The sequence below is a fragment of the Aulonocara sp. 'chitande type north' Nkhata Bay genome, linkage group LG9, assembly GCF_057382095.1.
Source record: "Aulonocara sp. 'chitande type north' Nkhata Bay isolate Kocher_YH1m ecotype deep benthic linkage group LG9, A_spYH_male_GT1.1, whole genome shotgun sequence".
Classification (NCBI taxonomy): Eukaryota; Metazoa; Chordata; class Actinopteri; order Cichliformes; family Cichlidae; genus Aulonocara; species Aulonocara sp. 'chitande type north' Nkhata Bay.
The window spans coordinates 2,628,835-2,700,923 of NC_141352.1; the positions used below are offsets into that span (position 1 = coordinate 2,628,835).

At 42.3% G+C, this 72,089-nt stretch overlaps 2 protein-coding genes across 2 annotated transcripts; both read left to right on the plus strand.

Annotated features, from left to right (window-relative positions):
• The first annotated feature begins 7,859 nt into the window (after positions 1-7,859).
• On the plus strand, positions 7,860-33,647 carry LOC147321414 (phospholipid phosphatase-related protein type 4-like). Its single transcript, XM_086305316.1, has 8 exons — positions 7,860-7,901; positions 7,985-8,170; positions 15,444-15,573; positions 17,218-17,413; positions 23,245-23,302; positions 24,482-24,655; positions 25,236-26,196; positions 32,899-33,647. Exons 1-8 carry the CDS (start codon positions 7,860-7,862, stop codon positions 33,633-33,635), a joined length of 2,484 nt encoding a protein of 827 aa, XP_086161442.1. The 3' UTR covers positions 33,636-33,647.
• Positions 33,648-66,177: 32,530 nt separating this feature from the next.
• On the plus strand, positions 66,178-71,374 carry LOC147321415 (uncharacterized). Its single transcript, XM_086305341.1, has 3 exons — positions 66,178-66,473; positions 67,133-67,238; positions 69,420-71,374. The coding sequence occupies exons 2-3, from the start codon at positions 67,221-67,223 to the stop codon at positions 70,431-70,433; spliced, it is 1,032 nt and encodes a 343-aa protein (XP_086161467.1). The 5' UTR covers positions 66,178-66,473; positions 67,133-67,220; the 3' UTR covers positions 70,434-71,374.
• The last annotated feature ends 715 nt before the right edge of the window (positions 71,375-72,089 follow it).

A 72,089-nucleotide genomic window follows, 5' to 3' on the forward strand; every position in this document is an offset into this window, starting at 1 on the left:
CTATCGAGCCGACAGGTCTGCGGACTCGGGTAAGAAGACTGGCAGGGGGGTGGGCATCTATATTAACAACTTTTGAATCAGAATCAGAATCAGAATCAGAATACTTTATTGATCCCTGGGGGAAATTATTTTTTGTTACAGTGCTCCATTTTAAACCAACATTAAGACAAGACAGACAATACGCTAACTAAGAATAGTACACTATATACATATATATACATACATACATACATAAGTCACTTATAAATAAATATTTGGAAAAGAAACATGTGTAGTTGTAGCAGCAAACAGTGTGTTAAGTGGATGCGTTGTACAGGGAGATGGCCACAGGCAGGAATGATTTCCTGTGTCGTTCAGTGGTGCTTTTCGGTAATCTCAGTCTCTCACTGAACGAGCTCCTGTGACTGACCAACATGTCATGGAGTGGGTGGGAGGTGTTATCCAACATTGTCTTTATCTTGGACAGCATCCGCCTCTCCGACACCACCTTGAGGGAGTCCAGCTCCATCCCCACAACATTGCTGGCCTTACGGATCAGTTTATTAAGTCTGTTGGCATCTGCGACCCTCAGCCTGCTCCCCCAGCATGCAACAGCATAGAGGATCGCACTGGCCACCACAGACTCATAGAAAATCCTCAGCATTTTCTGGCAGATGTTGAAGGACCTCAGTCGCCTCAAAAAATAGAGACGACTCTGGCCCTTCCTGTAAAGTGCTGTGGTGTTTTTAGCCCAGTCCAGTTTATTGTCAATGTGTACTCCAAGGTATTTATAGTCCTCCACAATGTCAACACTGACCCCCTGGATTGAAACAGGGGTCAAGTGTTTCCTGGTCTTCCTGAAGTCCACGATCAGTTCCTTGGTCTTTGCCACGTTGAGCTGCAGATGATTCTGCTCACACCACGTGACAAAGGAGTCGACCACAGCCCGGTACTCTGTCTCATCATCCCTGCTGATGCATCCAACCACCGCAGAGTCATCAGAAAACTTCTGAAGATGGCAGGTCTCTGTGCAGTGGCTGAAGTCTGTGGTGTAGAGGGTGAAGAGGAAGGGGGAGAGGACAGTCCCCTGTGGTGCCCCTGTGTTGCTGATCACCTTGTCAGACACACAATGTGGAAGACGTACATATTGTGGTCTTCCTGTCAGGTAATCAACAATCCAGGACACCAGAGAAGCATCCACCTGCATCGCTGCTAACTTATCACCCAGGAGGGTCGGCCTGATGGTGTTGAAAGCACTGGAAAAGTCAAAAAACATGACCCTCACAGTGCTCGCCGGCTGGTCCAGATGGGTGTAGACACGATTGAGCAGGTAGATGATGGCGTCCTCTGTTCCGAGACGAGGCTGATAAGCGAACTGAAGGGGATCCAGATGTGGTCTTACTATGGGTCGCAGCTGGTCCAGGATGAGCCTTTCCAAGGTCTTCATGATGTGGGAGGTCAGTGCCACGGGCCTGTAATCCTGGGGGCCACTGGGACGAGGCGTCTTTGGTACAGGGACGAGGCATGATGTCTTCCACATCACCGGGACCCTCTGCAGACTCAGACTCAGCATAAACAGTTTATGAAAGACTCCACACAGCTGGGGGGCACAGGCCTTGAGGACAAGGGGACTCACTCCGTCTGGTCCAGCAGACTTGCCTGAGTGAAGTCTCCTCATTTGCATCTCAACCTGGTATTGAGTGAAGGTGATGGGTGGGGGAGGGGTGTCAGGAATCTCACAGGAGGCAACATGTGAAGAGAGAGGCTGGCACAGTGGTGTGGCTCTGGATTCCAGGCTGACTGCAGGTGAGGTTGTGGGGGTCGGAGCAGACACTGTGGTGTCGAATCTATTGAAAAACAGATTCAACTCGTCGGCTCTATTCTCACCTCCCTCAGCTCCCCTGCTGTTGGTTGGCCTGAATCCAGTGATGGTCTTCATGCCCCTCCACACCTCTCTCATGCTGTTCTGCTGGAGTTTCCACTCCAGCTTCCTCCTGTAATTGTCCTTAGCCTCTCTGATCTTGTCCTTTAGTAACACCTGGACCTTCCTCACCTCCTCTTTGTTGCCCCCTCTGAAAGCCCTCTTCTTGTTGTTGAGGAGGGCTTTGATGTCCTTAGTCACCCACGGCTTGTTATTTGGGTAACAATGAACAGTCTGAGCTGGAACAATGGAGTCGGTGCAGAAAGTTATGTAGTCTGTGATACACTCAGTAAGCCCATTGATGTCCTCGGCGTGAGGCTCACAGAGTGTTTCCCAGTCGGTCACCTCGAAACAGCCCTGTAGTTCCGCTATTGCCTCCTCTGACCACCTCCTAACAGTCCTGGTGGTCACAGGTTCCCTCCTCACAATTGGCACATAGCGGGGGGTGAGGTGAATCAGGTTATGATCTGACCTACCAAGTGGGGGGAGGGAGGAGGAGCTGTATGCATCCTTGACGTTAGCATACAGTAAGTCTAAAGTTTTCTCTCCCCTGGTGGGACAGTCCACATATTGTTTGAATGTTGGTAGTGTATTGTCCAGTGATACATGGTTGAAGTCACCCGAGATCACAATAAAGGCACTCGGGTGCTGAGTCTGTAGCCGAGCTATGGCAGAGTGGATAGTGTCACATGCAGCTGTGGGGTTAGCAGAGGGGGGAACATAAACAGCCACCAAGATGACGTGAGAGAATTCCCTGGGTAAATAATACGGCCTGAGTCCAACAGCACACAGTTCAGTGTCCGGGCAACAAATCCTTTCTTTGATTGTTATGTTGGCAGGGTTACACCACCGGTTGTTAACTAAAACAGCAAGCCCACCTCCTTTACGCTTACCGCTAGCGATGCTGTCCCTGTCCGCCCGAACAGTGTGGAAGCCTTCCACGGAAGCATTCTCATCGGGAATGACCTGGTGCAGCCATGATTCGGTGAAACACATCAGGCTACACTCTCGGTATTCCCTCTGACTCCGTACCAGTGCTGAGAGCTCGTCGATTTTACTTGCCAACGATCGCACATTTCCCATCACGATAGACGGCAGACACGGTTTAAACCTCCTCCTCGCTTCGAGCCTCCGCTGTCTCACCGTCACCTTTTTTCTTCTCTTCTGTCCTTGACCTCTGCATCCCCGATGTGTTTTCCTCCAAATTTCAGCTGGTACTTCTGCGGGCACTTCTGCGGGCCTGGCCAGCGAGCCGGCCGGCCGGCATCAGGGCGATCAGCTGATCTCTGGAGTAAACAGTCCGTGCGTGTAGGAGATGTGCCGCGGTCCCGTTCCATGATAAAAGTAACAGTTCCACGGCCACCAGAAGAACAAAAACTCTCTCAATCCACATGATTGAGTAAGAGATAGAAAACGGAGGAAAATACAAGTCAGAAAAAAAAAAAGAATACGTAAGAAAAAAGAGCTAAACTAAGAGAAAAGCAGGAGCGACTGTAACAGGCTGCACGCTGGTTGGCGCATGCGCACAAGTTTGGTGCACGAACGTCACGGTAACGGAAAGACTGTGCAGTACAGAGGTAGAACTGTTGGTGTTAAAGTGCCGTCCATTCTATCTCCCTCGGGAATTTTCTGCCGTTTACATCTGCGCTGTTTACATTCCACCAGATGCTAATGCTAAGCTAGCGTTAGCACAATTGAGCAGCAGCATCAATAACAGCCTGGTAGCACACCCGGACAGTGTCTTTATTGCGGCTGGGGATTTTAACCACGCGGACCTGAAATCTGTACTTCACAATTTCCACCGTAATGTGAAGTGTGCTACCAGAGGAGATAGAACGTTGGACCAGGTGTACACCAACATGGCGAATGCATACAGAGCCCAGGCTTATCCCCACCTGGGTCTGTCAGACCATCTCTCCCTTCTGCTACACCCAATATACACACAAAAGATCAAGAGCACTGGGATTACAACCAAAACCGTGAGAACATGGCCGCAGGATGCTATTCCGATGCTTCAGGACTGTTTCCACTGCACAGACTGGGATGTATTCAAGGTGCAGGACACTGACAATCGTGTCGCATTGGACAGTTACACCTCCACTGTCTTGGACTACATCTGTTTCTGTGTGGACAATGTAACAACTTGGAAACGATTCCGTGTGTTCCCTAATAATCCACCCTGGATGACACACGGAGTTCAACAACTTATTCGAACGAGGAACAACGCTTTCAAATCCGGGGACCAGGAGGCATACAGTGCTGCCAGGGCCAACCTGAAAAGAGGCATCAAGACTGCCAAGCAGCAGCACAGGGGGCGTATCGAGGCCAGGTTTGAGAACAACACAAACCCAAGGCAGGTCTGGGAGGGCATCAGGGCTATCATGGACTACAAAAGGAGAACACCATCACCCTCAGCCGACAGTTCTACTCTGGTTGAGGATCTAAATCTCTTTTATGCCCGTTTTGATAGGGAGAACACCGACCCTGTCCTGTCCCCTCTCCCCTCAACCGATCCTGCTCCAGTCCTGAGCACTCATGAGCTGAGGCGTGTGTTCCGGAGCATTAACACCAGGAAGGCGGCCGGGCCAGATGGAGTGCTGGGCCGGGTGCTAAAAGACTGTGCTGCGGACCTGGCGGACGTCTTCACCTCTATATATAACACCTCGTTGTCCTGTTCACTGTTACCATCCTGTTTCAAAGCAGCAACCATCGTTCCCATCCCAAAACAGTCAAATGTCACATGTCTGAACGATTTCAGACCTGTGGCACTCACCCCCATTCCCGCCAAATGCCTGGAGAGACTGGTCATTAAACACATCAGAGCTGCTTTTCCACCATCCCTGGACTCGCACCAGTTTGCATACAGGGAGAACCGGTCAACCGAGGATGCGATCGCCACAGTGCTGCACACATTACTGAAGCACTTGGAACACAGGAACACCTATGCACGGCTCCTCTTTGTAGACTACAGCTCGGCTTTTAATACCATCCGGCCATACAAACTCCGTCCCAAACTCCACCAACTGGGACTTAACTCCTCTCTGTGCAACTGGATTGTGGACTTCCTCACTAACCGTAGACAGAGTGTCAGAGTGGGTAAGAACACCTCTTCCACCCTTGTGGTCAACACCGGTGCCCCTCAGGGGTGTGTTCTGAGCCCTCTGCTATACACTCTCTTCACCCATGACTGTATTTCCTCCTGCGCATCCAATCTCATTGTTAAGTTTGCAGATGACACTACAGTGCTCGGACTTATATCCAACAATGATGAGGCAAACTATAGGACAGAGGTGCAACAACTAGAGTCATGGTGCCACGACAATAACTTGGTCTTAAACACCAAAAAGACCAAGAAGATCATTCTAGATTTCCGGAAGAGGGGCCATAACAACCATCTGCCTCTCTTCATTGGCAGTGAGGCGGTGGAGAGGGTGAGCAGTTTTAAATTCTTGGGGGTAACTGTGACCGAGGACCTGTCCTGGGGCAACCATATCACCTCAGTTGTACGGAAGGCCCAACAGCGCCTCTACTACCTGAGGAGACTGCGGAGCGCACACATTCCCAGATCTCTGATGTTGAACTTCTACAACTGTGCCATCAGCAGCGTTCTGACGTATGGCTTTCTAGTGTGGTTCCCCAGCTGCACCAAGGCCGATCAGCAAGCACTCCAGCGGGTGGTGAAAGAAGCTGGCAGAATTATTGGAACAAGTCTGCCAGAGATCAGTAATATCTTCCCCACTCGCTGTCTGAGGAGGGTGCACAGTATCCTGCGGGACCAACATCACCCTGCGCGCCACCTTTTCCATCTGCTGCCCTCAGGGAGAAGGTACAGGTCTATACAGGCCAGAACATCCAGACTGGCCAACAGCCTGTATCCACAGGCTGTGAGGCTCCTGAACTCTCTGCCCCCCTCTCACAGACAATAACCATATCCAACTTCTTAATAGCAATGAACTGGTCTGCATTGGTGCATCATATCTTTATTCTCTTCCCCCTCCTGCCACCCCCCCCCCTCTTTCTTAAATAGATAACTATCATATCTGATATCATATCTCACAGTACAATAATATTGAATGGGTTGCATTGTTGTATTTTGTCATGTTTCTCAGGTCTTTGTCTGAATTTCTACGAACATTATTGCTAAGGATTGTCTTATTGCATTGGAGTCACACTGGGTTAAATATGTACACTTGGGTTTTAAGGGGTATTTATTATTTTCTTCTTTTTTTTGGGTTGTATGGAAGCCCCAAACGCAATTTCATTGTTCTTGACAATGACAATAAATAAATAAATACTAAATACTAAATAAATACTAATCGCCTGAGCCAAGGTGTGAAACTGGGTGTGGGTCCCGTGGATGAGAGGTGAAACGTCTTCAAGTAACTTAAAGAAGTCCAGACGCTTTTCTTTGCAAGCTCCTTTGATGAAGAATAGAGTCCTGGCCCCTAGCCCTGCCAGTGTAGCAGAAATGATGAGGATGATGATGCAGCAGCAGCCGTTCTTCTCTGCGTGAGTAGCTTAATGTTGTTCGTGTGTAATTCACGTTGAGTAGGCTAACCACGTGATTACATTAATGCATGTAAGGTGAACTAGCAAACATCATCATAGCTACATGCAGCTGTCTTCTTGTTTGATGGCAGATACTCCCTTCACCCTGGCCAAAAAGGCTAAAATGACCAAAGAAAAAGTGGAAAACAGTTAAACATGAGAGGTTTTTGGACAAAGTTTGTGTTTTTTCCATTGTTTAAGCACTGCTTCCAGCCAAGAGTGATACCATATATGCCCTATAGCTGCAGAGAAGACTAACATTGTTGACTTGTTACGAAAAAACAGCTGAACATGAGAGGTTTTTGGACAAAGTTTGTGTTCTCCATTCTTTAAGCACCGGCACCGTTTCAAAAGTACCGGTTTGGCACCGGTATCGGATAAAACCTAAACGATACCCATCCCTACTCCCGAGGGAATAATAAAGTTAAATTTAATTTAATCTAATCTAATAACTTTAATCTCAGCCAAACCGATTTGCTCACGAACAAATAAAACACTGAAAAAGTCAAACAATAACATTTTTAAGTTATCAAAGTGACTTATATATCATGCTTAACCCGAGTAGCGAAAGACCGCGGGGGTTTGAAGACAATGTGTCAGTCGGCTCAGATATTTGAAGTTTACACAGCTACATTCTCACCTGAAAATATGTTAAAAGTTTTTTTGCGACCCAGAAAGAGAAATAAGAGTAATATTAAAACTAAGTTGCTGCTGCCATTGTTAGAGACTGGAATTGGCTGGGCCGCGCTATGAATTCTGCGATATGGTTTTTTGAATTTTGTTGTCTGGGTGGAAATTTGGGAGAAATTCGGGAGAATGGTGGCTCCGGGAGATTTTCGGGAGGGGCACTAAAAGACCACGCAGACCACGCCCCACCACAGATTGATTCACACTATTTGCTCAAATCCAGCTAAATGCACTCAGACTGACTCGGTGGCGTTTCATAAAACAGATGGACTGAAAGAAAACAAAAAACACTAAAGCAATATCTGGTGAAGAATGTCAAAAGGAAAACCGAGTATGCTCCCGTTTGCACACATAAACCTCCTCTCAGCTTCACAGTTCTGCTAAAAACAATGTCCCTAGCTCACTGTATAAAGCAGATATTTATGTAACTAGTTGAGTATTTTGCTTACACATCAGTACAGCGAGTACTTCCATTTGCTGAATTGAAAAAGTAAATACCACATTTATAACTCTGACCTTATTTTATAGTTGGGATTGAACTGAACATGTTATAATTAATGTTGTCTTAAGACCTGGTTGTCATTTTGTTTGTTGGGATGTAATTAATAAGAGGAATTAAGTCCACGTGCCATCTTGCATAACCGTCCATCCATCCTGACCTTTCTATGTTGTTGTTCTTATTATGAAATGAAATGTTAATGTGCTCATTGACCCACGGGTTCATATGGGCATTTGCAGCTTTGACTGGCTGTTTAGCTATTCAGTGGCAATCTGCTGAAGCTCTTGCTGTTTATGACTTTGAACTAACGCCTCATTTTCTCTGTCTGCTGATGTTGTGTCTGTGTGTAGCTGCCCATCCTGGTCTCATCTGTGGTGAGTCTGTACTTCCTGGAGTGGACGGATGTGTTCAAGCCAGTGAAGTCTGGCTTCAACTGTCATGACCGCAGCCTAAGCCTGCCCTACATTGACCCTAACCACGAGGTCATCCCCTTCCTGATGTTGCTCAGCCTGGCCTTTGCTGGACCTGCCATCACAGTAAGGCTTCACACTTGACAACAGCCTTATTTTAAGTCTTGAAACAGTGCAAAATAGCCTTTAGCAGTCATTATGGAGGTGCTCTAGTCTTAGATTTTATAGTATAAACACACAACCATTGTAAAATGTAAATTAGAAAGAAGGGGAAGAGATCTGCATTTTTTCCTCTGGGTGTCCGTCATCTTTATCACAAATCAAATTACCAGAAAAGCTCTGAGAAAACTGTCAAAGCTAACAGGCAGTGAGACTCCAGACCTGGACAACTCAAGTGCAGGTCTCGGGAGATTACAGCTCAGTGCATTTATTTACAGTGAAGTTATTTACAGTTACCTTTGCAGTTATTTATTTGTAAAACATGCTTGGAATCGTATGATTTTCGTTCCACTTCTCACGTGTGCACCACTTTGTGTTGGTCTTTCACGTGGAATTCCAATAAAATTGATTCATGTTTGTGGCTGTAATGTGACAAAATGTGGGAAAGTTCAAGGGGGCGAAATACTTTTGCAAGCCACTGTATGTACGACAGTTACAATACAATACAACTTTATTTATGTAGCACAAAGACCAGAGGTACATCAAAGTGCTTCTCAATAATACAATAGTAGGAAACTAAATTAAAATTACATAAAATTGAAATCACTTAAGGAAGTGCAAAATACACTACCAGATGAAACAGAGTGCTAATTACTCGGCAGTGCTAAGTTAAATAAATAAGTTATTGATCGTAATTTAAAAGATTGAATGAATTCAGACACGGGAATATCAACTGGAAGATTATTCCAGTAATGCAATAATATAAGTTAAGATTGCATACAGGTGCGATTGGAAAATGCAATGAATACTACCTGATAAAAACACCAACTAGTGTCAGAGTTCATGTGCAAGTGGGGGTGGGGCAGTCAGTGAAAGGGCGGTGTTGGATTCGGAGGGAGGAGCTGGATACAGGTCTGGAGTTCATGTGTGTGAGAGTCGAGAGGGACGGAGCAGGGCGAGACTTCAGCTTCCTGACAGCCTGATGGACGAAGCTGTCTCTCAGTCTGCTGGTTCTAGCCCGGAGGCTCTGGAGTAGCAGGAGCACGGTTTTAACTAACCGATTAGCTCGATGATCCAGTGAATACAAAGTCTCAGCAGCTACTTTAAGTAGTGGCTTCTTAATTAGATCATTAGGTGGGTGATTGGAGCAGGTGTGTTCGGCCACAGACGGGAACCTGTGATGAGTCCCGCCCACAAACACATACAAACAAGAACAAGGACACAAGGAAAAAGAGAATGTCATGAGGGACCATGACCAAAAACAGGGTGAGGACATCTAACAAAGCTGAAGTCACAGAAAACTAAGAACTAAAGTCACAAATAACAATACAATAAAAAATCATCTTAAGACAACAAGAAGTTCAGGGAAATGCAGAATAAAATTATTAACAGAAAAAAAAATAATACAGAACTCGAACACATAATATATCAATAAAGAGCTGTAAAAGCTGCTAATAATAAAATGCTCAAACAGATTTAAGGAAGGATCATGTCAGTTAAACCTCAGTTAAGTAGCAGAAGTGTTGATGAAATTAACAGGCATGAATTAACATGTGTGCTAGAGTGGCAACAATGAGACAACCCCCAGGACAATGTTAAATTGTCTCTGATCAAGGAATCAGAAACTGACTTCATGAGGGGGGCCTGAGGGCCCAGCGTACTCTAGTGGGTGCCTGTGAACAGCTGAAATTACATTATTTGGAAATGGTCCAGGAAACCTTACCAACTTTGATTCTACAAGTTTTCTTCTTAGATCTTCACTGAGTTCATTGGAGTTCAAGGTTCAAGGCTCAAGGTTCTTTATTTGTCACATGCATAGTTAAACAAGTATAACACACAGTGAAATGTAGCCTGACACGCTCCTCGGCATTTGCAAAAAGGGGGGGGGGGGGGGGGTAGAGGAAGAACATTATATATATAGTATATACATTAGGTGAATGTACAGTAGTAGCAGCAAGCAGGTGAATTCTGTGCATTAAGTGAATTAAATAAGAATAGACAATCTGACTATTTTACAGGATAGACAATATAAACATATTTAAAATTAAAGGAATTGAAATGTACATTGTTCCTTGGTTTAGTGTCTGGGAGAGTCCTGTCTCAGTCAATTATAGATGATGTGAGAGGGCGGGTGTGTGTGTTTAGGGCACGGATGGCTTGGGGATAGAAGCTCCTCTTGAGTCTCTCTGTCCTTACCCGGATGATGCTGAACCTTCTACCAGATTGCAGAAGTTGGAACAGTTTGTTGCCAGGATGGGACGGGTCCTTCAGTATCTGCGCTGCTCTAGTCCGGCATCTCCTGGTGTAGGTGTCCTGAAGCGGGGGGAGAGCAATCCTGCAGCAGCGTTCTGCTGTACGGATCACTCTCTGGAGAGCTTTTTGGTCCTTCACACAGCTGTTCCCAAACCACGATGTCATGTTCTGTGTGAGGATGCTCTCCACAGCGCCTGTATAGAAAATCCTGAGGATCTTTGGAGAGACCCTGAACTTCCTCAGTTGTCGTAGGTGATACAGGCGCTGCCTAGCCTTTTTGGTCTGGACCTGAATGTGGGCAGCCCATGTCAGGTCTGAGGAGATGTGGACACCAAGATACTTGAAGGACTGCACCCTCTCCACTGGAGTTCCATTGATGATAATGGGCTTGTAGTCTCTGTGCTGACCCCTTCTGAAGTCCACCACCAGCTCCTTGGTCTTGCCGACGTTCAGCTGGAGGTGGTTGTCCTGGCACCATGATGCCAGATTCTTCACTTCATCCATGTAGGCCGCCTCATCGTTGTTGGAGATGGCACCCAACACCACTGTGTCGTCAGCAAACTTCACAAGGGTGTTGGAGCCATGGGTGGCCACACAGTCTGAAGTGTAGAGGGAGTAGAGCAGTGGCAAGAGGACACATCCCTGAGGTGCTCCTGTGTTGATGGTGATGCTGTTAGAGACGCATCTACCCACCCTCACCACCTGAGTTCTGCCAGTGAGGAAGTCCAACACCCATGCACACAGACTGCTGTTAAGTCCCAGATCCCTCAGCTTTGTGAACAGTCTGCAGAGCACTATTGTGTTAAATGCTGAACTGTAATCAACAAATAGCATTCTCACATAGTTACCCTGTTTCTTGTCCACGTGGCTGAGAGTGGTGTGTAGGACGTGGGCGATGGCATCCTCTGTGGATCTGTTGGATCTGTAGGCGAACTGCAGCGGATTTGTGGTGTCTGGGATGGAGGAGGAGATGATGTTCTTCAGCAGCCTCTCAAACACCTTCATTACTACCGAGGTCAGTGCAACTGGCCGGTAATCGTTCAGGGATGAGGGTTTGCTGTTCTTGGGCACAGGGATGATGGTGGATCTTTTGAAGCATGTGGGGACCACAGACTTCGCCAGGGACTCGTTGAAGATGTAAGTGAACACACCTGCTAGCTGGTCAGCACAGCAGCGCAGCAGACGGCCGGTGATGCCGTCTGGCCCCGCCGCTTTCCTTGTGTTCACTCTCCTCAATGCCGCTCGGACGTCATGCTCCGCAATGCTGGTCACCGGTCTCTCGCTGATGACGTCACTGTCCTCGGTAGTCAGGCGGTAGATAGCATTAGTGAATGCAGAGTCAGCATTGTTCTGAATTCTGTCCACTACCAGAAAATCCTTGGCTTCAAAGTGGCTTCAGAGTTTCTCCATCCATCCATCCATCCATCTATCCATCCATCTTCTTCCGCTTTATCCGGGGCCGGGTCACGGGGGCAGCAGCCTAGCAGGGAAGCCCAGACTTCCCTCTTCCCAGCCACCTCCTCCAGCTTATCCGGGGGAACACCAAGGCGTTCCCAGGCCAGCCAAGAGATATAAGCTTTCCAGCGTGTCCTGGGTCTGCCCTGGGGCCTCCTCCCAGTGGGACATGCCCGGAACACCTCACCCAGGAGGCGCCCAGGAGGCATCCTTGTCAGATGCCTGAACCACCTCAGCTGGCTCCTTTCGATGTAGAGGAGCAGCGGCTCTACTCTGAGCCTCTCCCGGATGGCTGAACTTCTCACCCTATCTCTAAGGGAGAGGCCAGCCACCCTTCGAAGAAAGCTCATTTACACCGCTTGTTTCCGCGATCTCGTTCTCGTCATTACCCACAGCTCGTGGCCATGTAGCGACGTAGATCGACCGGTAAATTGAGAGCTTCGCTTTTACACTCAGCTCTTTCTTCACCATGACAGACCGGTGCAGCGTCCACATCACTGCGGCCGCAGCACCAGTTCGTCTGTCGATCTCCAGCTCACTTCTCCTATCACTCGCGAACAAGACCCCAAGATACTTGAACTCCTCCACTTGGGGCAGGAACTCATCCCCAACCCGGAGTGGGCACTCCACCTTTTTCCGGCTGAGAACCATGGCCTCAGATTTGGAGGTGCTGATCCTCATTCCCGCTGCTTCACACTCGACACTAATAACTGCTGTCATATCGAGTGAAAAAAATACAACATGCTTTTTTTACATAAATATTGGTACAATAAGTGGTGTAAAGTGTGTAATATAAAGTATTGAATGAATGTGTTTGAATGGGTGAGTGCAGCTTATAGTGTAAAATGACTGAATTGCCAGTAAGTGTAGAAAAGTTCCGTATATAAATATCAGTGCCATAATATTTAGACACAGTCGTGTAAATCTGATGTAGAAACCTGGTTTGGATATAGGGCTGGGACAACGCGTCGACGTAATCGATTACGTCGACGCAAAAAATACGTCGACGTAAAAAAATCTGCGTCGATGCGTCGTCACTTTCAAAAAAAGACATGGCGGCAGCGAGTAGCGGAATCATGAGTGAGGCAGTTGCAGTCAACTTAAATCACTCCACCCGAACACGCAGTTCTACAGTATGGGGATATTTTAACAGAAAAGGAAGTGATTCAGTCGTTTGCCGACTTTGTAAGGTGGAAATAGCCTATCATAAAAGCACGACGGCTATGCACCAGCACCTCAAACGACTGCATCCAGGAGCAGCTTCTGCAAAGGACAAACCACCGTAAGTTTTCAACTTTTTTACTAACGCTAGTTTTTACCCGTTAATTCATCCAGACCCCCCCACGTAGACGTACACTCACTCATAGACACAGAGATAAACACCCAACCTCCGTAAATGCAAAACTCATTTAAGCTGCTGAGCAGTAACATATAGCAGCTGCTGTTGTTATTGTTTTTTTGGTTTGTGGCCCATGCTGGCGAAATGAGTCTGAATGCACGCAGGCTGATTATCAGAATCGGCGAAAGACAAAAATGTGAGACAGCGAATTGGCCGCAGGAGAAATGTTAACAAGGATAATGCACCACCTGCTAAACGTAGCCGTCGTGGACACTATTACAACATTGTTAAAGTGCTTGCAAAAGCAAAATGACAATGAACTCTTGATTTGTCAAATTTAATGTGTTTCATCCTATTTGAACGCTGTTTTTATACATAATGCTTCTCCAGCTTGATCTTATAGGTCAAAGTTATGCCATCTAATAACTAGAAAGCAGTGCACCAGTAAAGGTGCCATCAGCCCTGGGTGTTTAAACGTTATCTTTTCCAGCCATCATGATTACTGCATATCATATGTTCAACATTGGGGATTATCATTAACCTCTTACTGTTATGCTATGAAAGCACATGGCATAACAGTATGTGTGTATATATCTATCTCAACCAGATCCTTATCAAATTATTTTGATATTATGCTTTCCATATGATTATTTTGTAATTATTCGAATTCATCTGTTTGCTGTGTGTGATTTATGATTTCAGGAATAAACAGAAAAGTCTGGAGGACTACTGTCAGAGAAGAAGTATACCATGCACCCCCCAGGGGGTGGCTGTACTTACTGAGAGCGTCTTAGCTATGATTTTAAAAGACAAGAGACCACTTGCTGTGGGTGAGGGATTGAAAGAAATGCTGACCACTTTCCAGCCAGGTTACACTCTGCCGTCTAAGCGTCATTTTACAAGCATGATGGAGAGAAAGTATGAAACTTCAGTGGAGAAACTAAGGAATGAACTAAAAAAAAAAGCCTCCAAAACATCCAAAATCTCCCTTACCACTGATGCTTGGACAAGTCTGGTCACAGAGTCCTACTTAGGGGTAATTTCATTATTTGTTCAAAGACGCCATTTCTGCTGTTTGTATATTATTAATTTTTTGCTATGATTTCCTTTGTTATATTTGTTTTGCAAAACATTTAATTTTTTGTTTAAAACAGAAGATTGTAGTACAATGTTATTGTGGATTTTGTTTTGTGAATGAAGAGCACTTTTTGGCAGAAAGCAAAGTGAATGTTACATTTTGTTTGTTTAAAGACACCATTGTTGCTATTTATTTGAAATGTTTTGTTAACTTTTCCTTAATTTTATATATGTTTGCACATTTCATTTCTTGTTAAATGCTATCTCTATTGTATTGATTGTACGACCTCTACAACTTTATTTTGAATTTTTTTTTATTAAAAGGTCTTCAAATGAATAAATTTGTGTTTTTCATTTATATACATAAATTAGTAAATGTGAAATTGCTATACAAGTCAAATAATGGGGGAAAAAATCGTTAATCGAATCGAAATCGAATCGGATTGAAAAATGAATCGTTAGATTAATCGATGCATCGAAAAATTAATCGCTAGATTCATCGATTAGGAAAATAATCATTTTGCCCAGCCCTATTTGGATAATTTACTTCTATGCATCTCTGAGTCTTTGGACGTGTTGGTTACTTTCACAGTAAGTTTTATAGACTTTTAGATATCATCACTGTAAAAAGCATAAAACTTAAAACACCTTGGAAAGTAATTAAACTTTGCAAACATAAATTCCCGTATGAAAAATTTGCAAGAGAAAAATGTGGTGTACATTTCTCTCTGGTTTAGGGTGGGTCATGTGTCCAGGGTCAGTTTTGATAATATGCACATCACTGGAGCCCCCCTCTCCCTCTCCCTTTTGCACCTGTCCAATGCTAAATAATCTCTAAATATTTATTTTTTCCATCCTTCTGGTTCTGCAAAGATGTGTAATCCCATGCAGAGTGCATTTGTGTGTTAGCTACGTGGCTGGGTTTATCCGAGAGCTTTGAGTGGAATCCAAAGAACAAGCTGTGGCACATTGCTCACATAAAGCAGCCAGTTCCTGTTCATGTTCTCAAACTGGCTGATTATGTCAGAACCACTTTGGCAGAGATTTATAGTCTGAATTTTCTGAGTGTCTCCTCCTCTGTGAGCAGACGTAACAGGTGAGTTGTTGTGTTGACAGATAATGATTGGAGAGGCCATCCTGTTTTGCTGTCTGTCTCGGAGAAAGCTCGGCGGTGGCGGTGAGGCTAACATCAACGCAGCTGGCTGCAACTTCAATTCCTTCATACGCAGAGCCGTCCGATTTGTTGGTAGGTTGATTTTTTTAAACTGCACACTTACTCATGTCACATAAAGGCAGTCCATGGTAGCCAGTTAAGAATTCTAGTACCTTTGTGGTGACACTTTTTTCCTTATGGGAGCTCAAAATGGGAATTTTACAAGACTCCCCAATTTATTCATATACATGCCGTTTTTTTATTCTATGCCATCAAGTGCTTTATAATTATTTTACGCACACTCTCGATACATTGGGAGGTGCCCAAGGGTACTTGGGCATTCCGAGTGGAGCAGCAAGGAATCAAACCATCAAACCTCTGATTAGCAGACCTGCTCTACCCTCTCTGAGCCACAGCCACCTCTATGTGTGCATTTTATCTGCTAACAGTAAAATTACTATTATCTCAATGGATTCATGCTTTTCGTTTTGGTTTTGCTTTATTAGCATTGGATATTAAAACTGATTCAGTCTCTAAAGACGATGCATTCATCCACAGTGCTAAACCAAAATCATATAATTCCAGCATTACCCAAAAGTAACAAACACAAACTTTGTTTTTAAACCATTTTTGGTTTGGTCATTACTACATGGTAAATCATCCAAATGGTAAATCATCCAAATGCATCCACTTTATAAATTAGCACATCATCCACATTGCAGTGTCACACTATTTGCTTCACTTAATAAATCCGGCCTGTCATGGTCCTGGGCCATGTTGGCCCAGTGTTCTTAGTTTTCTTGTATGTTTGTATTTTGTTCCCTGTTTAGGTTCTGTTTCCTGAGTTGCCCTGTTGTGTTGTTCCCTGAGTGCTTTCCCTTTGTGACTCTCACCCCCTGTGTGCCCCTCTGTGTATTCATGAGCCCTCGTCCCCTTTCGTGTTTATTCCGTGTCTCCCCTGCCCGTTATGTTGGTGTTCTCCCCGTGCTCTCTCTCCTCCTGTCTGAACCTCTGTACTTCCTGTTTCACCTCTACCGTCAGTGTTGTGTTCACTCCTGCCATGTCCCGTGATTATTATCAGTGTCACCTGTGTTCCCCGTGTGCTCCCACTTCCCTCGTTAACCCTCTGTGTATTTATGTCTGCGTCTCCCTCAGTTCTGTGTCGCGTTTTCCCTCATGTTGTGTGTGTTCTTCCCTGTGTTTCTTGGCAAGCTTTGTATTTAGTTTTCCCAGTTTAGTTTTGTATTTCCTACGTTCTGCCTCTCCAGCATTAAAGCTGTAATTTTTGAGTTCATCCCCGTGTCTGTGAGTTTTGCATTTTGGGTCCTCCTCGTGCCTGCCACACAGCGATCCATGACACGGCCACATAAATACTCTCTCACTCACACAAAGAAAATATAATACATAATACAACACTTCACGGTAATTTTATGGCAAAGTTGTTTGTCGACTGCAGCCTCAATTGTGTAGTTAATTTATTATTCATCGTCATTTTACCCTCCTTCATTTTTGCTATTATTAATTGTTGGACAATTCGTGCGGCGTTGAGAGCAACCATTGAAAAACTGAGCTGAGTTAAACTGGACTGGATTGTGAAGTGATCCAGCGTCAGACTATACCGCGATACATTATTTTGTCTAAATAATACAACCATACAATTTAAACTAAACATTGTAAAATCTGATATTCTCACTCTTTTTCCTCTTGGTAAGCACATATCTCACCATCTATCCTCAGGAGTTCATGCGTTCGGTCTTTGTGCCACGGCCCTCATCACAGACGTCCTCCAACTGATGACTGGATACCCAACACCATATTTCCTAACTGTGTGTAAACCCAATTACACCACCCTAAATGTCAGCTGTGAACAGAACCCATACATAATGGAAGATATTTGCTCAGGGAGTGACCCTGCAGCAATCAACCAGGGCAGGTAAGGAAAGAAAAAACACTCGATATGCTCCACTTTACACTGAAAGACTTGGATTCTGAACACTTTCACGCAAACGACACACAAATTAAGAGTGGATCAGTTTTGTAGTCAAGAAAAATCATTTAACGTGATTCTTTGTGGTGCTTTATATCACTAGCTATAAAGTACATTAGCACTCTTAGAGGGGAATATAAGACAATTGTCTTATAAAACAGAGAAAAAAAGGCTTTTTCTTTTTAATATTATTATGAAGTATATCACATAAAGAACAGAGCAGGGATAGATTGGAAAACTTACAGACAAGACAGAGTTGGTAAGAAAAATAATACCAGCAGGACTGTGAATGTGTGCAGTGAATGTGAGGGTGTTAATTTTATTCAGTCCAGGTTTAATGCAAATTAGGAGAGAATTATGACAATAATAATAATTATAGTTCAAGCCAAACATCACCACCAATAATCCCAATCAATAACTACGACCAACAATGACAATAATAACAGTGTCAATCCCAAAATGACTTACTTACCTGGATGACTGGGCATGCATCAAGACAGATAATGACAACAAATTACAACAATAATACCGTTATAAGAAAATTATAGGGAATAACTCAATTGCATGCATCATCAATTCTGCAAAAGTATGCTGGAAGGATGATGACGCTTCTTCAGAAGCTGGACAATGATGCCAGGAAAAGCACGAAGCAACTAAGTAGGTCATTAGAAGAAGAAACAAACTACTGGAGAGAGGAAGATGATCAGGGAGCCAGAAAGAGACAAGATGAGAAAATTAAAGAGAATGAGGGAAGGAAAACAGCCTAATTACACACCAGGGAGGGAGAGAGTGTATGAAACAAGGGAATTCAATACACATGACATTAATGAAAACAGGAAAAAAGAACAAAGGGGAAAACACAGATAAGTCAAATGAAAATTCAGTTTGGATTTCATTTCTGCTGTGCTAATAGCAACACAGGCAAAGTCACCACTCTGAAAGACTTTTATCATTTGGCTCTTTTACATCAACAATGTGGACTTGTGATTTAAATCAAAGGATTTAACACAAGTTTTGCACAAATTGTTTAGATGTATCGCCATTTCAATACATGTCACATATTTCAAAATCAAATGTTCAAAGTAAAGCTTTTAAATATGGATTGTTTTTTAGATCTGGATAAAACACCTTTAGAGTCAATGGCCTGTATTTGTGTAGCACTTTTACTAGCCCTAAGGACCCCATAGCGCTTTACACATCCAGTCATCCACCCATCAGTGATGGCAGCTACATTGTAGTAGCTGACCACCACCAGTAGGCAACGGGTGAAGTGTCTTGCCCAAGGACACAACGACCGAGACTGTCCAAGCCGGGGCTCAAACCAGCAACCTTCCGGTTACAAGGCGAACTCCCAACTCTTGAGCCACGATCGCCCCACCAATGACCACCTTAAATGACCACCTACAGTACAAATATCACACGATACTGTGTTTCCTGTGATTTATCTTCATGCTTGTTTGAATTATGATCAGGTGAATGACTTTCTTTGCCTTAAGAAACTCTTGAGCTGTTTTTGCAATATGAATATGACTGAAACTGAGAAGAAAGTACGAGCCTGTACACTTCACAACTCATTCTGCTACTTCTATCAGCAGTCACATCATCAAGAAACATTACTGAAACAGTTCCACCTTGTACCATACATGCCCATGCAATAATGCTGTGATATACTTCAGATCATGAGTGTTCTTTTCCATCTCTATACCTTTCTCTTACCATCCTTCTAGTACAAGTTAATCTTGATTTCCCCTACCCAAAGAATTTTTCTTGACTGAGTAGGTCATGTTGTGTGGTCATCATGGTCTTTTGGTGTTGCTGAGCTGGCCGGTGCATTCTTTTTTTTTAACAATGTACCATGTTCTGCCTTTTATAAATTACACTGGATTATACAGTTTTGCACACTGCACTAGAGCTCCCTCTAGTGGCTGATGTGTAATATTGTTTTAAGTGCTTTGGAAAAAGAAAAATAGAGGAAGTCCATCCAAGATGGCTGAACGTAATGCCGAAATATTACAGTTTTAACCTGATATGGACCTTAAAATATTGTTGCTTTGGACGATATTTGTCTATAAGAATGAGTGATGATAAAATAATTGTCTCTTTGTTTTGTTTAAAAATGGTATGATAATTTGTAAGTTTAGGTGAGATCAACACCAAGGTACCTGTAGCTGTCCACAGTCTCAATGTACCTTGTATGTTCAGTGGTTGCAGTGGAGGATGTTTGTGCCTGTGGAAGTCTACCACCAGCTCCTTGGTTTTTCTAGTGTTGATCTGGAGGTAGTTCTGCTGACACCAGTCCACAAGGCCATAGGTCAGTTTTCATCAGTGATGAGACCAACTATTGCAGAGTCATCAGAGAACTTCTGCAGGAAGCACTGGGTGGAGTTGTGAGAGAAGTCTGCAGTGTAGATGGTGAAGAGGAACGGAGCCAGAACCGTTCCCTGTGGGGCCCCCATACTGCAGACAACCCTGTCTGACACACAGCCCTGAGTTCTCGCATACTGTGATCGGTCAGCGAGGTAGTGAAAGATTGTGAAAACTGCATTTCCCAGAATCCTTTGCAGTAGAGATGGAATGTTCTCAGGTTTAGCTAGAAAATGAAAAGTTTTTGGGAAGCCATTATATATCTTGCTCTGATGTCAGGTTTTTGTGTTGTACACCCTTTTTTTGAAGTCTCATATGAAGATTATTGTTCCTGTCCATTTTCTTGGCTAAGTGCATTTGCTACAACAGACTCCACCATTCCATACTTGGTATCCGTAGCCAGTCTTGGTAATGATCTGGCTGAGTTTGTTCGCCACTTCCCAATCCTCCTGATGAAGGCCCTTCCTGTTGATCTTGTACAGTTCAAGGCATTACAGGATCCATGTGTGAGGCATTGAGTCATAGGCTTTGTTGTAGTCTATTCATGCAGCGCGCAGGTTGGCCAGTCTGGTCTCACAGTCTCAAGTGACTGCCCTGTCTACACTTGTACTGTATTGACTCTGTGTTTAATCATTACAAGACAAAAAATTAGATTAGATACAACCTCCTCTTTTTGGAATCTGTACATGCTTATTCCAATATAAGTAAGACAAGACATTGTAATTCACATGCTTAAAATGGATGGAACCTGGACTTTTCTGGTCATGATTTCTGATACCATACTTATCCTTACCCATAGAAAAAAGTGCTTGTGTTAATAGGTGAATGAGGCAAGTTCTGTAAAGCTTTGAGTGCTCCGGTGCTTTGGAGTAAAAGAAGCATGTTTCACTTCGCCTTATCTCAGTAAGGCGATGTGAAAATGAACAAATATCATCTTAGGTTGACTTAAATGTGCTTTGTTCCCCTTTTATTAAAACACAGAAAAACACGTCACACAAAAATACTGCAAAAGGAAACGGTTGCCTTATATGCATTAAGTGTATAAACTCAAAATGCACATCTCACTTAAAAATTAAGATAGCCAAATGTAAACAAATCAACTTGTTAGAGTCCTAAATGATCACCTTTAAAGTGCTAATAACATCATGTACAGTGAGACAAGCATGGAGAACAGCACTGACTGGGAGAGGCTTTGAACAGACGACATACTCAGTTCAATTCAACATGTACGACTTTAAGAATGCACAATGCACTCTTTCCTGTAACATAAGTAATACCACACAAATTCATTATTACCATTTGCATAATGTGCTTCTTCTGCAATAAATAATTTCAACTTGTTCTAGAATATATTTCACCTTCACAACCTGTAATGAAATTGTTGACATAATTTTTTATTAAATACTTTTTAATTTAATCTAATTAATAATAACTTCTGTTGTTGCAGGATGTGGTAATAATCTTCCCTGTGGTATCAAAAATGGTATTAAGTATCAAGTATTTTCCTAGGCATTGGCATGAAGTTTGAATATCTAGTAATGTGACAACCATAGTCCTTTAAGATGCAGCTATAAAAAATTAGAAGTATTTTAGATGTTAGGAGGGGTATCACTGCATAAATGGATTGGTTCTTATATAGTGCTTTTCTACTCCACCTGAGTACTTTTTCTCATTCACCCATTCATGCAAGCACTTTTTTCTATGCAAGATTTATACTCTGATGGATGCACCAAAGAACAACTTGTAGTTATTTTCTTGGCCAAAGACATTTGGTATGCAGACTGGAGCATGCAGGGATTGAACTACCAACCACTAACCTTCTAATAAGGTAGATGACCTGCTCTGCCTCCTGAGCTATAGACACCACATAGCAGTGGGATGCCTCACATTACAAGGGTGCACAGTCTCGTCACATCTGATTTGTAGAACTGAACAATAAACACAAACGTTTTTCCTTTTGCTCCCTACATTTTAACATAAATATATATTTTCTACTCCTTACATTTTCAAAACAGGCTCACTACTTCTTACTGACCAGTTGGTATAGAAGAGAATAACTCCCCCCAAAAATGCAGCATTTATGTCATGAGAACTACCCTGAGCAGTAATGACAAGAAAAATTATATCCTAGTCATTATACAAGAAGGGAAAAAAACAATTTAAATTGGAAAACCAACTGGAAAAATCAATTTGTCATCAACATGATTACAATTACCAGTAATCAAGTAACTTGAACAAATACTTGTTTGTACAAAAGATGTACAAAAAAACAACCACACAATTTCTAGGATGTTATGTGTTTTTAACAGAATACTTTATTTTCAGATGTCATGGTTTTCTTCGTTTATGTCCCCTAAGGCTGAAGTATGATTTTCTGATTGTTAATTAGAAAGAAAATACAAAAGTTGAAGCAGAAGAGACAAGTTTCTCTGAAGAGATGGTGAATAGACAGATTTTAAAGAATGAACATTACAAACATTTAATCTCTCTAATATTGTATCTGACAGAATTTTTTTAAAGCAGCACAACTGTGTGTATGTGCTGTATGTGTTGTTCTGAGTTTACAACTGGACTTCTTCCCCCTCAGAGAGACAGTGGTCTGTTCCTTCCTGCATGTGTTCCAAGAGCCAAATAGGTGCTTTTTGGACGCTACTACTACGACTGGTTTAAAGGACGCTTCAAATGATTATTGCACTCCAGCTTTAAATATTATGCATGTCTTTTGTATTATTTATTACGTTTTGAAATTGAAACCTGAGTTTTAAACTGACATACATTGCAACACTTGTGTTACAATGAGATTAATGCAGATATAATTATAATGGTTATGTCAGCACTAGAGTTGACCCACTTCTAGTGCTGACATAAGCTGTGCTATCTGTTTTCAAACCCTTAATGCAATTTGCATGACACCACAGATGTTGCAACTGTGCAACTATGTTTTCAGGATGAAATCATACAGCTCCATAAATGCACCAACACTTACCAATGTGCACACATGCAGAGTCAGGAGTTAGCATGAGGCTTTAATATCAGGAGCTGTCATAAGTAGGTCATGGATGGAGCAAAGTGAGAAACTAAGCTACAGATTCACTTTCCTTCTGTAGCACTCTGCAGTTTATAACGCTAGCTTAATTTGGTTCTGCTTTGTTTATATAGGCCAGTTTACAACAATAGTAGCCTTAGGCAAGCCTTGTCTCTATGCTTGTATGTGTTTCATTAGTAAACATATGACTGCAATGTTACAGAGCACATGAAATGAGGTTCAGTTTTGGTTCAGTCATTTAGTCCCTAAGATAGTGTGTAGGATTTTGTTTTTGATATCTCAGGCCAGTTGTGTTTCTTTTTACCTCCTGCTCTCCTGCTGAGGTGAATCTTGGATGAATTTGTTTTTGTTCTTTTGTCTCTTGCAGGAAATCCTTCCCATCACAGCATGCTACTCTGGCATCCTTTGCTGCCGTCTATGTTTCGGTGAGTGATGTTTTGAGCTCGTGCAAATGGTGATCCCCAGTGTTACAGCAGAAGTCCCTCACAACTTCTTAGGATACCGTTGTCTATTTGACTTAACAAAAAAACTTAAATTCAACTTATCTTCTTATTTTTTTTATCAGTTACATAACAAACAACTCAACCCTCTGTGAACCAAACAGGCTTTCTTTTCAGTTAAAATGTAAAATGAGTTTTTCTCCTCATGGAATATGTCTGTGAAGGTTCTCAGTCATCCAGGTTATCGTAGTTTAAGGAGCTTGAAAAGAAAAGGATCTGGACAAAGAGTGACCTTGGTCCTTTAGATGCAGATGGACTGTCGAGTCCATCTCGACGGGACAAGACTCAGCTGTCCATCTAAAGGACAAAGGTCACTCTTTTGAGGACGCCAGTGTTCACATTTTGGACAGAGAAGACCAATGGTTTGAAAGAAGGGTGAAAGAAGCCATCTATGTCCTCTGTGAGCGACCATCTTTGAACAGAGGCGGTGGTTTATGACACCAACTGTCTGCCATCTATAATCCAGTTTTGAGATCCTTCCCTCAGCACACATCCTAGAGCATTTGACCTCAGGAAATCACAAGATGGGGTGGGGCTAGGTTTCACAATGAGCTCACCCAAAACCCTGGCTGATTGTGACCTACACCCGTTTTCACACCTTGGCTCATATGATTAGGGAGAGAATCATTAGGGGGTCCATGACGTTCGTGGGGGGACACTCCCATGGAGCTTAAATCTGGGACTCTTTACACCAGTTGCTCTTAGAACTGAAGAAGCTTCTCGGATGAAACATCTTCAAGGAAACTTAAAGAAGTCCGGACACTTTTCTTTCCGAGCTCCTTAGACTCCTCATGGAAGATGCTTTGAGCAGCAAAAGTGAAAATTGTTGTATTTAGACATAGGAAAAATGCACTTATATTGGTGAATGAGACATATTGTACAAAGTGCTGAAATTGTTCAAAATCAATTGTATCAGCTTCAGCTGAGTGTAGCTTCAGCTCATTCCTTAGCTGTGCACTCCATAAATTTGTTTTTATTGTTTGGGGGAAATGGTAGTATTTTGAGACAGATCCACAGTATGCTACCTCCCTAAGCGTATATGACAAAAACCAATAAGCTTAAGGCTATAAATAAAACCAGTATTGTATTTGCCGTATGTTGCAGATGTATTTCAACAGCACTCTGACGGACTCATCCAAGCTACTTAAGCCCCTGCTCGTCTTTTCTTTTATTATGAGTGCCATCATTTGTGGCTTGACCAGGATTATTCAATACAAGAACCACGCAATGGACGTCTACCTGGGCTTTCTACTTGGAGGTGCTGTTGCTGTCTATCTGGTATGGAATTAGATGTGGTTTTTGCCACTATGGGTACAGATGTTCTCATCATAATAAAAGTTTATGTTTGGAGACACATGTGTTGGCTGCTTTTAAGTTTTCAACCAACTTAATTTAAATCAAGGTTAGATATTTTATCAGGTACAGTATGTATGAGATTTAGTTGGATTCAAATTGAGTTAGACAATCACCAAAGTCAGTGGGATTTTTTCTCACATCAAAGCACTCAATCAAATAGTCTCATGAAAGACTGGCGCTTTCAATGTAGTATAAAGCATTGAACCGACTAAATTGTTCACAGTGTTATGGGTGGGATTAAGGGACCTGAATCCATCCAGTTCAACAATAGACCCATCCTGAAGGCCCATGAGAAGTATTTTCTGTTTTTCCTTAATTTATACACACACTTGAAATCGCTTGTAATAAAAAGGGTAGTATTACTGTAGTTACAAGGCCCTGCCCAAATTACACTAGCCTATCCAAAATCAGAATCCAGGTATCAAGCATGAAATCATATTAATATTATATTAGGTTTTAAGTAAAAGAATCTAGAAGTGTTTCTCTGTTTCTCTGTTGCCAGGGATTGTATGCAGTTGGAAATTTTCAGTCTAGTGAGGAGACCAGCAGCAGTCCTCCTGCACTTGTGCACTGCCCACCTTGCTCCTTGCCACATATTAGCCAGGAAGCTGTCCTTAACCACCTGCAAATGAAAGCTAGCATATCTGGGGAGCCTACCATCCCCATCTCCCATTCTGAGGGTCTGCTTCACCGAGGTCTTCAGCAGCAGAGGCCCGATGGAAGCCTGAAGCGCTCTAGTGCAGATGTGGAAGTGATATCCCCACACAGCCCCCACAGCAAAGATGCCATGATGACCTTTAGTCACACTCTCCCTCGGGTCCACACCCCACAGGCTATGGCAGCATATGAAGAGGCAGCTAGGCGCCATGCTGCCACCCTCCACCATGCCTCCATGGACTCTAGCCGCTCAAAGCAGCTTTTGTCTCAATGGAAAAGTAAGAACAACACTCATAAGTGTTCTCTTCAGGTCCCAGATTCATTCTCCTCGTCTGTAGACTCGTCATCAGGGCCGCCCTCCCAGCATCCACACCATCATGGCAGCATGGAGCTCCGATCAAGCTCTGAGCCATCTGCTATGGGTCTGAATGGTGGTTTTGATGCCCATGCATATATGGCCAAACTGGCCACAGGTGCTAGTACCACTTTACCCACTAACTGTAGTGGTATCACTGGAGGAGCTAGGATAAACATGCAGCCTCTACCTGGGTCTTCTCAACTGGTCCACATACCAGAGGAAGGTCATGAAAGTTATGCCATCTCTGACAGGACAGTGGGAGGCGGAGGAGGAAATGAGGGGATGTCAACAACAAACAGCACTATCCAGGCTACCTGGCAAAGAGCTGCAGAGAAGACTGCAACCTGCAGGACTAATGAAAATGGGCAGAATCTCCAACCTCGAATCATGCAAGTGATTGCTATGTCTAAACAGCAGGGACTTCTACAGACCCATTCCAAAAGCTTATGTAACCGAGGACAAGGGATGAGTAAACGGGGCAAAGAAATAATTGATCATTTATTTATTACATAAGTTAAACATACAAATTCCCAGTCGTTTCCAGACAGGACTTACAACACATCCTGCCGATATCCCAGCTGCGCATGAGACTTACCACACAAACTGTGCGAAATAACACTACAACCCGTCACACCCCGCTTAGTGACACTGCAATCGTGGCACACACTGCAAACAATTCGGGTCTCAGCGCAGCTGGGAATCAGTGCTATGTATGGCCTGTGATCTGAGAGATAAAGGGAAGTGGCACAAACAATTAAAATAAAAAAAACAAAAGAGAGGTTAGTCCGCCCTTACAAAACTTACTCTCAATCAATAACCGCCTCTACGGCTGGACGGACTAACCAAAACAAAATTACAAATCAATCAAAAGAACAAAAAAAAAGGACAGCAGAGACAGCACAGAATATTGATCAGTTTCCCTGCGCGCAGTCGATCTAGGGCTTGATCAATTCTTCTATTAAAATTCGTGGTCACACGACAGTATACCCACTCGCACCTGAGTGAATTAATTGCCTCTGGTTTTTTCCACAGAAGAGCGCTGACTTCACCCCACACACCCACTACCTTTTCACAGCTCTTCAGCCAATCACCTGGCAGCGAGCAACAAACTGCCAGGTGACACTTGTTACAACCCTCCCCTTCAAAGGGCATCGGCGACCCGACGATGAGCTGAAAAGAGAGCACACTTAAAATTTTGCTCATTTTATAATGGATTGTGGCAATTTAAATGGGTTTGAGTGCTGTCCAGCAGTCTTCCTCATTGACCTACGAGACCCTTGCGTCAAGCTGGCAACATCTTCTTCCCCAGGTTCTAGGTCCCCAGAACAATCCAAATGGGGCACCCCCACATGTGTGGGACTCAACGTCCCTTCCTCCAACACTGCAGAATCGCCTCCATCTCCCTGTTCTGTAAACATCTGTTCCACTTCATCAACCATACTGTTATTTGTGGCCAACATTCCGGTTAGATCATCCTGTTTTGACATTTGTAGGCCACTATCTTGGTCTCCATCCAATTCCCTGATTGGAATGTTTCTCAACTCAGTTCGATGTACTTGTCGAAGTGGACCAGTGTGCCCAGCAGGAGCGACTGAATATACTACGCCATGACCAGGAGGAGGTCGCACTACTTGAAAGGGCGTGGGATCCCAAAAATCTTGAATCTTATTGCGACCTCTTACAGAGTGGTTTCTCATATACACCAAATCGCCCTGCTCCAAATCAGGACTAGCACATTTAGAGGAATTCAAATCTCTCTGAACCCTTCTCCTTTCTAACCGTTGCTGCACAACATCATATGCAGCAGCCAAGGACTTTTGGTGTTCCTGTACCCACTCTTCAAGAGTGACGTCCTCATCAACTTCACTGCCAGCACCCAACCAAAAATCCACTGGCAACCGTGGCTCTCGCCCGAACATCAAATAATATGGAGTCATACCAGTTGACTGATGTACTGTGGTGTTATACGCATATGTGACTTGGGAGAGATGCCGCGGCCACCGGCGCTTTTGTTCAGGAGGCAGGGCACGCAGCAAGTCATGAAGTGTACGATTAAATCGTTCACATTGACCATTACCTTGTGGATGATAGGGTGTCGTCCGACTCTTCTCTATCTTATAAATTTTACACAGCTGTTGCACCAAAGCGCTTTCAAAATTTCGCCCCTGATCAGAATGTATACGGCTTGGAGGCCCAAATAAATGAAACCAATGCTTCACTAAAGCCTCTGCCACTGTACTGGCTCGCTGATCTTTTGTAGGGACAGTCTGAGTATATTTAGAAAAGATGTCAGTCATTACCAAAATATTCTCTTTACCATCAGTTGAGGGTTCAAGTACTGTAAAATCAATTGCCAAAATTTCATGAGGCCGAGATGCAGAAATACTACCCATAAAGGTTTTAATCTTTGGCACAACAGCCTTAGAAAGAACACACCTTTCACAATCTCTGCACCATCTCTCAATATCTGCATACATGTGCGGCCAATAATATCGCGAGCGCACCAACTGCAGTGTACGCTCAACCCCTTGATGGCCATGCTCATCGTGGAGTAAACGAAGGACGCGGCCCTGTAAACACTGTGGCAGCACCAGCTGGTCAACCTCCCTCACTCCATCAGGAGTATGAGTGCAGCGATACAACACAGACTCCCTTTGTTTCATCCGCCCCCATTGACGGACCAATTCCCTCGAACCCTTACCAAGACCATCTCTTTCCTTTGAATCTGGCAACCTGGCCACCTCCCAATACTTTAAGAAGGGACCAATCACAGGGTCTTGTTTCTGTAACGTACAGAGATCAGAGAAAGAACAACCAGGTAAAACGCTTATCTCTGCCTGAACACTGGGAATCATCTCACACTGCACTCCAATATCATTAGATAATGGACCATCCAATTCCATTACAGTTCCATGTAGGCGGGACAATGCGTCTGCATTAGCATTCTGAGCCCCAGGCCGATATTTTATGGTCAAATCAAAAGCGGCCAGCTCTGATGCCCACCTCTGTTCTGTGGCACCTAGCTTTGCCGTGGACAGATGGCTTAGTGGGTTATTATCTGTAAATACAGTGCAACGATGACCCAAAAGATACTCCCTAAACTTTTCAGTGACGGCCCACTTGAGAGCTACAAGCTCAAGCTTCATGGAACTATAATTTCTCATATTCCTCTCTGTAGGCTTTAAGCTCCGACTGGCAAAAGCTATTGGCCGCAATTTACCCTCATACTCCTGGGAAAGCACTGCCCCTAGACCCCCATAGCTTGCATCTACTTCCAATGTAAATGGCTTCTGAAAATCAGCAAAAGCAAGCACTGGTGCAGAAACCAGAGCAGCCTTGAGCTGATGAAAACTTTGTTCACACTCCAAATCCCAAAAATCCAATAACGGTTTTGGGGGGGTCCTACCTTTTCTACCTGGAGGGAGGAGTGCAGAGACCAATCTATGCAAGGGAGCAGCCATGCGTGAAAAACCAGCTATGAATCTCCTATAATAACTAGCAAATCCTAAAAAGGAACGCAGTTCTGCTAGATTGCTGGGCGTTTTCCAATCCCGCACTGCAGCTATTTTATCTGGATCAGTAGAAACTCCTTCGGCAGACACCACATGCCCCAAATACTTCACTTGCCTCTGGAAAAACTGGCACTTGGAGAGTTTCACTTTAAGCCCCTCTTTATCCAGACGAGAGAAGATTTCTTCCAACCGCTCCAAATGCTGTTGCACGGAGGATGAAAAAACAATCACATCATCCAAATACAAAAGCACCGACTGATGTCTGCAATCTCCAAACAAACGCTCCATCAGGCGCTGAAATGTACTGGGTGCATTACACAAACCAAACGGCATGCGGTTGAACTCAAACAAACCAAATGGGGTACAAAATGCAGTTTTAATCTTATCCTTCTCAGCCATTTCCACCTGATTATAACCACTAGCCAGGTCCAAAGTGGAAAACCACTGAGCACCAGTCAAAGCATCCAAGGATTCTTCAATCCTTGGCAGAGGAAATGCATCCTTTCTGGTCTTGGCGTTTAACTGTCTATAATCGACACACATGCGTAGACTTCCATCCTTCTTTTGAACAAGAACTATTGGGGATGAGTACGGACTACTACTTTCTCTGATGATGCGAGCTTGCAGCAGCTGTTTGATATGATCCCTTGCCAGTTCATACTGAGACGGAGGGATTCGCCTGTATGGTTGTCGCACTGGTGTTTCATCTATCAAAGGAATTTCATGAGTGATCAATTTACTACAACCAACATCCAACTCATTCTTGGCAAACACGCCGCTATACTTCTGCAATAAAACTTTTGCTTGCCGTTTCTCGCTCTCCTCAAGACTTTCAAATTCAGGCAAATCCAATTCCGCTGCATTGTCTGCCATTGTATGACTGGAAATATAAGCTGTACAACACTGTGAATTTACAGAGACCTGTATTTCAGAGTTACCCTCTGCTAGCACACTGGCCAGTTGAACTGTAGCAATCACCCGACGAGGTGTCAAATAGACATCAGTTTTACCAACATTAGTAACTGGAACAAAAGCCTCCCCTCCTTCTCCCTTTACCAATGAAGGAGACACCAATAGGCCTTCCGGGAGAAAACCATCATCAGGCCCGAGGGGTTCAATCAAGAGGTCAATAGGTGTATTCACAGGCATCTTTGGACAGGTAACAGGAACATAACTTTGCGTTCCAGCTGGAACACAGAAAGACTTCTTACCCTGTACTCTAACACGATGGGGTTCAGGAGAATTTGCCATGGCCTCCATCATTTGGCAGTATCTCAACGCTCTTCTCCAACCACGTGGCGCAGTCTTCAAAACTGGAGCTTCCCAGAGGTCAGAACCATATTGTTTACACAATTCAGAGTAAAGGGGGTTCAATACATTCATTCCTAACACACCAGGTACAGATATCTTTTTCTGTGCCATGTGGCTATCTGTTGGATCTCCCACAATCAACACCCCTCGACGAGGTAGGTGAATTCCCAGGATTGTAACATCCAACTCAATATACCCAGAATAAGGAATTTGTAGGCCATTAGCTGCTTTAAGTCCCAACCAACCACAGTCTTTAAGCTTTTTATCACTGAGATGAGAAAAGTTATTTTTAAAAGAGCTTTCTGTGATTGTTGTGACCATGGACCCTGTGTCCAGCAAACATGAAATAATAACCCCACCCAAATCAACCTCCCCTTCCAAGCATTCACCAACTAGATGACCGAGTTCTACATTACTGGAGCCTTGCAACCCTCCCACCAGTGTGTGGCTCTGTGCACTGGTGGGTACTAGTTTTCCGCCGCCCCAGTAGTTTGGCCATCAGCCCTAGCTGCTCTTTCATGCTGATTTCCATCAGAATTGGGTAATGTCGGGCAAAATCGGGCAATATGTCCAATTTGCTCACACCTAAAACAAATGGGTTTACCATTCACCGTCCTTCTACGTCGAGAAGTGTGATTGCTAGAAGCAGCCACCTCCTGTGGGTTTAATGCCTTAATGACCAACTCTAATTGTGTCTGTTGGGCTTTAAAAAGGGACACCAACTCAGCATATTCTGATGTTCTAGAATCGACACTTTCACAAGAAGCTTGCATATCTGCAGAGACTGAAACAGACTGATTATATCTAGACCTAAAAGGCTGATTCTCATACTGTGCCATCCACCTGGTCGCTTCGGCTCTCGCCTCACGAATCGTCCACTGTGGGTTGGCATTAATCAAATCTCTCAGCCTGATCCTCAATGTCAGATCTCTAACACCATCACAAAATTGATCACGCAGATCTTTTGAAGCTTTTCTTGCGGCTTCCTCATCCGTTTTAATAATCTGGTCCATTAAGGCCATCAAGGAATGAGAAAAGTCAATTAAGGACTCGCCTTCTAATTGTTTACGATTGAAAAATCTGCGTTGCAAAGAAATGTGGGAATCTAAGCAACTGTACATTTCTTTCAGTGTATCAAAAATTTTCTCAACATTTTCTTTCTGTTCCTTTGGCAAAAACTTTATCTCAGTGCGTGCAGTACCCTCTAAATGGTTAAAAATGATTTGAGCTTGCTCTTTTTCTGTTCTGCCTCTCGTGCGCACAAAGTCTCTCATTTGCTCAATCCACTCATTTAGAGTCAGTGAGCCCATATTGTCCAACTTCCCTGAAAATGTTGGCAACTTTCTATCCTGTTGTACGTATACCACAGGATTGGGTCTCACAGTCTCTGATTCACTTCCTGTAGCTCCTGTTGATGTAGAGGGCCTCTCTGTACCCACAGATGCTGTTTTCAAGTCTCTAAGTTCATTCTCCAACTCCTGTATACGTTGGGCCATTGTTTGTTGCTCGCTTCCCTCCATGATGGCGATCGAGACCTGGCTGCTCCTTCTCTCCAATCTTACAAACCTGTCCCTGCTGTCCTTACAAAATAACAAAACAAAATGGCCACTCCCTTGAAACCTGTCGACAACGCCAAAATGTAACCGAGGACAAGGGATGAGTAAACGGGGCAAAGAAATAATTGATCATTTATTTATTACATAAGTTAAACATACAAATTCCCAGTCGTTTCCAGACAGGACTTACAACACATCCTGCCGATATCCCAGCTGCGCATGAGACTTACCACACAAACTGTGCGAAATAACACTACAACCCGTCACACCCCACTTAGTGACACTGCAATCGTGGCACACACTGCAAACAATTCGGGTCTCAGCGCAGCTGGGAATCAGTGCTATGTATGGCCTGTGATCTGAGAGATAAAGGGAAGTGGCACAAACAATTAAAATAAAAAAAACAAAAGAGAGGTTAGTCCGCCCTTACAAAACTTACTCTCAATCAATAACCGCCTCTACGGCTGGACGGACTAACCAAAACAAAATTACAAATCAATCAAAAGAACAAAAAAAAAGGACAGCAGAGACAGCACAGAATATTGATCAGTTTCCCTGCGCGCAGTCGATCTAGGGCTTGATCAATTCTTCTATTAAAATTCGTGGTCACACGACAGTATACCCACTCGCACCTGAGTGAATTAATTGCCTCTGGTTTTTTCCACAGAAGAGCGCTGACTTCACCCCACACACCCACTACCTTTTCACAGCTCTTCAGCCAATCACCTGGCAGCGAGCAACAAACTGCCAGGTGACACTTGTTACACTTAGATGAAAGCAGCATGGCGTGCAACAACACAGGGAGTTTCCAAGGCACTGCTCACTACAGGGCACTTACTGATCAAGACCCCACCAACACCACAGGGCCCAGCTCATTGGGCAGCACATCAGGCAGTATTTCAGGGAGCACTGGTGCAATTGTCAGAGTAGAAGCACACCCCGAAAACAGCAGACCAGTGATCCAAGCTCCATCTACAGATGGAAGCGGAACATGGAGGTGGCGATCCCTGGATCACGGCACTGGAGCTGGTGGAGGTACAGAGACGATTGGTGTAGGGGGAGCATCAAGTGGGTGTTTGAGGCAGTCTTTTGAGCTCAATGATCTGAACAGAGACTCAGAAAGCTCTGACTCAATACGTGAAGGATCTATTGACAGAAAGCGTGCCAATCACATTGTTACTACCACCGCCACCATTAGCACCCCACCCATAATTACAGTTCACACGCAGAAAACTGGGCAGTCAGAGCAGAGGGTTCAACCACAGGGCCTCTCTACTATAAGGGTAACTCCAGGTGATGGAAGCACTTCTGGGTCTGGAGGAGGTGGTGGCAGTGGCGAAGGTGGAGAGAGTGCTTCAGAAACCCCTTCAGTCACCTCAAGTCGAGAGTCCACACTACAAAGAAAAGTCAATAACATCATCCTGATTCCAGAGAGAGCCAACAGCCCAGATAATGCTCGGAATATTTTCTACAAGGGAACATCTATTACTCCTGTTTACAAGGACTAAAATAATAAAAAACTGAGCACTGCTGAGATGCAACGATATTTTTAAGGAATCCCCAAATTTACAACCTGCCAATGTCTATATGATAATAAAATAAAAGAAAGGGTTTTAGTCAGCATGATTTTTGTAAGTGTTTACACTAAAGCACAACCTTTTAAGTGTTGTAGAAATCACTGTGTACTTTTGTGGTCACTCCCTATTGTAATGTAGATGCTCTACCAGTGGAACCTTTTTTATAGTGTTTTGGATAAAAACATCCACAAAAAAGTAGCGCAGAAACAATGAAAGTGTAGCAGACTACTAAAAATACTTGTATCATAGCCGTAAAACCAATGTTTCGTTCTCTGAACTGTAAATACTGTGTATGGTGCTACACCCCCCAAAACAGTTCACGTACTACATGACATAATGTAAAATCCCAATAGATGCAAAATGTAATATTTCATAAAGCGTTAAAGAATGACATGTGAAAGAGAGAACTTTTATATTCTGTCTCTTTTCTGTACAAATTCCACATATTCAACAAAACACTGTTTAAACCATAAGTGTGCTTAGCATTCCTTCTGTAGCTATGACGTCAAATATGCTGTGACTTGCACTGAAATAAGTGTTTACTGTACAACGTATATCGTTAACCCCAATTTTGTCTTTATATCCTCTACCTATATTTGGACCTCCACGTGGGTCCCAGATCTAAGCACAACAAGGCAGCAAACTGGTGAAATATTCTTCTTTATACTGAGAGGTAATTAGTAAATTTTTGTTCACAATAAAGTAACAGAATATTCAGCACCTAGAGTTTGGATATAAAAACCATGTCTACAGTCCCTAAATTGCTCACCCATTTCAGCAGGTGGCCCACATGTTAAAAGGCTACAGCACAGGCCTGGGTTTGAATCTGCTCCAGGTTCCTGCATGTCGTGTCCCTTCTCTCGACCTGCTTTCCTGTCCACTTTCTCCATAATGTCCTAGCAAAACAAGGGGAAAAAAACCTATGCATTTTCAGGCACAGATCTATAGCAGTGTAAAAGCATGTGTTGCACCATAATTTTAATGTCACGTACCCTTTGTTAAAATTTGAATTATAACTTCTGAGGTTATTTTGCATTTAACACATCTAAAAGTAATTTTAATTACAGTCTCGTTACCAGATAGAGACAAATCTGGTCTTTAGGTGATGACGTGATGAATCCTGCTTCTGGGCCCAAACTACTCTGAATTTATTAAGGCTCTTGTGTTTTTAACATGTTTTAATGCTTTCTATCTTGTTCTATTTAATCTCAACAAGCCCTTAACCCTTTAGAGCCGGTCGGAGCGGGCACGCTCTGTTTTGCTTAACTATTTTTAAATCCCGGTAGCTCTGCAACCACGTAAGCTAGCGCAATAATTTGTTTTTGCATATGAAACCGGAGGAGTTGTACTTACATCTTATGCCATCAGCTTGTCCTCGGTCACAGTTTCCTTCCACATATAGCTTTGCAAAAACTGCATAAAAAGCACTTGCAGCAACAAAAACATAATATTCCAGAAACACGCTTTGCCGATCCGATCAGCTGTTCATAACACTTCCTACGTTGGAACAGACGTCAGCGCGAACTATCGCATGTCCGCCATGACCTGCCCGAAACCGGAAGTGACGTCATTTTTGCGGAAATGTAGTTTGTTTTTTTTTACCATCGGGGCCTCAGGGACTATACTCGTGTTTTTAAAAGTTATGTTTGACTTTCTGACTTTCTGTGTCTTTTCTGGGATGCTTAGGACTCATATTGCACTGCTGGAAATAGTTTATTTTGATGCAGATGCTGCTTTTTTGCAAATTTGCAGTATAATATTTATTTTCGTTTTTCCTGCAGTATATAAAAATTTGTGCATTTCAAAAATAAAACTATGAAGACACTCAAAATAAATTTCCTGTGGTAGGAAACTATTTTGTGCAACTTTTTTGTATTTACAGTTTTGAGGGATAAGCCTCTTAAATTTCTCTAACTAGAAATATATGTTAAAAAAGCAAAAACGATTTTCAATTTTTTTGTAGTTTATTGCACTTTTTTGCAATTTATGTAATTACTATGCACTTAATGAATACATATTATTAAAAGCTGGGCTATAATTGTTGTATTGAGGTATAGCAACTTGAAATGCTCCCAAAAATGGCACCACACCATGTAAAAATATAATATAAGCTCTGGCGGACTTGGTTCTATGGTAGGTCTTAAAGGGTTAAAAACAGTCATTGATCACTGTCGGCCTCTCTCGGCTTTTATTACCGCTAATCCTTTTAAAGCTCAGTTTTTAAAACCTTACGATGTAACTACAGCCCAGCCCATGCAGCAGTATATGAATGACTAACCTCATATTGTGGATGGATTATCTCAGTTGCTCTCGTGACTGAAGTTTGGTCCGTTTACAGCATCCTGCCATGTGATTACATTTGTTCCTAACCATCGGGAACCCTCACGTTAACTTTTATCGAGTGGAAAAAAGTTAGCGTTCATCCTCCAGCTTCACTGTGTTTATGCTATGCTAACGTAGCTGTGTCGCTAGTGATCATGTAGCACATCATTATATACCAGCTAGCCCAACTTAATAACAATGTTCCCTCTAAGCTGCGCACGTGTGCAATTGCGCACTGCTGGCATGTCTCTGTGCACAGAAAATCTGTGTTGCACACACAAAAAAAGAATCTAACCCGAATTGAAATTAAAATTAAAACTTTAACAATCCTGTTTTGCAGTGTTAGTCAGTAAGTGACTGGCGAGCTAACTTCCTGCTAACTTCAAACTCTGTTAAATTTAATAAATTCTGTTTTCATGGATGCCTGGATGTTAAACTTAATTGTTACACCTGGTAGAGCAGCAACACTGATCACTTTATTACAGATGAAAGAATTTAAACAGTTTTTAACTCTTAGTGATGCCGCAGTGTTAGTTAGACTTTGGGGCCTGAAGCAGAGTTTGAGCCCAGGCACGGTTAATGACGTCAGACTTAAAAGACCGGATTATATTGGAGAAACAAAGAAACACACAAAGTAAAAGTTGTATGTACTTTATGTTATGAATGCTCGATCCACATAAGAGCAGATATAGATGAATAAAATGGGTGACAATCTGTGTTTTGCTAAATGACAATCACTTTTGAAGATGTTTTTCCTGGTACCAGACTAGGGTTTTTTGGGTTTTTTTGTAAATATTGGTGACCAACAACTGGAATATTTACTATGAAAGCATGGAACGTTTCAAGTTAGTCACATTAGATATACAACAGTATACACACACACACACAGACACAACAAAACTACAAAGAAAATTGAATAAAATGTCAAATTTATAGAGCCCCCACAGGATGTCATTCAGGATGTCAGGATGTCAGGATTCACTTGTAGCATTGCCCAACAGCCCAATATATATATATATATATATATATATATATATATATATATATATATATATATATATATATATATATATATATATATATATATATATATATATATATATATACAACCCTCATTTACAGGTGCTATGTGTAACAAATTTCAAAGAAAATTGTAATACCTCATTATAATTATCACGATGAAAATAAAAAATGTGATTTTACATGACTAAGCATGTAAAATGTGTGGACCAATCTTTCCACGAATGCAAGAGCAGCATCATGTTTGCTGCAAATTTATTTTGTGCCGTTGAGCAATTTATTTCTATCAAAACTAATCCAGGTACTTTTCTTTAATACTCTATACTGTGTAGAAGCCAGTGTATGCACATTCTCTCAATAATTTTCTCTCAAGGGATTTTGTTCCCCTACCACAGGAAAAAAAATCCCAGCAACACTGGGATCACTGTGACATATAAATCCCTATACCATGGTAAGGTTGCTGTTCATGGAGGGGCGTTTCTATCTTTGCTATCACTGTTTGAATGTTACCATTGTACAACCATGGTACGTTCTGGACAGGTTACCAGTCTGTGATGAGGGTGAAAGGTTTCAGTGAAAAGCACAACTGCAGTGCTACTTTTTGCAAATATTTTTCCTATTGTTTCTTAGCACCAAATCCTGCAAAAAGACAAAACCCTCAACCTCACTGGTTCTCACCAGCCATTGCCATTCAGGCACATCACAAATGGTAAATGGGCTGGTTTTATATAGCGCTTTTCTACTCTATCTGAGCACTCAAAATGCTTTATACAACTCATTCATTCACCCAAACACGCCCATTCATACAAGCACTTTTCTACGTTTTTAGTGCTGTCTAACTAACATTCACACTCTGATGGATGCATCGGAAAGCAACCTGGGGTTAGTATCTTGAATATTTGGCATGCAGACTGGAGCAGACTAGGATTGAACCACCTAACCACTTAACCACCTAACCCTCCTAACGGTGACCTGCTCTACCACCTGAGCTACAGCCACCCCATATGAACACATGAACACATCTTCAGAACCCATTGGCACCACATAAAAATGACATTTAAATCTTTTTCCATATTTACGGTAAAGTACAACACTTAAGACCATAAACCTTTCCTAAACCGAACTATGTACAACAGAAAAGATTAAGTTCCCAAAATTGAACCACGGTCTGAAAAACCTGTGACTTCCTCCTGCTCAAGGAGTATTTTGCGAGTTTGGAAAAATGGACTGTCATAATAATAATAATAATAATAATAATAATAATAATAATACATTTTATTTAAAAGCACCTTTCAAGACACCCAAGGACGCTTAAAAAAGAGGTAAAACACATAGTAGAACAATGACAAAATGAAGAACAATAAAAAAGAAGATAAAATAAACAATAAGTTCACAGTGAATATGCAGGTTTGAGTTGAAACTGGGGGAGAGAACCAATGTTTCTTATATCAGGGGGTAGAGAGTTCCACAGCCTGGGAGCAGAGCAGCTGAACGCTCTGCTTCCCATCGTGCTGAGGTGGAAAGAAGGCACAGGAATTTGGAAAGAGGAAGATCAAAGTGAGCGAAGAGGTAGTGCTTAACAGGTCAGAAAGGAGGAGCGAGGTTATGACGGGCCTTGAAGGTGAGCAGAAGTTTGAATACTACTGTGAAGTTCCTGAAGGAAGGGGTTGATGTGCTGGTAGGAGGGGGTTCTGGTAATAAAGCAAGCAGTTGAACCAGTTGCAGCTTATGGAGGGATTTTTGGGGGAAACCATGTAAGAGAAAATTACAATAGTCAATGCAGGAGGTAACGAGACTTTGGACAAGAATGGACGTAGACTGGGTGGAAAGAGAAGAATGTAATCGGTTAATGTGGTGTAGATGGAAGTAGGCAGAATGGGTGAGATCGTTGTTGTGAGATTTATTGGATAGTGAGCTATCTAGGATGACACCATGGCTCGTTACCTGAGGTGAACGGGAAACCGTGGAGCTGTCAGTAGTGAGAGTGAAATGATTTGCCTTCAGTAGGTTGGATTTGGTGCAGATGAGAAGGATTTCAGTTTTATCCTCTTTGAGCTTAAGAAAATTAGAGAAGGAGGGGGGGAGGAATGACGCCTGCAGGAGACATATAAGTGGGTGTTATTGAGAAAACAGTGAAAGTAAAGATTACATTTAGGGAAAATGGTACCCAGAAAAGAGAATACACCTTCTGTTCATAATATATGTGCTGGACCTTGGAGTGCACCAGCAGTGAGTGGGTCACTTAGTCATTTTAATGTGGGAGTCTGTGGGGACTTTAAATTCTGAGTCAGCCAGGATTAGCCTTAAGAAGAACAACATTTTGTGGCACTTCCACAATGATTTCATTTCTCACTTTCTGAGCTGTGCAATGAATGTGCACCAATGAATTTTACATTAGCCTCTTAAAACCTTCAAAGGAAAACATCAGAATTGCCCCCCCTATGACATTTATTAAACCAGCCTGTGTGATGTCACCTGAACATTGCCACGTTTACAAAATTTTATATAAAAGATGTGATGGTGAGAATTACACATTATATTCTTTAGAGTAAAGCTTAGGTCAAAGCAATCCTATCCTCACTCTCTTAAAGAAATTAAAATAAAAGTTGGCCATAAAGAAAAATGACATGAATATTTACACAAAATTTAGTTACTTTATTTCCTGATTTAGCTGTCCCAAAGGTCAAATCCAAAGTAAAGTAAATGTAGCACACGGGTAGAAATGTAAATCCAGTGGGTAGAACTGTGAATGAATACTCTCTCCGTGTGTAGACTCTTGTGTTGTCCCTGGGTGAATAAATGTTTTCTGATGTGATCAGCTGTATGATGATACACAGAAAAATGCATTTACAGTCAGCTGAGTTATAATAGTTCACTTGTTGTGATATTGTGCAACAGTTAAATACTACAAAGTTTTGATTGCATAAATCATTGGATCTAGCATCTCACACACAAAATCAGCCACTGGATTCTGTGTCTCCAGAGGACGATGATCAGGGTAGAAGACAAACTGTGCACTGTCTCAACTATTTGAATAAATGTTTGTTAATGAAACCAACCAGTATCTCCTGTTGTGATTTCAGATCAGCATTGATTCGAGTATTAAAGACAGGGTAGACTCAGTATGCTCTACCAAGAGGGAACGTCGCTGAGCAGAACGCAGATGGAAAAAGGTGTCGTTTCAAATTTCAAACACAAAAGACTACCGCTAGGTAATCTTGAAAAGATTGTCATCACCATGGCTCCTGACTCTGCTGTTTTTACTCAGTTTGAGTTTGTGACTTTCTCCCTTTTAGAGGATGTGGTTCACCAGCTCCCCCCACCGTGATCCTGTCCTAGTACAGAGCACTCTGTTCTTGCCATTATTAACTGTCCTCTGGTGTGGTTCCTGCAAATTTCAAACATGCAGTAGTGCAGCCATTGCTTAAGAAACCTGGCCTCGATCACACTCTATTGGCTAATTATAGGGCTATTTCCAAACTGCTTTTCTTTCCAGCATTTTAGAGAAAATTTTATTTTGTTAACTGAAATATTTTCTAGATGATAACAGCATCCTGGAGGTTTTTCAATCAGGTTTTAAAACCCTTCATAGCACAGAGTCTGCATTATTAAAGATCCATAACAACATGTGATTCTGGTAACCACGTTGTTCTGGTGTTGCTTGACCTAACTGCTGCCGTTGACACACTGGACCACAATATTTTAATATTTCGATAAGTGATTTAGTGGGCATTGGTGGCACTGCACTTAATTGGTTTAGGCCCACAGGGCTTAATTTTAGGGCCACTGCTTTTTTTGCAGTATTTATTGCCTCTGGGTTCCATCCTTAGAAGGCATCAATCTCATGTCATCGTTACGCTGATGACTGCCAAAGTTATTTGCCCCTGAGGCAGAAGGATGCCCACTCTTGGCATGTTAGATGACATTAGAGTTTATTTGGCCTTAAATGTTTTAAATTTTAATGAAAAGAAAACAGAAGAGTTGCCTTTTAGTAGCCCTGCATCTACACTGGAAAATCTTTGATGAAGCTTGCAAACCATCCGATCCACACAAGGGAAAAGTAACACTCTTTCCGATGTGACTGAGTTGTCCATTCAGTGCATGAACCCACAGTTGCCTCCAGCACAAAATCCTCCCTTTTCTTCTGTTTTTGCCTCATCTTGGCACCTGGTTCAGGGATACTGTGGGTGTTGCACAGGGCCTTGGTTTTCACATACAGCTCTGTGGCAAATGCACCTGAGTGTTTGCCCTTAAGTGTGTCACACACAGCTTGTTTGCAGATGAAAGCTTCTGCCAGGTCTAAAGTCTCTTTCTGCAGGAACTTGTGGAGTCCTTCAGTTACAGACAGAAGTGTGAAACATCAGTAGTGCAAAGACTGCTGAGAACTTGTAGAGCTTTGCGCTGAGACCAACAGCTATGGGGGATCCAATGGCAGGTAGCAGGCACTCCAAAATGGCAGTCAGTGTATCAAGAACTGCACTAATTGATCACAACTGACATGCCCAGCAAGTGTTTGAAAGTTGCACACGGTCAGTTTTTGATAATTCAAGCTTTGACTGATCCTCCATAAACTTATGATGATTGCCGAGGGAGGTGCTGAAGAAAGAATACACACACTCCAACAAGCTGAAAAGCTCCACAGCCTCTGGGACAGCCTTGCAAGTATTGCACAAAACCAGGTTGAGTTGATGAGCATAACCACGCACATAGATAGCCTCAGGATGGAGCCTTCTAAAATGTGCTTGTACACCTCCAGTGGAGCCACTCATAACAGCTGCACCATCATAGGTTTGTGCTGCACACTTAAGCTCTGCAAGGCAATTGTTTTGGATCTGCTGCTGAAGCTCATTTGAGCATCAAATGATTTTATCTCTGCAAGTGGTAGGAAACGCTCCTTCACTGCCCCTCTGACACGTACCTGACACAAACAGCTAACTCCTCTGCCTTTTCATCCCTTGCCTCACCAGATTTTAGACTTTTTCAGATACAATGACACTGGTAACAACAGTCAATCATGTGATTCTGGGATGTCAGTGAGATGATATACTGTGCATTTGATGGGGGATTATGTTTTGAAGAAAAGGATCAAACTCCTTCAAAAGCTCCATGCATGCAAGATAATTCCCTCTGTTGGTGCTGTCTTCACCTTCATCATGGCCACGAAGGAGTCCCCATCTCGCTCCCTCCTCTCTCTGTAATAACTTGATCTTCCTCTGCCTCTCCATCCATTTGCTGCAGCTCCTCTGTCTCTCCTCGCTCTCTCTGACTTGAACTTGCATGTTGAGCTTTTTCTCCCTCAGCCTGTCCTTCTGCCTCGCCCTTCAAGATACATTAAAACATACTGAATTGATAACTGATGCAACATAGTGTCATGGTCCTGGGTCATTTTGACCCAGTGTTCTTAGTTTTCCTGTGGTTTTGTTCCTTATGTCCATTGGATTGTTTGGTTTGGTATTTGGATTCCCCCTGTGTCTGTGCTTTTATTGTGGTGTTTGTTCTGGTACCGTGTTCCCGTCCTTTGTGTTCTGTGTTCTCCTCATTCCCTCGTGTATTCATCCTTGTTCTCTGCCTCTCTTTCTCTCTCTCTGCCTCTTTCTCTGTGTACTGTGTTGTGTTTAAGGTCCACATCTTGGTGTCAGTATTTTCAGTTTCGTGTCCTCCCCGCTCGGTCATGAGTAATTGTCCTCAGCTGTGTTCCCCGTGTGTTTCCACTTCCCTCATTACCTTCTGTGTATTTATGTCAGAGTATCCCTTTGTTACGTGTTGCGTCGTCCCTCTAGGTTGTGTGCATTCCCCCCATTTCTTCCCAGTGCCTCAGCTTTAGTTTCTCCCAGTATAGTTTTGTATGACTTCTTATGTTCCTATTAATAAAGACCTGCCTTTTGAGGTTATCCCCGCGTGTCTTGAGCCGTGCATTTGGGTCCTCTCTTGCCTTCACACAGCCGCCGCATGACATATAGAGGCTAATGTCATGACTTTTCCTCACACACCACAGTAATTAGTTGCTCCCAAATATTTAGAAGTTACACAGATTACATTTTGGGCACACGTGACTAAAATGGTTGCAATTTCAATTCAATTCAGTTTTATTCATATAGCGCCAAATCACAACAAAAGTCGCCTCAAGGCGCTTCACAGATACAGAGAAAACCCAACAATCAACCCCTCTGCAGATGATCTGTTAGCTGTTTGACAACTACTCTTTCATGGATGTTTGATATGAAAGGAAGGTTGGAGATTGGCCTATAATTAGCTAAGACTGCTGGGTCTAGAGATGCTTTTTGAGTAAAGGTTTAACTACAGCCAGCTTGAAGGCCTGTGGTACATAGCTGATTATTAGAGATAGGTTGATCATATTTAAGATCGAAGAATTAATTAATGGCAGGACTTCTTTGAGCAGTTTTGTAGGAATGGGGTCTAAAAGACACGTTGATGGTTTGGAGGAAGTAATTATTGAAGTTAACTCAGAAAGATCAATTGGAGAAAAAGAGTCTAACTTAACATCAATGGTACTAAGAGTAGCTGTAGATAATATTACATCTGTGGGATGATTATTGGTAATTTTTTCTCTAATGATAAAAATTTTATTTGTGAAGAAGTTCATGAAGTCATTACTAGTTAAGGTTAAAGGGATGGTTGGCTCAACAGAGCTCTGACTGTTTGTCAGCCTGGCTACAGAGCTGAAGAGAAACCTGGGGTTGTTCTTATTTTCTTCAATCAGTGATGAATAGTAAGATGTTCGGGGCGACCGTGGCTCAGGGGGGTTGGGAATCGCATCTGTAACCGGAAGGTCGCCGGTTCGATCCCTGGGCTCTCTGTCCTGGTCGTTGTGTCCCTGGGCAAGACACTTTACCCTACTTTCCTACTGGTGTTGGCCAGAGGGGCCGATGGCGCGATATGGCAGCCTCGCTTCTGTCAGTCTGCCCCAGGGCAGCTGTGGCTACAACCGTAGCTGCCTCCACCAGTGTATGATTGTGAGAGTGAATGAATAGTGGTATTGTAAAGCGCTTTGGGTGCCTTGAAAAGCGCTATATAAATCCAATCCATTATTATGTTCTGGCTTTGCGGAGCGCTTTCTTATAAAGCAACAAACTATTTCTCCAGGCTAAATGATGATCCTCTAAATTTGTGACACGCCATTTCCTCTCCAGATTACGAGTCATCTGCTTTAGGCTATGTGTTTGAGAATTATACCACGGAGTCAGGTACTTCTGAATTTAAAGCCCTGAAAAAAATGACTAAATTACTATCTTACTTAACTCTCTCCCCTCTAACTCTCTGTGCTCTTCTGCCCTGACTCCTACAGGTTCATAGGGATGGACGACTGATTATTATTAGTGTATTATTATAATGTCCACTGATGACAACCATACCTGAATGAGCTCAGCTCGATTTTTCAGAGCTAAAACAAGTGACACAAATCAACATTATGCTAACAATTTAACTTAGTGTGCTAGCTAGGTTTATCAAAATAAAGCACCTGGTTCATTAATTACATGGGACTTGCTGCTGTTAGCTAGATCTAACTAACTGTTACTACCAGGAGTGATGAAGGCTTACTTTCTTGTCTTTCTGTGTGCAGCATGTACGCTAGTGCGTCCGCCGGTGTAGATGCAGTAGAGCGTAAAGTAGCACTGAAAACGTGGATTTTCAGTAATGTGGGCGATCACTGTGAACAACTGGAACGGATTGGATAACGAAGCACTGACTCTACCTTAACAGTGTAAAATGAAAGGAACCAACAGTTTTATGATCATATTTAAGTGAATATATTTATTTATATTTAATTATTATTTATTTAAACTCATATTCCTGCAAGTCCCTTTTCCTACCTGCTGCATTGCCGAATCATCACACCGCCTTAATTCCTGAGCTTCTTCAGCGCTACACACCCTCTCAGGTTAGCTGGCCAGCTGCTCCTGGAAGTGCCGAGATCTAGGAGAATGGTCAGAGGAGATAATTGCTCCTAAATTATGGAATACTTTGCCATTGCACGTTATAGAGGCATCTTTGCTGTCCACTTTTAATACACATCTTAAAACCCAGTTTTATTCTTTGGCTTAGACTTTTTTTACTTTTTCTTTTAATTATTTGACCTTTTTTTATAAAATTTGTTTTTTCATTTAGGTCTTATATATTTGTATTTAGTTCCAGTACACAGCACTTCGTATCACCTGTGGTTGTTTTAAAGTGTTTTATAAAGACGGACGGATGGATAGGTGGATAAAAAGGTAAGCGAGTGGTTTTGCTGCATCAGTGCTGCCAGAGGGTAGCTGAGCTCCAGAATCCACATGGTACAGGTAACAAACCTTCTAAACAGACAAGTTTCATGCAAGGCTTCCATGTAAACAACTACAATGGCCACATCTTGATGCATTCTCAATCATCCAGGAAAATAAATCTCCAAAAGTTGATTGTGTTCATCTGGACGTAGCGTTTTGTGGAAGAAACGTTTCGTCACTCATCCAAGTGACGTCTTCAGTCTCAGCTGACTGCAGGTTTCCCCAAATCTTATAAACAGTACATTTGCATAATGACTGAAACCAGCCCACTGAAGGAACAATGGGCTGGGAGGTCAGTTCCTTCATCATAATTATGCAAATTCTCATGACCATCATCAACAACCACTGACCAAAACCTACTGATCAATGGCCATGAGTACCATTCACAGAGAGTTGGGGAATGGCTGCAATCACAGCATTGTAAAATGGCCATGGCCACAGAGATTACAGGTAAGTAAAATGTTCTAAACAGACCTAAGCCCAAAGTGGCCTGTTTGTCACCATGTTCACAGATACAGTCTGGCAGACTTCTTCTTGATATACTTCCTGGTTCCACCTGAGAAATCATTAATAGAGAAGGGTAGAAGAAGAGAGAAAGAAAAGCAGAATCGAACCAGTCAGACCAGAAAGCATAAATAAGCAATTTGGTGAACCTGATTTTGCAGTAAGAAGCACTTTGAATGTACCTGTCATGGTCCTGGGTCGTTGACCCAGCGTTTTGCGTTTTTTCTGATCTGTATTAGTTTAGGGTTAACCTGAAGTTTGGTGTATTGTCAGCCCTACCTGTGTCTGTCCTTGGTGCTCTGTTCATGTCCCCGTGTTGTGTTATACATCAGTCTGTTTCCTGTTTTATTTTGAAGGCTCGTGTTCTGGATTTCCTGTTCTGTTCTGAAGGTCTGTGTCTGTTGTTATTGTGTTCAGCTTGTCTCCTCCGGTCCCCAGGTGTATTAGGTTCAGCTGTTCTTCCCTCCTGTGTGTGATTACCTTGTGTGTGTATATTTAGTGGGTGTCGGTCTGTGTTCGTTGTCGGCTCGTCTGCGTTCATCCATGTATCACTGCGTTCCTCCGTGTAGCTCTGCATTCTATGGTGTTTCGTTCCTGTCTCTGCGTCTCTCTGCCCCGCACCCCTTTTGTATGGTCTCAGGTTTGTCTTTAGTTTCTCCCAGTTTAGGTTTGTAATTGCTCATGTTGAGTTGCCTGTTTTTGCCACCACCACCACCTTGTAAATAAACATCACTCTGTCATCAGTTCGCTGCATCTTGGGTCCTCCTTTTCCTCCACACCACACGGCTCCCTCCGCCAGCCGTGACAGTACCAGTCCATTTACTATTCCACTGGATAAAAAAGGATGCATTTTGTGCACTAAAGCTTTTGAAGAGTTCATTTGTATAAAATCTAACATACTGCAGAAGGGTTTCAAACCAAACTGTCAAGTAAATGGTGAATAATTAAAAAATGTAAAATCAATAATTTAAAAGTACACACAGGATATGCAAAAGCTGCTTCACTCAAAAGGATAAAATGCCTGTGTAATAATTTAAAGATAGAATATGTTGTTTTCTACATTAGGTCTGCTGAGACTAGGGGGGGAAAGATAACAAAGAGCCCAGCCTCGGCTGCGTGACTTCTGTTCAGCATTTGAAATGTTGTTGGTACCAGGACAGCCCTATTTATCACATTTGCTTCCTATACCTGATTTTTGAATGATAACGTACCCATTAAAGCCATACATGCATGTCACTTCTAGATGAAATTAAGTTATGCATACCACCAGACAGGCCTTTGTGGCAATGCAACATCTGTGGGGTCTGTTACGGCCCTGGGCCTTGGAGGGAGTGAGACTGCCTTTTTTTGTTCATGCAAATGCAAGTGACCCGTGGGTGATTGGTTACTGGGAGACCTGTGCCGGCCTTCTTTTATGCAGATTAAAGTGTGCCAGACCACGCGGACGATTGGCTGCCTGGTAGGTATAAAAGGCTGAAGATCCCTCACACTACGGGGAACTACTGCTCTGACATGAGCATGCAGTGTCCTCCTCGTCTGCCTAGCATTTGAACTGTGTTTGTAACCCCTAATATACAACTGACCTTAGTTTTATTAGAGTCTTGTGTTTGCTGGTTCTCCTTAGTTAACCCTTAGCTTTTATTCTTACCTGTTCTTTTCTTTGTGTATTTGTGTATTAATTGTTTGCCCGGTGGTCTGTTGAACAGCCCTGTCGCTTTTCAGTTTAACGTTTGCAATAAAACCCCTTATTTACTCTGATTTCGTGAGAGGGCTTGTGTATGTTTCTCCCCACCTGTCGCCTAGCAGAGGGGGTGGTAACAGGGTCAGAGACAAATATCCAAATGGTTTTAAGCAAAACATTTAATTTTTGAGACGGCCCATAATGCATTGCGACCAGGAAGTGGTTGTTTTTGTAAATATCTGGTGAACAGAAAGTGATAAAGAGATGGGACCACTTCCATTTTGGGGTATGCATCATTTAGGTTTTTTGAAAAGAAACAAAGACGCCCCCTTTCTTGTCCACCATTGCTTTTCTATGGCTTCATGCTCCAAGCTTTCTCTGCCAGACCTAAATAATAGGTCTAAGTTATATGAACACCAAGATGTCATTATAAGTTTCCTGTAGACATTTGAGTGCTTGTCAAATTCTCCCAAAAAGAATGAATTTAGAGGTAGTGAGAGAACAGCTGTGTAATAACATCAGTTTACATCAGGGTCCACCCTTGAGCTATGTCCTGTGTTTTGAAAAATATAGTTGCCACGAAAACCACGATATCCTAGTTTATATGTTTTGTTTTGTTTTGTTTTGTGTTTTTTTTTTGGGGGGGGGGGTTGGTTTTTGTATGTTGTGTTTGCAAAGTAGTAGAGAATGGAAGCCAAAGTTAGGAAACAGGGACAATGAATAAAAACACAGGGCTGCAAGCACGACATTATCATTAATAATGGTCGATGGTCAATGCTGACTTCTTTTTTGGAAGACACTTACCTTTTCTACGTGTAAAACTCTGCGCTCAGGTTTCCTGCCTGTGTGGGGATTTCAACTTACAAGTACAAATTTTGACCCGATTTTTCTTCTCTGTGGGAGTGACCCCCCACAGAGGGACTCCCACTAGGTTTATATCTGGGACTCTCCACCATTTGACCTTAGAACTGAAGAAGCTTCTCGGATGAGAGGTGAAACGTCTTCAAGTAACTTAAAGAAGTCCAGACGCTTTTCTTTGCAAGCTCCTTTGACTACGATGACCTGGATGACTGAGAACCTTCACAGACATATTCCTTTCAGCTGATTGGTCAATGGCATGTCAATCACAAATGTAACAATCCAATCAGAGAACAGATGAGTTTGGCCGTTGGAGAGGTGCTTTAGGTCCTGGAAGGGTAATACAGTTTGAAGCTGGAGGATCTCTATATAAATATCATATACAGAAATACCATTATTACTTTAGGATTAGTTTAACAGAAAGAAATAGAAATAATAATATGGAAATAGTTAATTAAATTGAGAAATAATAAATGTAATAAATATTTATGACACATTTAATTAATTAATTGATTATTGACTCATTTTAATGATTTAATGATGTATTTATCTAATTCATTTTGGCAGACTTGACTCCTTCAGTGCTCAACATGAAATAATTTTATCTGTCAGCCTCACTCATCAAACTCGGGGTGGGGTTAACGCTGATCGAGTCATAACCATTGCTTTGGCCTGGTGGCCATTGTTTTTAGAAGGCGTTTCTCTACGCCAACAACCGGCATGTGGAAACTATAGTTTCTGTTATAACAGAACTGTACTTGGAAAAACCCTGTTTGTGTGTCACCAAATACAGTTTTAATATTTTCTTAACCAAGAATGTAACGGTTTAATCTTCAGCTATCTGGTCAGTTTGTAAAGATGGAGCCTCTTTGCAAAAATGCTTTGATGAGTTCGGAGACGTCTGCCCAGCCCAGTCTCACGGCAAAGCGTAGGATAGACCCGTTCGCCTCCCAAGTGCTCGACCTGTTATTACCACTGACAAAGCGCAGTACTGAACAGCCACAACCTCCGCTGACACTGACTTCATTTCCTGAGGTTATATTTATCGGGTTTTATTTCCTGATGTTCGTATGTGTCATACGTGTTTCAGTCGCCAATTCTGAATTATTACTAACATTAAAAACATGTTTAAGGAGGAGAGAGAGCAAATGAATCCAATTAACATCTGATCTTTGGGTTTTTGTTCAATAATCAGCGTGACCTGTGTATAAACTCATAAACGTTATTAAAATAGATAACGTTGGTGTTTCCGTCACATACTGTTGGGTTTAACTGTACCAGGTTTGTTCAACACTGTGAAATGGTAAAAGGCCTGTATTTGAAACACATACAGACTTCATGATGTTTGGCTAATATTTTTATTGTGAATATTAATCATGAGGGTAAGCAGCACTGTACACCACGGAGCGAGGTCAGCATATCCGTGATATCCTCAGCTCTCTGAGTTAACCCAAAGTTTCCTAACTGGGTCACATGAAAGTGTCGGCAGCGTCAAAGTAATCTAACAGTTATCTACGAATAATTCACTGATCATATCATTTCCAATTTTTTATTTATTTATTTTTTATTTATGCAAGTTTCCAAAAAATTTTTTAACACAGTCACAAACAGCGGGACAGAGGAACCCAGACAATAAAGACAACAAAAAGAAAATCAAAACCAAAAACGGGACAAAAAAAGAAAAAAAAGGGCAACAGACCCAACAACAGGATACGCGGCCAGCACTTATTAAGAACAGCGGAAAAGAAAAAAGCAAATGGTATACATGTCACACAACTCATAATCCAGTAATCCACATTGAAGATCGAATCCAGAGATCACTAGGAGGAGCCGATTCATAACAGTTATGGGCAACAGCTCAGAATGATAATAGTTAAACCAACATAGTCAGGACCCAGGGCGTGGACTGCCCTTCTTTATGTGATCTATAAAGGGACCTCATATCTTCCTGAACTTCTCCATGGAGTCCGATGTAGAAAACCGAATTTCTTCCAGGTATAAAAAGGAGACCATCTCCTCGAGCCACCTCTTGAAGCAGGGAGGGGAGGCCGATTTCCACTCCTTTAGAATTAGACATTTGGCAATAACCATACCAAACATGAGGGCCTGTTGCACAGCAAAGTGCCAAGGAGTTGCTGGAGCAGCCCAGGATCACCATAAGACAGTCAGGATACAGTTGCCTATTGTAAACAATGCTATAGAAACTAAAAATACTAGTCCAAGAGGCTGTAAGTGTAGAGCAGGACCAAAAAAGGTGGCCAAGAGTACCGTCCACAAGTTTGCATTTATCACATTTGGGGGAAATGTCCAATGTTCAATTTGGTTTTGGAATAGTGCAGCTTATGGACTACCTTAAAATTAATTAACTGAAGCCGGGCATTAACAGAGCATAGTTTTATCCGGCTTAACACTTTTGCCCATAAATTGTCAGAGATAACCAAACAAGTGTCCCTTGTCCAAGTCTCTTTAATATGGCGAGAGGGGGCTGCTGAAGAAAAAAGATTAACAAGCCGAGAGATCAAGTGCTTTGAGGTGGGAGGTTTGTTCATTAAATTGTGAAAGACATGCTGTACGGGGATGTTACCTAAATTAGAGAATGCTTGCTTGACATAATTCCTAATTTGTAAGTATCGAAAAAAATGACTTGTAGGGAGATTGTACTTGGTCTGAAGTTGAGCAAAAGAGGCAAAATGATTGTCAATATAAAGATCCTTTATAGCAGTTAACCCTTTAACAGGCCATTGTTTGAAAGCAGCATCCATTGTACTAGGCGTAAAGCTAGGATTGTGGCAGATCAGGACAAAAGTTGACATTTTCGGGAGGTTCAGGATTCTCTTGATTTGATTCAATATTTTTATAGAGTTGCAAAGAATAAAGTTATCACATAATGGTATTTTTAATAACCGGTTTTGAAAATAAGATGGTTGGCAAGGATGCTCCAGTGTGCTCAATAGCGGAGCGAGGCTCCATTTCGAGCCATTTAGGGCTGGGCCCGCCTTCCACAGCATCATCAGCTATAGGCTGATTCCAGAAGACCCAGGCTCTGGCGTTACAGGCCCAGTAATAATGTTTATAAACTGGAAGGCCCAGACCTCCCTCGTCCGTGGGCTTTTGCAAGTGAGACTTTGAGATGTGGGGGGGCTTGTAGGCCCAAATAAAAGGCATGATAATGGCATCCAGCCCTTTGAAAAAGGAATACCTGAGAAAAACGGGAACGTTCTGGAATAGGTACGTGAATTTAGGGAGCACAACCATTTTAATTATATTGATACGGCCAATCACTGAAAGTGGGAGGAGCTTCCATTTATCTATCATACACTTGAGCTCATCAGTTAGAACCGAATAATTAAGCCTGAAGAGGAGTTTTTAGTTCCTAGGGATGTTAATACCCAGGTATGAAATATAATCATGGGAGACCTTAAAGGGCAAACTAGACAGGAAATCAGGGCCCAGACCGGACGACAGCGGCATAAGAACAGACTTCTTCCAATTTATGGTGAACCCTGATAGGTGGCCAAAGGTGTCAATCAGCTTAAGAAGTGGAGGAAGGGAGATCTTTAAATCTGAAAGAGCCAATATTATATCATCTGCATAAAGACCTATGGTGTACTCTGACGTGCCACAATTTATACCAGAGATATGGGAATCGGCTCTGATGGCAATGGCCAACGGCTCAAGAGCTAAAGCAAAAAGCGTTGCAGGGAGGCAACAACCCTGCCTTGTCCCACGGTGTAAGAGGAACGGGAGCGACCTCTCATGGTTGGTAAGGACCGAGGAACGAGGGCAAGCGTAAAGCAACTTAACCATATTCAAAAATTTCGGCCCAAATCCAAATTTGTCAAGAGTAGCAAACAAATAACTCCACCTGATCAAAAGCCTGCTGGGCATCAAGTGAAATCACAGCAGAATTGGGCAGTGTTGTTGAGTACATTGCATTTAAGAGACATCTAGTATTTGAGAAAGAAAATCTATTGGGGATAAAACCCAATTGATCAGGATGAATTAAATGGGAAAAACTCAAAATGTCAAAAATCTGTTTTTCATAATATAAATATCATCAAATAACTTTAGAAAAACTTCCATTTGACTCGTTACATTTAATGTTAAAAAAATATATATTTTATTGTTTAATTAATGTTAAAATGTTAGTCTGCCAAATGTGCAGCAATTTAATCTATTTATTCTCTATAGCTGATAGTTTGTGGGGCCCTGGTAGACTGTATAACTGCATCTCTACCAGTTTGTCTGCACTCCAGCCTCCTCTGTGCCATGTGAAGGGATTTTCCTTAATGCAGGAGAAATGATCTCAACAAAAAGGAACAGTTTCGGCCATCACACAGTGGAACAAATTCGCTTCTTAAATAAAAATTTTAAAAAGGGCTACCTTAAAAGCATCATGTATTTAATTTGCAAGTTCATAAGCATTTTCCTTTTCACAATCAATTCTACCCCCAGGTCAGAAATATGTATAGGAAAATTTCCCCAATGTAATATTATTGATAAATACACCCATCTTGCGATTAATTGCATAAGTGGATGGAGGCAGGACCTCACAGCAGAAGCATACTCCATAATGTGTTGTACATTATTACATGTATATTATATGTAATGTGGTGTTTTCCAATTATTGTATTTACCAACATCAAGAAGTGAAAAGCAAAGAAAGACCACACCATGGTGCATGTTTGAACAAGGAGAGTTTACTGGTCAAAATTATTTATTAAACAAATAAACCACATTTTTTAACCCCAAAAAATACACGTTAGAAGCAACACAACGGCGGCCCATATCAGACAGAACTCCACTCTGTAGAGTGAGTGGGCAATCATTATGAAGCAGTTGGTTTTATTTTATGGATTCAAGCTGCTCTTCATATTTTTGGCCACCAGATGTCACCAGAGAGGACTGTGTTGAAAAGCTTCGAGTAATGAAGCGTTTTTCAATACAAGCTTCAGAAAGCTTCATTTGGCCATCACTAATAGTTTGTTTCGCTCCTCTGAGTTCACTACTTTACTCACTGTGGATGAAAAAGCAGCTCTGCCTGTGCAAACACCTCTTCTGCGGTAGACTCACTTTTCCCCTTCTTCCTGTCCTGCTGTGGCTTGTTACTGTGCAGTCACGTGACTCATCTGCAGGCTGCAGAGAGTGAGAAAGAGGAGTAACAGATATGATTATTAGTGCTAGTAGGACGGAGATTGAGAGTAGAATACAACAGAAAATGAAGGAAAGGTGGCAAAAGCAATGGAGGGAAGAGAGGAAAGGGCGATGGTTTTACAAAATCCAAAGGAAAGTGGGAGACATGAGAAGTACAGGAAGAAACAGGAGAGAGTAGACGGTTACATCTCGACTTAGATTCGGACACACTGGTTTTAATAGCACATTACGTTCAATAGGAAAACACTGTACAGGGGAGTGTGACTGCAGTAGGGAACAGGAAATATATGTTTTATTGCATTGTCAGAAGTATGATATTGAAAGAAGACAACTAATCAGAAAGCTGGACGATATGAGAGTAAAACTGGACTTGATTTATTTATTTCGCACGAGCTCTATAAGTAAAAGTTACTTTTCCAGCTATCCAAAACATGCAGCTCAACTGGAAACTCAAAGTCACCCACTGAAAACTGACTTAGTTTGAAAATAAAAGAGACCATTTAAAGATTCAACCAATGCTAAATTTTGAATCTATCCAAAACATGTCTAGTTAATGATAAAGGACTGAACAGGTCTCCAGTAAATCTAATCAACTTCTAGATGGTGATTTGTGGTTAGAGATCAAATTTACTCATAAATGTTTTACCGGATAGATTTGAGCACAGTAGTTCCATAACCCAGTTGTCCTCCAATAATTTCTACCTACACAGATTTGAAAACTGCTTTTTTAGGATGGTGCCACGTTCTTTGTCACTCCTCAGCGTGCTGAACACGTAAAGATAGCATCCCTACAGACGACAGTTTGCTGAGTGAGACTTTCTGTAAAAAAAAGTTCTTTCATTTAAGATCTCGAGCTCTGCTCATTAGAACAAGAGAGCAATGACAAGGAATCAGAGCATTTGGGCCCTGCAGGGATTTGACACTAGGATCTCTGTTTAGTTACATCAGTTCTGTGATGGAAATTTCTTCTAATTTTAAGTGTTGTTTACATGTTTTAACAATCTCACCTGTGTTACTTAGTTATATAGATATGTAATGGCATCACATGTGTGTCAAATGTTGTTTTACACATAGTGGGGCATGTCTTTGGATGGTGGAAGGAAGCTCGCCGCGGAGTCGTCCGCTGCACAGCAGCAATCGCCGCGGGGGAGAGGCGTTTCCACACCGCGGCCACAGAGTTCCACTACTTGCCGCTTAGCTCACCCACCTCCTGCTTGGCAGCAATGTCGTCGCAGGATGAGGACGTCATTTCTCCATTGTCACCAGTGTCATCCAGCAGGAAGCGGCGCCTCCGCCGTCATTACACACTACAGCCGGAGCCCATTCGTCAGAACAGCAGGCAGTGGTGAGTGATGTTGACTTTACCCCTATTGCTTCACCTGTAAATAGTAATGGGGACTGTTTTTCTCTCACGGCTGAGAGAAGTGAGGTGAAGGCGGTTCGTTCTATGGACATTCACTCAGTAGAAAGAATAGACTTTCTGACTGACTGTGACATTTTTTCCGTTAAAAAGTCAGAATGTATGGACAAGACTCTGATTGTGCACCCTGACCCGGCCCACGTTGACCGCAAAGGCCGGGTCCTAAGGAGGATTATCTCTGCTATGTTATAGAATTCTTCCCCCCAAAGACTCAGAGCCGACCAATAAATGTTAAGACAGAACTTATCCAGAGCAACATCAGCTGGCAGAATACACCGGGCGCCTGTCCACAGTGCTGGAGGACAGGCGGCATGCTCACTGAATACATCAGCAGCCAGAAGGAGGCGCTCATGGAGAGAGAGAAGAAACTAGAGGTTAGACATGGATAGATGCAACAGTCATCAGCAAAACAAGCCCCTAGGAAACGATGTATGAATGCTTGTGTTCATCTCATTATTAATGAGAGCCTGAAGGTAAGAGTTAAGTACTGATGTCTGAATCATAACAGTTACCATACAGCATGCCATATTATTTCACAGGTAACTGCAGGAAAAATCTTCTTGATGCATGCTCAATCAATCAATGTGCTTCTCATTTTTTTTGTTTTGTTTTTTTATAAAATGTTATAAAATAAATCAGTTATAATCAAGTGGAGTGAGTGGAAAGACAACACATTTACACGTGAAGCAATATGTTTCACAACTAAATGGGATCAGCTGCTCATCAATGGTGACATTGGGCCCAGGGTTGTAAAACAGGGGGAGGTGGTGCACCCACTTATCCCACACTGTCCTGATGGCATCTAGCTTGTCTCTCTGCAGTCGAGCTGGTCTGTCGTCTCGGTTATCAAAACGGATAATCCTGGAAATTTTGTGGAAGTTTTCCAGAGACATTGATGCACGGAAAGGTTCTTGCCGGTTTCTGCATCCCACAGGATTCTGTGGATTCCCCTTTGGACCTGAAAACTCCTGCAAGGATAAAAACCCCAAAGTAGGCCTTTGGGGTTCTTAGTAAATTTGGTCCATCTCCTTCCACCTCTCTCCAAAAACACACCTTCCTTCTAGATTACTGCAATCCAGAAAAAATTTCTGGATGGAATCTGGGATGAAAAGCTCAAATGAAGACTTGATGTCCTGCACATGAGTAACTGTCAGCCGTGTTGGCCCTGGCTTATCACAGTAACAGCTCTGCAGGGTGGCTCATTTCTTGGGCAAGAAGACCATTCAATTTCACCAGTTATTGACATCCATATTTCTTCACTTGCTGTCTGGTGGGCTTGTTCTGGTCCTGGAGCTGGCTGCAGATGGGGTACTCGTCTTCGTTTTGTTACTAAATGGTGCTCAACCTCATCCTCTTCTTCAAAGTCACTGTCAGACTCTGAATTTTCAGAAATGTGAAATGTTCTGAAACCTCTTTGTCAACATCATCATCCGAAGCCCCTCTCTCTTCCAAAATCAATTGGATGGCCCTCGCAGCAGATAATCTTTTGCCATCTTGATCAGTTGTGATAAAGAACCACACCGGCAAAGTCTTATTTATAGTATTATGCCCCTAATTTGCAGGTGGGACAGGGTATGAGAAAATAAAATTTGGATCCCTCAAGAAAGAGGGTAAAATGTGTGGGAATGTCAGAGCAGACGGTGTTGGTAGTTGAATTTTCAACAATGTTGCAACTTTGTGCGGAGCAGGAGGGGAAGAAAACACTATCAGCAGCACCAGAAAGGAGGAAGACAGAGTGTGGGAACACAGGACCTACACTTTCAACACTTTTACTAGACCTGGGTCCAGTGGACCCCAACATCTTGTATGTAATGTAAATGCGTGGGGGGAGGTACAGTATGAGGTCATTGAAAATTAGTTCAGATTTATGTTCTTCACAGAAAATAAGCCAAAGCCAATGAATTTCAGGTTGAAAAAATAATTAATTGTTTAATTTTTCTTTTGAAAAAAAGTGAAAACGGGTCTCACAGACCCGAACACCATACAAGGGTTAATCATAATTATGCAAATTCTCATGACCATTGATCAACAACCACTGATCAAAGACCACTGATGGCCATGAGTACCATTCACAGAGAGTTGGGGAATGGCTGCAGCTGAGAAAAAGACAGAGTGGATGTGCTATTAGATCGATGCTACTGTGACGAGATTGATATTTGAACACTGAATCGTATAAATGTCTATTTTTTTCTTTATGGAAATGTAAAAGAAAAGTATACTTCAAACACACTCCATGAAAAATGGCTTAACCTTTTAATGTTGATTTTTAGCTCTATGTTATTTATAGCCTAGGCTATGAGACATTAAACAGCAGAAGCAGAGTCAAAGTTTTAGAGACATGCACATTTACATTTCATGTGTGTTTTTATTGTGTTGACTCATTATTGTGGGAAGTAAAAGTCATTCAAATGTGTTCAGAATTCATCTCATATATCATTACACACTGCTCTCCTCCACAGCTGCCTTTAATGTGAGTGAAGTTGGCCCCCCCCACCAATGTTCCCTCTAATGTTTCACGTGTCTGAGTGAACGCACAAACTCCCCGAGTGTCCCTTGGACCACTGTGAGCGACAGCAGACGTGTGCACTGTGGTCACACCAGCATTGAATCCATCCAAGTTAAATGTTTATTAAAATAATCATATTACAGCATTTACATTTATATAGACTACTTTTAATTAACTGCTTTAATTAACTGCACTTTCATTGTAAGTGCTTTAACTGCCACTTGCAATGAAAATGTAAAAAAATCTAGTCATTGACCTGTGTAGTATGTTAACACTATTGAAAGTAAAAATAACTTGAACTCCAACTCCAACTTCTTCCAACTGAAGGAGTCACTTGGATGAGTGACGAAATGTTTCTCCCACTGAAAATGTCCAGATGAACAGAATCAACCTTTTGGGATTTACTTACCTGGATGATTAAGCACGCATCAAGACGTTATTTTATTAATATTTTTAAAATGATAGCGGCACACACGAAAATTTTTGCAGCACAAACCTGCACAAACGTTTAACATCAATTTTGTTTGATTTGGGTAAAGGTTGACCTTTTGACCTTTACATTTTCATTAATATCTTTAAAACAGAAGCAGCACAAATGACAATTTTAGCAGCACAAACCAGCACAAACATTGCACAACTGATTGACACCAATCTTGTTTGATTCCATTAATGTGGGGGGGGGGGCTGGTTGACCTTTGATGACCTCTAGAAATTTTTATTAATATCTTTAAAATGATAGTAGCACAAAAGAACATTTTTGCAGCACAAACCAGCACAAACGTTTGATACCACTTTTGTTGGATTTGAAGAAGGTGGGGGGGGGGGGGGGGGGGGGCAACTTCACTCACATCTGCCTTTATAGGTTAAACATATCTACACTGGCATTGGTATCAGCAATACTGGCCCTGTATTTACTTGGTATTGGACAGACACTAGAATTTGTTGTATCATCACTCATCTCTAACATACAGTGAATTTTATAAACCGCCATCTTTGTTCATTAAAATACGCAAAATACTTTTAACTGTGAAGATTTGGAGAAACTGTTTTTTGGCATCACTTCATAGAGTTTTAACTGTTTGCTGCCAGCTGTCTGGTCTCCTTAAAATATGTGTGCTGCATATTAAACTCGGCGTAGCAGCCTCAGAGTCATCACCTTTGCAGGCCATGTATTTGCAGTAAGCACAATGAGCATGTGCAAAGACAGTAGGACACAGAGTCATGAAAATAAATTATTAATAGAAGATATTTTAGTTGGCCATCATCTGTCTGTCTGTCAGTCATTCTAATAAATGGCTTAGAGCTTCCTCATCTTCACATTTCTGTTTTCCTCATATAGGTAGGTGGTTTCAGTGGAACTGCTCGTCTGCAGACTGTCGAGGCATACAATCCTGACACCAACACCTGGCTGGATATGCCCCCCGTGCTGAGCCCCCGCAGCAACTTTGGCATCTCTGTGATGCATGACTGCCTGTTTGTTGCAGGGGGCTACAACGGCTTCACCACCACCCCTAATGTTGAATACTACAATGTCAAGACTGGGGCCTGGTCTGATGCCTGAGACATGGAGATCTCCCGCGGTGCACTGAGTTGCTGTGTGGTGTACGGGCTGAACAACATGGCTGAGTATGCTGCTCCTCGCTACTCCCTGGAACTCCCCAGTGAGGAATCACTTCATCATACTATGAATTTTATTATTGTGCAAAATAAACTGCTAATGGTATTTGATTGAGTAGAAGTGCTTGATGGAGTTACAAAAGCTTGGTCGTTTTGTTAAGTTTCACGTATGATGGAGGGCAGTGTAAAGAAATTGCTCGACTCTGGGAACCCAACACGTCTGCTGAGTCTCCATGCTTGGCGTTCGAGTGAGAGTACCTCACATGCGTGCAAGAGATTAAAGAAGTGTTTGACGGGCGGAGGGACGATGGAACTCGAGCACAGCACGCTGCCAAACAAATTTTCCGTAAACTGCTGCAAAGTGCCATGCAACACACAAAAACACACAATTTTTAAAAGGTATCTATTTAATGAGGAAAACTTTCAAAGTAAAATACGTTTGTCCTGGTCAGGAAAGACATCAGTGTAATCAACAGAACTGCATCAGCTAATCACACAAATACAAACAGAATAAAACCCACAAAATAAGAAATTAGAAAATTTCTAATTAGTAAGAAATTAGTAACGATATCTGTAAACAAATCTGAAGTCTAATACGAGAACTTCCATCAGTTTCTGTTGCTGAAACTCGCAGACATGACGGGAACATCTGCAGTGAAGCTGCACAGCTGTACCCTCACAGACAGAAGCCTGGTCAACTTCATTTCATCTGCCAGTCTCACCAGGTGGAAAGCGTTATCCATGCAGAGGGCATTTAGATGTTGCTGCTTTTTTTTTTTTTGCTGTTCGTTTATGAGGCTGGGGAAACCTGCAGTCAGCTGAGGCTGAAGAAGTCACTTGGATCAGTGACGAAACCACTGAAAACAAATGAACAGACTCAACCTTTTGGGATGCAGCGAGAACAGTTTCAGTCCATGGAGCTCAATTAAACCATGTTCGGACCGGATCCCGGCAGCAGCAGTGGGAGGTGCAGCATCGGTGTGCTTGCTTATAATTAACCTCATCTTTACAAACAGCCATTAAACCATCAGGAAATGACAAGAAATAGTTGGCATTAAAACACTCCTCTGGATGAAGAGAAAGGGGAAACGTCACAGTGCTGATATGGGCATGTGCAGCAGGTGGAACTCACGTTATAATGAGCCTGCCATGGTCCTGGGTCCGGTGACCCATGTTTTTGATTATTTAATGTTCTGTGATTTTGTACTTTTTCATGGTTTTATCTTTCTATTTCTAGTTCCCTTAGTTATTCTTTAGTATTTTTGTAGTTTCCAGCTCTTAGGTTTTTGTCACTGAACCTGACAGTGCCAAATTGCTGACTGTCTTCCAGTGTCCTTCCTTCTGAGATGTGAGGTCGAGGTCGAGTAGGATGTGACCAATGCAGCCGGGACGCCACTCTGCAGGAGCAAGGAGAAAGAAATTAACATGTAATTTATCCTAACAGTAATGGTGTACTAACCTGATCCATGTGTTTTATTTATTGTAGGTACAGTGGGATATTCTCCTACTATCACTACTCTCAAATCCAGTGTCCAATAAGTGACACAGTATTGGATATTTTTGACATGGGATGCATCGACACACCAGACAGGTACTTAGTACCTTCCATTCATCCTTCCAAGCCCCAAGATGGTGGTAAAATGTCTCCTAACAGTCTGCTATGGGTTTATGAGTGCACTAAAGAAATTACATGCAGTTTATTTGTGATATTACACCAATTCATTGTGATGAACTGGCACGTTTAACAAAAATGTTCAGAGATATCTTGAAGTTGTAAAACAGAAATTATTCCTCCAATTGAAGGATGGGCGGATGTTTCCTTCGTGGCCCACCATATCCCAGAATTCATAGTGCGGCCCAGCCAATTCCAGGTTCGACGTTTTCAGAGAGGTCTGAGAGCCTATGAAATGGCAGCATGCTGCCTGTTTGTAATGGCCGCATTACCCCGGTGCCATTTAGGTTTTTTGGTGTTTCTCTCCCTGTCTCTCATTTTTGCTAAGGGAAAGGGAGTGTGTGCGTTCAGCAGTCTTCAGGGCTTTCCAGGGGGGTATCTCGGAGAGTTACCCGCCATTAAAACAGCCACACCTGTAAGATGATGGCACTCAGCTGTTGCTGATCAGCCGCATCTGAGGGGCTACTTAACAGAGGAGCTGAGCCTCAATGGACACTGGATTGTTGAGAGAAATCAGTTAGTTCCTGGCGTTGAGAAGTGGTGTGTACTTACCAGTTGCTTGTTGTATTCCCAGAGTTTTGAGGATACAAGTGGAGGGAACTGATCACTTTGTACACAGACAGGACGAGAGGGAAGGAAGATTATTATCATCATGTGCATGAGAGAGAGCATCCAGTATAGGCACTGCTGTGTGATCGCTAAAGGAAAAGACACAGCCCTTCCTTAAATACAGACAGAGACAAAGAACATTCCACTACTCTCACGTTTCCCCATCCCGGAGGGGGAACTATACCTCCAGGCCTATTCCTCCAGAGACAAAGTTACAACTTATCCTCCATTTAATTGTCACTCGCGATATTCACATTCCCAATTTTCCTTCGAGAGGCCTCTTCCTTCTCTAGGGCTCAGAGAGGTCTCGCGGTCCGCCTAACAAAGAGGCATCTGTATGTCTCAGTCTAACTTACTCATAACGCCCCACAATGTGTAAAATAACGTTTGACACACGTGTGATGCCATTACATATGTATATAACTAAGTAACACAGAGGTGAGATTGTTAAAACATGTAAACAATACTTAAAATTAGAAGAAATTTCCATCCCAGAACTGGTGTAACTAAACAGAGATCCTAGTTTCAAATCCCAGCAGGGATTTTTTTTTGTTTTGCAATCTTTATGTGTTCAGCACGCTGAGGAGTGACAGAAAGGATGAGGAATCATCCTAAAAATGTGTTTTCATATCTGTGTAGGTGGAAACTATTGGAGGACAACTGGGTTATGGAACTACTGCGCTCCTTTGTGTCAAATCTATCCAGTAAAACATCCATGTAGAAGTTGATTAGATTTACTGGAGACCTGTTCAGTCCTTTACCATCAACTATGTTTTGGATAAAATCAAAAATTAGCATTGGTTAAATCTTTAAATGATCTCTTTTATTTTCAAACTAACTCAGCTTTTCACTTTGAGTTTCCAGTTGAGGTGCATGTTTTTGGATAGCTGAAAAAGTACCCACAGAAAACTGAGAAATATAAGGAGAACATGCAAACTGCTCATTCCTCCTGTCAGGTCTGAGCCACTATGCTGCCCATTTTACAACCCTGCAAACAAACGAGTTGAAAGTTGAACTCTACAGCTTGTTGTGGTCCCCTCTGGCTTTAGGTGCTGACATGCCTTCCAGCTGTTCTCCAGCATTTTCATTTACATCCATAAAATATCTCCACACATTGCTCCTCTTTCTCTCTGTCTTAGTGATGTGTCGGTCGCGAACGAAATGGCTCTTAGAGCTGGATCTTTGACGTGAACGACGCGAGCCGGCTCCTTTTTGGGAGCTGTGGTTTGGGTTTTTTTTCTTTCTCTCACCCTCTCTCTCACGAGCCTTGTGCTTTGCCCTGGGCAGAGGGGGGAGGGGCGGTAGTTACAGCAGTAGCACAGGAACAGAGCGGGAGAGAGAGAGAGAGAAAGAGAGCCAGGGACAACAACGCCACATTAGAAAGGTATAGTAATCATCCACAACTATTTTCAGTTGCAGATGATAAAGGATTCAGAAAGTTTATTCATGCAGGTCCATATGACAGAGAATATTGTAACGCGGTTAAAGGACCAGGGCGCCTGACTGCAGCCTCATAGACAATGAGCTATCAGAATAAGATTCGACTATGGAGCCTGAGGGTGTGAATAAAACACAGGAAACAAAAGTAGAGCTCAAATATATATATATTATGTTTGTTATGAGAAGTGTATAGACGGATGTACAAAAGAAATAAAAACATATGCATATATATCACAAACAAAAATAATGTTGACAATACAAAACAGCTTAGTAGGTTCCAAAAGGAGGTGGGATGAGGTGTAGTCCAGTATGTGATTTAGTTTAGTTCCATGGACCTGTGATAGGTCATTGTCAACAATTTGTGATTCAGTCCATAGGTTCACAATTCCTACCGCACCGTAGCGGTGGTCGGGTGGCTCGCCATCTCGCGCTGATCAGGGCTGATCGCGGGAGAACAAAAAAAACCTGACCTAAACAAGGTCAAAAAACAGAAATTATCATTCACAGAAGAAAATGAAACAGCATTCTACTGCTGTGACAAAATAAATACATAAATCCATAAATAACAAAGTCAAGTAATCAATGCCATGTTTCATACAACAATCAATAAACCATCATCTCTTATAATGAATGTCATTCTAAATACTATTATAGAAAGACATTCTCATGGGTCCCATCAAAGTATATCAGCGTTAAAGCTAATAAATATTATCCAAAGTTAATCAAATATATTTACAAAACTCATTTAATCACAGGTGTTGCGCAACAGATTCAATAATGTAAATGGAATTTAACTCAATGCAAAATCTCATAGGCCGTTTCGGCATTTCATCAGAAAAGTAACAAAAAACATCCAAAACGGACAAAACTACAAAAATCAAATCACTCATTCAACTCTAGATACGTTAAATCAACATTCGGCCATAATGGAATAAACAAAAACAACAATATTCAATAGATGACACTAGTAATTGCACTTACTGTCGCTAGCCTAGCATTAGCTTACCGGCATTGTAGGATGTGCGATCGCGGCTCCGCATGTACATTAATTGTGACAAAACAAACAAATAACTCACCGTTGAGTCGAGTGTGAGGTAGTGTAAAGATGAATGAATCGGCCGGGTTATTGCACGCTGTCAACTGGCCTGTAGTGCAAAATTTGTCGTGATCTGACAAGTACGCCAACCACAGGGACAACAGCAGCCAGAGGAGCAGGGACATGCAGCTGATTGACCCGGAACTTATACAGGATTCATTCCCGCCACAATAAAGGGACTGGTGGAAGTGGGGTCAGAAGTTACCGTGGTTACACTCTCCCCCCCTAATCTCATGGACGTCCTCGTACATGGACTAGGCTGGCAGCGAATGACTGGTTGGCTGAGGTGTGAAGGCATTGTCTCCTCTTCTTCATCGTCTTGAAGAGCGAAGGAGAAGACAGAACTTAACCCATGCAGGAAGGTCTGAACGCTCTTTAACAGAGGCTTACCAGGCTTGATGTATTGCAGCCGATCAGGAGGATTCCTGGTGCGGGTTGAATGCCTCAAGGGTGGTTCTGCCTCAGGACTGAGAGGCTCTGATTCAGTAGGTGAGTGTTGTGACAAGTTACTTCTGGATGCTTCCGAATCAGAAGACAGACTTTCTTCATCGTGAGAAGTTTCGACAAGATCAACTGGCTCAAAGCCAGCTTCCACGGTTCCGCTAGCAATAACTGGTTCCTCTTCAGCAGGTACAGGTTCCTCTGAGAGGATAGCATTCTCTTCCTCTGTAGCCAATACTATAGGGACATCGGGCTGGTTGATAAGTGGCACAGGTTGCGGAGTATTGGGTAAGTCGATGGTTGTTGTGAAGGTGACAGGTTCAGCAGAGAAGGGAACAGGTAGGTATGAGATTAGTTCCTCTTCGTCATTGTTATCAGCATCATCAGCACGTACAGGAGACACGGGTAAGACAGGCATTTTCCTCTTCTGCTTAGTAAGCATTTCCTTTTCAGGTGGTAAATACCCACAGGGCAGTAGGAGGTCTCGATGTAAAGTTCTCAGGGGCTTGTCTTGGCCTTCGGGTCGAACTGTATACACAGGAAGAGTGCCGGCTTTCTTCACTACAATGTACACAGATGACTCCCATTTATCTGCAAGCTTGTGTTTGCCTCTTAGCCGCACGTTCCTCACAAGAACTCTGTCTCCAACATTCAGCTGTGATGCAGTGACATTTTTATCAAATCTGTTTTTGTTACGTTTCATCACCTTTTCTGAGTTTTCGATGGCCAGCTTGTAACTTTCTTCTAGGTGGGACTTTAGTTTGTCCACATATTGTGTGTGGGATGTTGATCCTTCTTTGGCAAGGGGTAGTCCAAAGGCCAAGTCCACCGGTAAGCGAGGTTGGCGGCCAAACATAAGCTCATATGGTGAAAAACCTGTAACATCATTTCTTGTGCAATTGTATGCATGCACCAGGGGTTTTACAAAATCTTTCCAATGGGATTTCTGTTGAGCTGTGAGTGTTCCTAGCACAATATGCATCTTCTTTTTGTTTTCATATTTTAATTTATATTTAATTGTGTTGTGGTTTGCAGTTTTTTGTGTTGTTTCACTTTAAATTTGTTTAAAAGGAAAAAGCTGAAAATTTAAATAGTTAAAAGTTGAAATGTGAATAGTTGTTTTTTGTATTATATGATTTATTTATTACATTTTATGTGGAGTGAATAAATAAAAGTATATTTACGGTGGCGCCTACAGACAAAACACATACAAACTTCAAAACACGTCCGAACTCCACAACACGTAAAAGCTCCAAAACACGTACAAAAGACAACAGAAGTGCTCCAGGATGCTAGGGCGCAGTGTTGAGCTTTTGTTACTTAGTGGCTACACAAGCCAGGAAGTACCAATGACCGGATTTGGTCTGTGGTAGTAACAGGTAAATGAACTGTTTTTTAAATTGAATATATATGAGTGCTTGTGTATAAATACACAAACAATACACACATGCTTTCAATCGTGTAGTTTAAGCGATCTAGGCAGCTCTGTTTTGGAAGTTCAGTCCATGCTAGAAATGTGTTTTGGAGTTTGTACGTGTTTTGTTTCTAGGGGCCACCGTATATATTTATATATAAACATATATAAATAAAACCACTTGTTTTTACATTAGTAATTACTTTTCTGCATAATTTTATATTAATAAATTAATTAAAGCAACAAAACAACCTGAAGTTCAGGTTCGGAGCCGAAAGAGTCGGTTCTTTTTAGTGAGTCGAGCCGAAAGAGCTGGTTCTCTAAAAAGAGCCAGAAATCCCAGCACTACTCTCTCTGCAGCAAAAATGCATTTTCTGTGTGCAGCCGAGTCACGTGACCTCACAGTAACGAATCCCAGCAGGGCAGGAAGAAAGGGGCGGAGCAAAGTGCGTCTGCCGCATAAGAAGAGGTGTTCGCACAGACAGAGCTGCTTTTTCATCCACAGCAAGTAAAGAAGTGAATCTACAGGAGAGAAACAAACCAAAGCATCGATCATAAACCACTACCAACGTCTGGATCGATATCTGCATCGATCTGCCCACCCTTGTCTCCTGGATCGGAGCTGAGATCAGCGTGAACCACGTGGGTCTCTGCTCCCTGATCTGTTTCCTGTGTTTGGAAAGAGTTCCAGCTTCATCACGGAGTTTCTCTCGGTTTGTGGGCTCATCTAAAGGTAAGCACCGAGCTAACTTTACTGTGAGTTCAGTTCATGTTGAGTTTAGCTCCTGAATGAGGTCTTCTGCTGCTCTCCTCGGTGTCTGTTCACAGTTTATTGTGAACACGTTGAGAGAAGAGTGAGAGAGTGTTTGGAGAAAAACACCAACTAATCATTAGCTCAGCATGCTGGGAGAAGTTGGAGCAGAAAAGTCTTTTCACTGATAAAAGCTCATTGATCAATGACCATGAGTACCTTTCACGAACAGTTTGGGGAATGGCTGCAATCACAGCATGAGAATGAGAATTTGCATATAAATGATGAAGGAACTGACCTCCCAGCCCATTGTTCCTTCAGTGGTGCTAGTTTCAGTCATTATGTAAATGTACTGTTTATAAGGTTGGAGTCAGCTGAGACTGAAGACGTCACCTGGATGAGTGATGAAAATTTCTCCTACTGAAAACTTCCAGATGAACAGAATCAAACTTTGGGGAATGGTGGAGTTTGGAGAGAGGCATCCTTGGGTCTGGAGAGACTTGTGAAGTGGTGATCAGGTGTTTGTGGAAACCACAGGAGGAGCAATCAGAGTGAAATTTGTACTTTGTGTTGTCAGATATGAGACACTTTGACTCTTCAGTGCAGTGTGGAGCCTAACAAAGATCTGTTTTGTGTCCCAGCTGATCAGCAGGAGGAGAAGAGTCTGACGGAGCAGCAGAGGAACATTTTCAGTCATCTGGACTCAGCTGAGTCACTACAGAGGAAACAATGAGCTCAACACAGGAGGTGAAGAAAATATCACAGTTTCACCAAATAATCAGTCACGTCTAAAACTCTCATCCTCCCAACCTGTTATATGACTGTGTTGTATTTTATTGTATGCTATGTTTTTATTTTATATCTATTATGTTTACAAACATCAAGAAGTCACAAGCAAAGGGAGACCACACCATAGCACATGTTTACATAAGATAAGATAAGATAAGATAAGATAAGATAACCTTTATTAGTCCCACACGTGGGAAATTTGTTTTGTCACAGCAGGAAGTGGACAGTGCAAAAGTTATGAAGCAAAAATTTGAATACAATTAGAATAAATACAGTACACAACTGTACAGAATAGAATAAAATAAAATACTATATACAGTAGAATAAAATAGAATAAAATATACAATAAGATAAAAATAGAATGCAAATGCTATATACAACTGAGTAAAAATACAACGATGCCAGAAAAGATTATTGCACTTAGTGTTATTGCACATGTGTGGATGTGTGTGTTTGATCAGTTAAAGTCTTTATTGTGGAGTCTGACAGCAGTGGGGAGGAAAGACCTGCGAAATCTCTCCGTCCCACACCGTGGGTGCCGCAGTCTCCCACTGAAGGAGCTGCTCAGTGCTGTCACAGTCTGCTGCATGGGGTGGGAGATGTTGTCCAACAGGGATGACAGCTTAGCCGCCGTTCTCCTGTCACTCACCACCTCCACTGGGTCTAGGGGGCATCCTAGAACAGAGCTGGCTCTTCAGATCAGCCTGTTCAGTCTCTTCCTGTCCCCAGCAGAGATGCTGCCGCCCCAGCAGACCACACCATATAAGATAGCAGAAGCCACCACAGAGTTATAGAAGGTCTTCAGGAGTGGGCCCTCCACTCCAAACGACCTGAGTCTCCACAGCAGGTACAGCCTGCTCTGCCCTTTCCTGTAGAGGGCGTCTGAGTTATGAGTCCAGTCCAGTCTATTGTTCAGATGAACACCAAGGTACCTGTAGCTGTCCACAGCCTCAATGTCCATACCTTGGATGTTCAGTGGTTGCCGTGGAGAATGCTTGTGCCTGCGGAAGTCTACCACCATAAGGATATTCATCAAAATTATTTATTCATCAAATTTCAAAACCTTTTTAATCACACAAAAAATACATGTGCAAAGCACCACAACAGCAGCCCGATATCAGACAGAACTGTCACATGATATTAAACATAATGAAGCGGTTCATTATAATTTGTAGATTCAAGCTGCGCTTCATATTTTGACCAGCAGATGTCACCAAAGAGGACTGTGTTGAAAAGTAATGACAGTTTGTTCCACGACTGCATTTCACTGGGGGAGGGTTTTGATTATCGATTAAAATCGATTCTAGGTTGGATAACGTGATATTGATCCATTAAAATCCTGAAACGATTTTTAAATATGAATAAATTTTGCCTGAAACGCCAGAAACACCAAACAGCTAAAACAGTAAATGAGAGCAGTTACACGGATTCTGCACAAAGACGTAAACAAAGACGTCGGGGCTGAAAGCCGGCAGCTCACTGATTCTGATGTGTCGGCGGGTCCGCCTCTTATGTTTACATCTTTTTTTGGCGCTAGATTCTGAAGGTGCAGGTTTTGTCACTCTCCAAACATACTTGACTGAACCAGCAGCAAAAGAAGACTGTTGTTTACAGCGCTGTTGGGCGCTGTTTCTTTTTTGATTTTGTTTCTTTGTTTCTTTTTTTTCCTTCCAGCAACAAAACCTCATTTCTGCTGTTCAATACAGAACAAATGTAAACTTTTTAAAATTATGCAAAACATTTAGCTGTGTCTCTAATAAACCCTCTGTAACTTTGCTCTGCTTCACTTCAGCAGCATCAGGTAATGTTCATATGTTGATTCATGGTTTTCTTTCGTGTTTGATCCACTGCAGAATATTTTTATACTCAGACCAGGAAAATCTCCTTCATTTTTTTTCTGTTTTATCCTCAGTTACTTTGACACAAAGGCATCTGCTGTGATGCTTACACCTCTGATGAAGTCTCACAAGTGTCAGCTTTCGTTTTAGAAATGTAAAATATGGATATGTACTGATAGGTAATGATCAGAATTCTAATATATCTGATTGTGTGACGCAAAATTTCCCCGAATCGAAATCAGTAACGATGCCCAGCCCTACATTTCACTCACTGCCTGTGTTTGTATATCTGTCACTGCAGGACCAATATGGAGCGAGAAGTCAGCGCTCTCAGGAGGCTGACAAACCTCACAGAACAAAGGGGAAGAAGAAATACACCTGTGACGAGTGTGGAAAATCTTTTCCCTGGGCGCGTTCCCTAAAAAGACACCAACTCATCCACAGTGGAGAGAGACCGTTCAGCTGTGACGACTGTGGAAAGTCTTTTACCCAGTCTGGAAGCTTAAAAACACACCAACTGATCCACACTGGAGAGAGACCGTTCAGCTGTGGAGACTGTGGAAAGTCTTTTACCCACTCTGGAAACTTAAAAGCACACCAACTGATCCACACTGGAGAGAGACCGTTCAGCTGTGGAGACTGTGGAAAGTCTTTTACCTACCCTGGAAACTTAAAAACACACCAACTGATCCACACTGGAGAGAGACCATTCAGCTGTGATGAGTGTGGAAAGTCTTTTACCCAGTCTGGAAGCTTAAAAACACACCAATTCCTCCACGGTGGAGTTAAAGCGTACAGCTGTGAAGAGTGTGGGAAGGATTTTCTTAAGAAGGATTCACTACAAATCCATCAGGTCATCCACACTGGAGAGAGACCGTTCAGCTGTGACTTGTGTGGAAAGTCTTTTTCCTGGAAGAAAGCCCTAAAAAGACACCATCTCATCCACAGTGGACTTAAAGCGTACAGCTGTGATCAGTGTGGCAGAGCTTTTACTCACAGTAGCAGCTTACGGAGTCATCTAGTTACCCACTCTGGAATTAAGGCATACAGCTGTGACATTTGTGGAAAAACTTTCAGCCATGTAGGGTACAGAAATATTCACCTACGCATTCACACCAGACATGATGTGTACAGCTGTGATCAGTGTGGTAAACTATGTTTAACAGGCACAGAGTTACAACACCACATGTTTACCCACACTGAGGAGAGACCTTATAAATGTGACCTGTGTGAGAAGACTTTTAAATCTCCACGTTACCTGAGACGACACCAACAGATCCACATAAGAAAGACTTTCCAAGTGCAGTTACTGTGAGGTATTTTTATTTTTATCTCGTGATTTTAGTCTGACTGTCTGAAACAACTGTTAGCAACATGTTAGCATTTCTGCTGCATGGAAAAGCAGCTCTGAGTGATTATTCAAATTTGAATTACAGTATTTTAGTGGTAGCAGTTGAGAATTACATTAGTGTTATTGCAGTATTGTTTCTATTATAGTTTTTGCAACACATTAAGCTGAGTATTATAAAGCAAACAGTAAATGGATGTTATTTTATGTCTTGTCTTTTCTTAGTCCTGGATGTTGACACAGATAATGTTTTGTTTTTTGTTTTTTTTCAGGCGACGTTCGCGATAAAAAGTAACGTTGCGTAGAGACAAAAGTGGACGAAAGAGAGGCAAACTTGTGGCTCCACAACTATAATTATAACGTAACATAGACTATATGATATAAAGGATATTGTCACATCTTGAGACTCAGGTAGGCTGTGGTCTGTAAATGATGTCAGTTGGTACTAAGGGACCCACATTGTGCAAACCAAATATCTCCACGCTATTACACCAGCGGCAGGATGGATCCATGCTTTATGTTGTTTAAGACAAATTCTGCCCCTAAAATCTGAATGTTGCAGAGATTGAAAAATGTTGCCTGGTTTGATGGGTCTCAATCTTTTCTTGGCCACTTTTGTTGATCTTGAATGTAAAAGAACCCACCCATCACGTTAATCACACTCTAGAACTTGTTTTAACATATGGCATAGAAACTGAACATTTATAATAATAATAATGGATTGGATTTATATAGCGCTTTTCAAGGCACCCAAAGCGCTTTACAATGCCACTATTCATTCACTCTCACATTCATACACTGGTGGAGGCAAGCTACGGTTGTAGCCACAGCTGCCCTGGGGCAGACTGACAGAAGCGAGGCTGCCATATCGCGCCATCGGCCCCTCTGGCCATTTAACAGTGTTTCCTGTAAACCCACTCTTGTCTTTTGCTAATACAGTGTCTTGCAAACATATTCGGTCCCCTTGAACTTTTCTCACATTTTGTCACTTTACAGCCACAAACATGAATCAGTTTTATTGGAATTCCAGGTGAAAGACCAACACAAAGTGGTGCACACGTGAGAAGTGGAACGAAAATCATAGATGATTCCAAACATTTTTTACAAATAAATAACTGCAAAGTGGGGTGTGCGTAATTATTCAGCCCCTTTGGTCTGAGTGCAGTCAGTTGCCCATAGACGTTGCCTGATGAGTGCGAATGACTAAACGGAGTGCACCTGTGTGTAATCTAATGTCAGTACAAATACAGCTGCTCTGTGACGGCCTCAGAGGTTGTCTAAGAGAATATTGGGAGCAACAACACCATGAAGTCCAAAGAACACACCAGACAGGTCAGGGATAAAGTTATTGAGAAATTTAAAGCAGGCTTAGGCTACACAAAGATTTCCCAAGCCCCTCTGCTTTTTTAGGCCCCTCTGTCTTCCAGTTGGGATTCGTGAGGCAGACACTGTGTCTACTTTTAAGATTAGACTTAAAACTTTCCCTTTTACTAAAACATATAGTTATGACTAGACAGGTGACCCTGAATCTTCCCTTAGTTATGCTGCAATAGGTGTAGGCTGCTGGGTGGTTTCCCGTGATGCATTGAGTATTTCTTCCTTAGTCACCTTTCAGTCACCTGT

Bases quoted from the DNA above. Each gene is read 5' to 3' on its own strand.
- LOC147321414 (XM_086305316.1), top strand. From the start codon at position 7,860: ATGGGCATTTGCAGCTTTGACTGGCTGTTTAGCTATTCAGTG. The intron at 15,574-17,217 runs GTAGGTTGATTT...ATCTATCCTCAG, and splicing joins CAGAGCCGTCCGATTTGTTG to GAGTTCATGCGTTCGGTCTT. The intron at 23,303-24,481 runs GTGAGTGATGTT...CGTATGTTGCAG, and splicing joins TTGCTGCCGTCTATGTTTCG to ATGTATTTCAACAGCACTCT.